Source organism: Myodes glareolus, chromosome X (genome assembly GCF_982192425.1).
Source record: "Myodes glareolus chromosome X, mMyoGla1.1, whole genome shotgun sequence".
In the NCBI taxonomy this organism is placed as follows: domain Eukaryota; kingdom Metazoa; phylum Chordata; class Mammalia; order Rodentia; family Cricetidae; genus Myodes; species Myodes glareolus.
Genome location: NC_142053.1, coordinates 25,134,127 through 25,206,215, shown reverse-complemented (window position 1 = coordinate 25,206,215; position 72,089 = coordinate 25,134,127). Strand labels below are relative to the sequence as shown.

General features: G+C 40.0%; 1 pseudogene; it reads left to right on the top strand.

Annotated features, from left to right (window-relative positions):
• The first annotated feature begins 32,530 nt into the window (after nt 1-32,530).
• LOC146889297 (PRAME family member 4-like) lies at nt 32,531-59,846 on the top strand (annotated as a pseudogene).
• The last annotated feature ends 12,243 nt before the right edge of the window (nt 59,847-72,089 follow it).

The window sequence follows — 72,089 nt, the reverse complement described above, 5'->3', positions numbered from 1 at the left end:
TATGATCAAGTGGGCTTCATCCCAGAGATGCAGGGCTGGTTCAACATACGCAAATCTATCAATGTAATCCATCATATAAATAAACTGAAAGAAAAAAACCATATGATCATTTCATTGGATGCGGAAAAAGCATTTGACAAAATTCAACACCCATTTATGATAAAGGTGTTGGAGAGACTGGGGATACAAGGATCATACCTAAATATAATAAAAGCAATATACAGCAAGCCGTCAGCTAACATCAAATTGAATGGAGAGAAACTCAAAGCCATTCCACTAAAATCAGGAACACGACAAGGCTGTCCACTCTCACCATTCCTCTTCAATATAGTGCTTGAAGTTCTAGCAATAGCAATAAGACAACATAAGGGGATCAAGGGGATTCGAATTGGAAAAGATGAAGTTAAACTTTCGTTATTTGCAGACGATATGATAGTGTACATCAGCGACCCCATAAACTCTTCCAAAGAACTCCTACAGTTGATAAACACCTTTAGTAATGTGGCAGGATACAAGATCAACTCCAAAAAATCGGTTGCCCTCCTATATTCAAAGGATAAAGAAGCAGAGAGGGAAATCAGAGAAACATCACCTTTCATGATAGCCACAAATAGCATAAAATATCTTGGGGTAACTCTAACCAAGGAAGTGAAAGACCTATTTGACAAAAACTTTAAGTCTTTGAAGAAAGACATTGAGGAGGATACCAGAAAATGGAAAGACCTTCCCTGCTCTTGGATAGGGAGAATCAACATAGTAAAAATGGCAATTCTACCAAAAGCAATCTATAGATTCAATGCAATTCCCATCAAAATCCCATCAAACTTCTTTACAGACCTTGAGAGAACAATAATCAAGTTTATATGGCAAAACAAAAAACCCAGGATAGCCAAAACAATCTTATACAATAAAGGAACCTCTGGAGGCATTACCATCCCTGACTTCAAACTGTATTACAGAGTGACAGTATTGAAAACAGCTTGGTATTGGCATAACAACAGAGAAGTCGACCTATGGAATCGAATAGAAGACCCGGGTATTAACCCACAAACTTATGAACACCTGATTTTTGACAAGGGAGCTAAAGCTATACAATGGAAGAAGGATAGCATCTTTAACAAATGGTGCTGGCATAACTGGATGTCAACCTGTAGAAGAATGAAAATAGATCCATATCTATCACCATGCACAAAACTCAGGTCCAAATGGATAAAAGACATCAACATTAATCCGACCACTTTGAACCTGATAGAAGAGAAAGTGGGAAGTAGTCTACAAGATATAGGCACAGGAGACCACTTCCTAAGCAGAACCCCAGGAGCGCAGACAATAAGAGAAACAATAAATAAATGGGACCTACTGAAACTGAGAAGCTTCTGTAAAGCAAAGGACACTGTCAGTAAGACAAAAAGGCTACCTTCTGACTGAGAAAAGACCTTCACAAACCCAGCAACAGATAAAGGTCTGATCTCCAAAATATACAAAGAACTCAAGAAACTATACACTAAAACTCTAATTAACCCAATTAAAAAATGGGGTACTGATCTGAACAGAGAATTCACTACAGATGAACTTCGAAGGGCTAAAAAGCACTTAAGGTCATGCTCAACCTCCTTAGCAATCAGGGAAATGCAAATCAAAACAACTTTGAGATATCATCTTAACACCTGTCAGAATAGCCAAACTCAAAAACACCAATGATAGCCTATGCTGGAGAGGATGTGGAATGATGGGAACACTCATCCATTGTTGGTGGAAATGCAAACTTGTGCAGCCACTGTGGAAATCAGTGTGGCGGTTTCTCAGGAAACTGGGAGTCAACCTCCCTCAGGACCCAGCAATTCCACTCTTGGGAATATACCCTAGAGATTACTTAACATACCACAAAAGCATTTGTTCTACTATGTTCATAGCAGCACTATTTGTAATAGCCAGAACCTGGAAACAGCCTAGGTGCCCCTCAATAGAAGAATGGTTAAAAAAGGTGTGGAACATATACACATTAGAGTTTTACTCAGCGGTAAAAAACAATGACATCTTGAATTTTGCATGCAAATGGATGGAAATAGAAAACGCTTTACTGAGTGAGGTAAGCCAGACCCAAAAAGAGGAGCATGGTATGTATTCACTCATAAGTGGATTCTAACCATAATTAAAGGTCTTTGAGCCTATTATTCGTGATCCTAGAGAAGCTAAATAAGAAGATGAACCTGATGAAGATTATTTAGCTATCCGCCAGGAGGTAGGAAACAGACAAGAGTCCCAGGTAACCTCGGGTGCATGGGGGTGGGGGGTGGGGGGGGAGGGTTGTCGGAAAGGGAGAGGGTTAGAGAGAAGGGAGTAGGGGAGGATTGGGGAAAGATCGGGGGACTGGGATGGGGGGGAGGGAGGAAGGATGGATATGGGATCAGGCAAGTATATACCTCAACTAAGGGAATCATTTTAGGGTTTACAAGAGACTTGATTATAAAGGGGATTCCCGGTCCAAGGAGAGATCCCCAGATGGTTCTCTGGAAAGAGGAGAGGGTGCCTGAACCGGCCTTGGCCCACAACCATACTGATGAATATTTTGCATGTCACCATAGAACCCTCATCTGGCGATGGATGGAGATGGAGGCGGAGAACCACGTTGGAACACTGGACCTAGCTCCCTAGGTCCAAATAAGAGGCAGAAGGAAAGAGAACGTGAGCAAAGAAGGCAAGGGCAGAGGAAACCTTCATCCGACGTTGGATGGCGATACAGATGGAGACCCATATTGGAACACCGAACTGAGCACTCCACGGTCCAAATGAGGAACAGAAAGATGAAGAAAATTAATAAAGTAATCAGGACTGCGAGGGATGCGAGCACCCACTGATACAAGGGAACTGATATAATGAGAGTTCACCAAGGCCTGTTGGACTGGGACTGAACGAGGACGTGATCCAACCAGATTCTCTGAATGTGGCTGGCCGGAGCCTTTTTGAAAAGCCATTGACAATGACACTGGGACTTGCTTCCTCTGCATATACTGGATTTTGGCACTCCAGTCTGTTTGGACTCTCACCTTTCCTGGACCTGGAGGGAGGGGGGAGGAACTTGAACTTCCCACAGGGCAGGAAACCCTGACTGCTCTAGGGGATAGAGAGGGAGAAGGAGAGGGAGTGGGGGGAGTGGGAGGGTGTTGGGAGGAGGGGCTGAAATGGAAACTTTTATAATTTAATAAAAAAAAAAGGCGTTTCACAGCCTAGGTGCCCCTCAATAGAAGAATGGTTAAAAAAGGTGTGGAACATATACACATTAGAGTTTTACTCAGCGGTAAAAAACAATGACATCTTGAATTTTGCATGCAAATGGATGGAAATAGAAAACGCTTTACTGAGTGAGGTAAGCCAGATCCAAAAAGAGGAACACGGTATGTATTCACTCATAAGTGGATTCTAACTATAATTAAAGGTCTTTGAGCCTATTATTCGTGATCCTAGAGAAGCTAAATAAGAAGATGAACCTGATGAAGATTATTTAGCTATCCGCCAGGAGGCAGGAAATAGTCAAGAGTCCCAGGTAATCTCAGGTGCATGGGGGGGTGGGAGGGTAGTTGGAAGGGGAGAGGGTTAGAGAGAAGGGAGTAGGGGACGAATGGGGAAAACTCGGGGGACTGAGATGGGGGAGGGAGGAAGGGTGGATATGGGATCAGGGAAGAATATATTTCAACTAAGGGAGTCATTTTAGGGTTTACAGGAGACTTGATTATATATGGGATCCCAGGTCCAAGGAGAGATCCCCAGATTGTTCTCTGGACAGAGGAGAGGGTGCCTGAACCGGCCGTGGCCCATAACCATACTGATGAATATTTTGCTTATCACCATAGATCCTTCATCTGGCGATGGATGGTGATACAGACGGAGACCCACATTGGAGCACCAGACTGAGCCCCCCAAGGTCCAAATGAAGAGCAGAAGGACGAAGAAAATGAAAAAGGAAATAAGGACTGCGAGGGATGCTATCACCCACTGATACAAGGGGACGGATCTAATGAGAGCTTACCAAGGCCAGTTGGACTGGGACTGAACGAGCATGTGATCCAATCAGATTCTCTGAATGTGGCCGGATTCTCGGAATGTGGCTGGCCCGGAGTCTTTCTGAAAAGCCATTGACAATGACACTGGGACTTGTTTCCTCTGTATATACTGGGTTTTGGGGATCCAGTCTGTTTGGATACTCACCTTCCTGGACCTGGAGGGAGGGGGGAGGAACTTGAACTTCCCACAGGGCAGGAAACCCTGACTGCCCTTAGGGACGAAGAGGGAGGAGGAGAGGGAGTGGGGGGAGTGGGAGGGTGTTGGGAAGACGGGGGTAAATGGAAACTTTTATAATTTAATAAAATTACTTTCAAAAATAAAAGAAAGGCGTTTCACCATCTCATGAGGTCATCGTCTTCCAATATCATATAAATTGCAATGAAGTTGACATCTGAGAATGGTAGTACTATAGGTGATTACTTGCATCCTTATGGCATATTCAGTGATCTTTATATATTTAGATCCCTGAAGATATCTCCAGTATCTACAAAGTATCTATGACAGTATCTACAAGGGTCACTAGTGGAAATGGTTTTTCACATGTTCATCAGTAATTTGAATGTCCAAACTTCTTATTACAACCCATTACTCTAAAAAGGATCCCACTAAGAGAAGTGAATTTGAAAACATTTTAGAGAATTTAACCCTGAAGATTGGAAAGTATTGCTCAGAATACTCAAGGTTGGTGCGGGAGAATTGTCTGTATTCTGTCAATCATGTATTTTAATAAAACACTGATTGGACAGGCAGGAAGTATAGGCGGGTCAACCAGACAGGAAGTAGAGGCGGAACAATGAGAATAGGAGAAGGCTAGGGAGGAAGAAACTCCCTCTGCCATTCCTGCCCAGACTACCGAAGAAGCAACATGTGAGCTGACAGCTGAAAAAGGTACCAAGCTACATGGCTAACATAGATCAGAATAATGGGTTAATATAAGCTATAAGAGTTAACAAGAAGCCTGAGCTAATGGGCCAATCAGTTTCTAATCTTACGGAGTCCTGTGTGTGATTTTCTTTGGGGCTTTCCAGTTGTGGGGTACTGGGTGGGACAGAAACCCCAACAAGCCGGCCCATTCATATTACACAAGGTAGGTTTTCAAAATAAATTAAGGACTACAAGAATCAATTGATTCAGTCAAACATGATGGTGCACATCCATGATCCTAGCACTTGAGAGGCTGAGGTGGGCAGGCTGTAGCTGGGGCTACAGTGTGAAACTCTGTCAAGAGAAAGAAAAAATAAAGCAGAAAGGAAAGAAGAAAAGGACAGAGTGAGGGAGTGAGAGAATGAGGAAGGAGGAAAGACATTATGAATATATGGATGATAGAAGACTGAAAATAAAAAAATAACTGGATTGTTGTGTTGATTTTGTTATCAACTAATCTGTTCAACTGAATTTCATTATTAATAGATCTCATTTTGATGCCTTTCTACATATGTATGCTTATAGTTTGTTCTCATACATTAATTTTTCCTACTGTTATCATTTGCCTCCAGTTGGATCCCTTTTTTTCCTCCAGTTACTGCTGCCTTCTGCATCCTTATTATATGTATTCCTTTACCCTCTCTATTTCCTTCCTCCTTTAAGATCTCTTTTTTCTCTCTTACTTCCTCCTTTCTAGTTTCACAGCCTATGTGTGCACGCACACACATATTAATGTACACATGTATAATTTAATATCTGGGTTATTCATAGGAGAGAAAATATGATGTTTGACTTTCTGGATCTGTTATATTTCACTTAGCAATGATTTCCAATTACGTCAATTTTCCTGCAAGTGTCATAATTTCACTTTTCTTTACAGCTTCATAAGTCTTCATTCTGAATACATAGTACATTTTCTGTATCCATTTATCTGTTGATAGACACTTAGGTTGGTTCTATAATTTGACTACCATGAATAGTGCATAAGTAAATTGGGTGGACAATATGGGTATGGTACATTGACTTAGAGTCCTTCAAATATATACCCAAGAGTGGTAGATCTGGGTCATACAATAGCTCTTTGCAGTGGTTTTAATGAGAATGACTCATATGCTCATATATTTGAATGTTTGCTCCTCAGTTGGTAGAACTGTTTAGAAAGGATTAAGAGGTGTGGCCTTGTTGGAGGAGGTGTGTCACTAGGGGTGGACTTTGAGGTTTCACAAGTCCACATCATTTTAGTCAGTTAGTTCGTTCTTTCTCTCTCTCTATCTCTCTCTCTCTCTTCCTCCCTCCAACTTGCATTTAAGATACACTCTCAGCTACTGCTCCAGTGCCACATTTGCCTGCCTGCTACCATACTGTCCACCATGATGATAATGAACTAACCCTCTGATACTGTAAGGAAGCTCTCATTTAAATGATTTCTTTTATGTGTTGCATTGGTAGTGGTGTCTTTTCACAGCAATAGAAAATTAAATAAGACAATCTATTTTCAGATTTTATGAAGTATATCTTTTTATTTTGACCACTTGGGATATATAAACACTGTTAGAAGTAATATATATATATATGTGTGTGTGTGTGTGTGTGTGTGTGTGTGTATACATGTACATATGTATGTATGTATATAGCACCTCATTTAATTTTCACAGACACCAAGTTAAAAAAAATACTAGCAGTAGTTATATAATTAAGGTAAATGGGGCTCAGAAAAATAATTTTCTCAAATCCACACAGCTAATACATGGAAAAATTAAAATATGATATCAGATAATGGACTCATCTTGATTTTTTTGACCTCCAACATACTCCCCTTTAGTATATTTGCATAAATGTATTTTTTAGTAGGATAAGAAAGTATATCCAGATATCACTTCATGAAAGAGTAGAAAAAGTATAAAAATTGGGGGGACAATCTGGAAATAAAGAACACATATGAAATGTCTTCTTGTGAGAAATGGTACTTGAATCCTGTTCGGAGGCTCACATTGGGAACCTTAAAAACCTGGGCTCAAATTCCATTCTAGTACAAAGTTAGCTTCACAAGCCCGAGAAAGCTACCAAACCTTCCGTTGTTTCAGGCTCCTCCACTATAAAATATGGGAACATTAGGAGCTGTATTAAACAGCAGTTTAGAGAATAGGGTAAAACACGTAAAGCCCATAGCAAAAACATTAAAAAGAAAATCGATAAATTAGTTTAACTTTTCAAGATAGGGGCCTGGAGAGATGACTCAACATTTAAGAGCACTGGTTGCTCTTCCAGTGGACCCAGGTACAATTCCCAGCACCCACAAGAAGGCTAACAGTTGCAAACATCCGTAACTCAAATTCCAGGGGATCTGAAAGCCTCTTCTTGCCTCCACAGGCACCAGGCCCATAAATAGTACACAGACATACACACTGGCAAAATACCTATACACAAAAAATAATATGATAAATAAATAAAAATTTATTTGTCTAACATCTCTAATATTTGACATACTGTTGACATATCCTAACATTTCAATCAAATGGAAGTCAATTCAATCTCGAGGAAGATGGTTAACTAAAGAAGGTATCTAAAAAGGATGCAAATCTTTTTCTTTGTAATCAAGCAAACTATATTCAGAAGACAAAAATGAGGCAAATTAAAATTGTGAGGTATCTTCATTTAATTTGTTAAGAAGCCATCATTCCTTAAAAAACTATTTTCCCATCATCAAGGATCAGATTATCTCTGGTAACTGCGAAAGCCAGCGTTCAAAATCATCCGTGAAAACACACAAAATACATCACCCCACTCAAATCCAGAGGCTGTTTGTCCGTTAGAAATCGCCATAAACAAGTTTTCCCACCATGGGACTAGAAGTATCAGTCCTCCTTCAAGGTCACTTCGACCAGCCTTAACCCTGCCAGTGAACTGAAGACCAGATTGTGGGTACCTGAAAAGTTTCATTTGTGATTTGGGGCTACATAATGAAGTGACAAGGAAAACGAGGGAGAAACAGACAAGGCACACACTTCTCAGCTTCTATTGTTTCAGGTGCCACAGACAATCAAGCAAATCTGCGACACACAAAGCAGTAAGGCAAAGTGGGGCGGGCAGGCAGCCAGAGACAGACAACAGAACCCGGAGCCAAAGACAGTAACTTGTGGGGAGCTAGTCGGGACCAGAGCCCAGGGCCTCTTATGAGCAAGTGTGAGCACGACCAAGAGGAACGGTGGGTGATTCACGGCAAAGCTTACAAATTGGTTCCAGTGCGCAGTTAAGCTGACTTGGTACCTCAGAAACCTGAGGGATGTGAGCAGAAACTGTGGGGGGTGAGTGTAAGGGGAGCATGGCAGAGGCTGACAAGCGAAAGCAGAACAGGAACAAATTACAAATGGAGAATGCAGTTGCGTTGCGTCAGAGTCCAGTGGACTTTGGCAGCTAAAGCAGCAGCAGGGCTTCCAGCGCCAAATGCTCTCCTTCCCCCTCCTGCCACGTGAACGTGGCCTGGGGGCTTATTGCACAGGCAGTGGAAACAGCTGGCCCAGGGAATGGCCTCAGGGTGAGGAACGGAAAACTATTCCAGCAAAGAAAGACTGTTTGCTTATAAAGGAAATTAGAAATGTACAAACGTACGATGGGAGGGATTTAAATAGGAATGAGTTATTGGGGTATTTAAGTACCCACAGGAAAGATTTCTCAATAGCAAGAATGCTCAAACTTCGAAAGATTTAACAGAAATCAAGCACATACTTCAGTAAATGTGCTCAGAAAGCATACAGTTAAAAATGCACAGTATTTTTAAGTCCTACCTCAGTCTAGAAGCCTTCCAACGATGTCCCACTCTGCTTAAAAGGCAGGGGCTGTTTAACAGCCCTTCAGTGTTCAGGCAGCAAACAGCCTCTGAAGTATTAATGGCAAAGTCGCTATAAGCCAGACGTACCTGGGAGCAGATGAAAGGCTTCATTTATTCACCTTCAGCCTTCTGCTAGTTCCCACTCAGGATTTCTGAGCACATTACTGGAAAGTTTTTAAACACAGTTCCTGGTGTGAAGAGGTTTCTGAAAACATACAAAGCACACATTCAACAAGAAAGCTCACCTGAAAATTCTGGAAAAGCAAAACTGAATTGGAACATCACAACATTCCTGTTCTTTTTCATAAAGACTCCCAAACAATCTTGAAAATGACAGAAACGTGATGGTCAGTTGGGGTTGATCTTGATGGCCAATGCAACTGGTTGGTTCTTGGCTTTCCAGGAGTCCAATTATTTGATATAACGGGACTGCAGTGATTTCTATCACAGCCTAGGAAGGAAGAAATGAAGGTATTCACTCTCATTTCAAAAGCAGGCCTTACTTTACAACTCAGAGAGTCTGGATATAATCCTTTCTATCCTAGAGGTTGCAAACTGGCAGCTTGTGCAAAAAATTGCTTTGTTTGGCCATCACAGTATTTTTCAAAACCAGCTGCCAATATTTGAAAATGGGACATTTCACATTTTAAAAAAGATTTACCATTTCTCCTAAAAATGGAAATTTCTAGCAATCAAGGCCTATCCTTCCAAATAGCAAGACTCACCTAGAGCTGGGCAGTAGCTGCCCTCTTCCAATGTCCTGTCTGCTCTCACATTTTGCCTACTTTCACCAACATGGCTACCCAAAATGAGCTAAACAAGGATGATACCAACGAACATGACAAACTGGACTGAAAAAACTCCATATTGCCTCAACCCTACTCAAAGAATTGTAGGCCACTGAGGAAAGCAGAGACAGGAGCGGTGTTCTTCCCTTGAGAAGAGCATACCAATTAGTTGTCCAATGTCAAATGGTTGGTCAGCCCTAAAAGCATACAAATGGGTAGTGTCTTAGTTTGGGTTTCTATAGCCTGAAGGGACACCATGACCACAGCAACTCTTATAAAGGAAACCATGGAACTGAGCCTGGCTTACAGTTCAGAGGTTTAGTCCATTACCTGCATGGTGGGAAACCCAACAGCATGCAGGCAGACATGTTGCTGGAGAGTTAACTGGGAGTACTGTATCTTGATCCCGCAGGCAACAGGAAGTGGTATGTGAAGTCTCTGCACCCAGATATGCCTCTCCGTCAACACAGTATTCTGAATCAGACCAAATCAAACTGATTAGAAAAAGCCCAGGTGTAATGGATAACAACGCTCCCAGGTGGCTTTCCAGTACCCCAGAGAGGAGACAGGGAAGGAAGACAGGAAACCAGCCTGTTTATTCTCTGGGGGGCAGTTTAAATACCCTGTGGGAGTAGCCTTGAGCATCTCTGGGGAAGGAGTCTTAGTTTGGTGGGCTTTCTCAGAGGCAAAGTCTGGACTGAGGCAACTAACTCCCAAGGGAGAGAGCTTGGGGTGGAACTTCCACCCAAAGAGTCTGTCTCACTGGACGTGGCCTGAGCATATTTGAGACCTCAAAGCCAGCTTCCACAGTGACACACTTGTTCCAACAAGACCACATCTACTCCAACAAAGTCACATCTCCTAACAGTGCTACTCCCTATGGACTAAGCCTTCAAACACATGAGTCTATGGGGGCCACATATATTCAAACTACCACAAGTAACATTATAGAAACTCAGGAGGTTATATTTGGGAATAAATATTTATATACATATATTCATGCCATAACAATTAGTGAAGAAGGAGACCAGGGAGGAATATATGGGAAGGTTTAGAAGAAGGAAAGGGAAGGGAGAAATGCTATAATTAAATTACAATCTCAAAAATAACATATTTCACCTACTTTACGTAGTTGGGGTATGTGTACCCTGATCTTGTCTTCTGTGTTACCATTACCTAATCAAGTTCTTCCATATTAATGAGATTTGAAGTTCAGAGTAGCCTTTTTTATAGGACACATTCTGTCCTGACTTTACTGTTACTAAACTTGCTAAGGTTCAACAACTGTATTAGACAGGGGTCTCTAGAGTAACAGAACTTGTAGAATAAATCTCTCTGTGTATATTGGAAGGGGTTTATTAGAATAGCTTACAGGCTGTGATTCAGCTAGTTTAACAAGAATACAGTAATTGTTCAGTCCACAAGGCTGAAAGTGATATTTAGGAATATATATGTTTGTATTGTTTTGCATAGATTTTTAAATCTAGCTTTGCTTTTATTTTCAAAAAGTCTACCTCTCCACAATGTTCTTTTATCCTTTCCATTTTTTTCCAACCTATTAGCCCCTTCCTGAATCCTTTGTTCCTGTCTTAGTTTGCTTCTATTGTGACAAACACTATGACCAGAAGTAATTGGGGAGGAAATGGTTTATTTCATCTTACAGCTTATAGTCCATCACTGAGGAAATTAAGGGCAGGAACTCAAGGCAGTAACCTGGATGTAGGAGATGATGCAGAGGTTTGCTCTTCATAGCTTGAGCAGCCTGCTTTCTTATACCAGCCAGGACCACCTGCCCAAGAGTAACATGTCCCACAGTGGACTGGAGCTTGATCTTCTCACTTCAATTATTAATAAAAAATTGTTCCAACAGACTTACCCACAGGCCAATCTGTTAGAGATGTTTTCTTAACTGAGGTTCCCTCTTCCCATATGACTTTAGCTTGTATCAAATTGACCTAAATAATAATAATAATAAATTTAATCACTTTAGATCCTATGGCCCATCATATCACTGTTTCTGTTGAACTGACTTCCATTTCCACTTTGACTTTCTCCCCTACCTGCTCACCAAAGAGCATCTCTGTCTCAGTTCAAACACTAACCTTCTCCACACGATGGTCTTTGCTAGATAAACTCACACACCACAAGCTCTCACCACTAGTCTGGGCATGGAGTTCCTAAATATCACCGTTTTTTATTCCCCTAATATCTAAATAAAAGTTCACCAGTCTCTTTGAACTATTCATCCCTACCTCCTCTTGAGTCGCTTTCAGAGGCCACCTTGAACTCTCTGAACTCTGAGAAAATCAATGCCACCAGGAGACACTTTGCTTACCAGATCTTGCTCCTTTTCCACCTAGAAACATAAATTTCTATCAATCTTTATCTAATGTCTCAGAGAGACAAATGTCTGCCCTCCATTCAACGTTACATCTCCCACCTGAATGTCCATTGCCTTGATATTTCTTATATCCTAAGCCAGTGCTTCTCCTAATGCTGTGACCCTTTAATACAGTTCCTCATGTTGTGTTGACTCCCCCAGCCATAAAACTATTTTTATTGCTACCTCATAACTGCAATTTTGCAACTGCTATGTATTGTAATGCAAATGTGACACCCCCCCAAAAAAAAAATGGGTCACAACCCACAGGTTGAGAATCACTGACCTAAATCTTGATTACCCCAGTCTTTCATAGCCCTTATTTCATATAGCTAACATTTCTCTGTACCTATATAATCATTCCCCTCAAAACAGGAACATGTTTAAGTTTTTCCCATCTATATTTTCCCTCAACCTCAAATTCCCTTCTGTATACAGTCCTGTATATTGTCATTCTTGTTGCTGTGTTTCTTTTTTTAAACATTTTATTAATTAATTATTTGAGAGTTTTATTCATGTAAATAATACCCTCCAGTTATACTCATCCCTGACACACTCCATCTGGTCCCCATCACCCTCCAGCAACCCCTTATCTTTCCACCAAGGCCCCATCCACTTCCACATCTTTGTTTCATTTTTCTTTCCTGTTTATGATCCATGGGGCTTAACCAGAGCTGATCTTATGAGAATTAGTATGGAGTACGAGTAACTCCCAGGGTTTACACCAGTGAAGACAGTAACTTTCGGTGACCCTCAACTGCCATTAGCTCCCCTGGGAACGGTTGGGCCCTGTGAGTTCCTCACTCATTTAAGAATAAATGTTAAGGGTCTCAGTCTTGTACAGACCTTATGCAGGCCATTAGAGTTGCTAGGATTTCATGAGAGCCACGTCTATAATATGTCATATTTCTCCATCATCCAGCTCATAAATCCTTTGCATCCACCTCTCCTTCGATGTCCCTTGAGCCTTGGAAGGGGTGACATGAATGTCTTATTTAAGGCTGAGCACTTAACAATCACTTCTGCTCAGCACCTTGACCAGTCATTTTCTGCAAAGAAAAGCTTTTTGGTGAAAGCTGAGGACTTACTACCATATTTCCTTCTGTTTTTCACCAGTGTCTGCTATCCTGAAACTTGCAATTCTCCATTCTCAACGTGGGCCTTTCAGAAGAGCACCACCACATCCAGACGGTTGCCATGTTCCTTGAAGAATCGCACACATTTCTTACCTCCTTGCATTTTTTTATTCCTCTGACTGAATTACATCTGCTTCTTCATTTCAGCATTTATGACTATCAGTGGTCTCCACATTTCCAAAATAGCTAACGTCATTTGCCCTTATTTTGTTTAATGACTCCAACATTTGTCCAGTGTTCACTGTTTCCTCTCATTTTCTTGCTTTCTTCCATGGACACCCAGGGTCTTGCTGTTATCTTTCTCTCTGCATCTTTTAGGGAACTCTTGAAAGCACTGCTTTTGCTTGCTCACTAACTGTAGGTTGGTATTAGCCAGTGAAATGTTTCTGCACCACAATAAGCCTCTCTGACAACTTAATAATCAAAATCAGACTAAATCAAACCGAATTAGAAAAAGCCTGAGTTTAAAGGATATAAACACTCCTGGATGGCTTTTCAGTCCTGCAGAGAGGATACAGAAAGAAAGACTGAAAAACCACGTGTATGTTCTCTGGGAGGGAGCACGTTAAACACCCTGTGGGAGTGGTCTTGAGTATCTCTGGGGAGGGATCATCGTTTGGCATGCTTTCTCAGGGGTGAAGTCTGGACTGAAGTAACTCCCAGGGGAGGAGGATCAGGGTGGAACTTCCACCCAAACATTTCAGACTATTTGGATATATGGAAGCTAAGGGCTGGGGTGTGGCTTTTATCTAAACATTCCAGATTCTTTGGGTATATGGATGCCAAGGACTGAGGTAAAGCTTCCATATGAACCTCCAGGACTTCAATCACAACTCCATACTCCCCTCATATAACCCATTCTCTCGTATGATCCCATGCAGTTCCATAACACTGCAACCTAAGACGCAGCCTCCAAGCCAGCCACTGCTCTTCAGCTTAGACCTCTAATATCCAAATGTGTACGGAGCGTATCTGTTTTGAAAATGTAAAAGGATCGACAGTTCCACATGTCTCAAACTGAGCTCTCCTCTCCTAGTTCTGATTCTTCTCTCCACTGATTATGTCAGCACTGAACCAGACTCTCCAGTCAGAAATGTAGGAGTCATTCCGAAGTCCATCACCCTCTTTCCTGCACAGAGTCTATTGTCCTAGATCATAGATGTAAAAGGTGCAAAAGAGAAAGAGTGTCAACACTACTTGTCAACAAAACAGACAAGGTCTCACTGAGTGAGTCCTCCTTGGAATTTGGCCCTGGGCAAGTTACGAAACTCCCGCTGGGAATTTCTCACAGGAACAGCTGATCATATCACTTCCCTTCCATGGCAAACCACAGATTTTTCAAGAAAAGGCTTTTTGTATGGTTTGAAATTTAGCTAGGCCTGGTGGCACGTGCCTTTAATACCAGCTTTTGAGAGGCAGAGGTAGGCATATCTCTGTGAGTTTGAGGCCAACCTAGTCTACAAAGTGAGTTCCAGGATGGTCAGGACTGTTACACAGAGAAACCCTGTCTCAAAAAGCCAAAGTGGCGGGGAAGGGGGAGGGGATAAAGGATAATTTAGCTCACAGGTCAGTGTCGCTGGAGTCATTTCCTGCTTCTCTCTGTGTGCTCCCTATGCATTAGGCATTCTTAAGGCCTTGCACTTTCCTGATTGTATGGCACTGTTTCAATCTGTTCTTCCATTCCTAATCTTCTCAGTTTCCTGGCTGGCTCTTCATCTTTCCTGCAGGATGCAACTCACGCCCATACTTTTTCTTGTCTGCACTGCCTGTATTGTTTGCACACCTTAGTCATAGCACCTGTCACATGGGCCTGAATTTCAGTTTGCTTCTATCATTATTCTACCAGGAGAAAAAAAAATCTGTAAACCAGGCCTCAATATTTCTGTAATGCTATTGCCTAGCATATTGCTTAGTTCATAGCAGGTACTTAATTGATACTTGTTGAAGAAAATAATGAAAGGCCAAATGAATGGAAAGTTGTATAGGAAGCAAAATGGCACCATAAATCCAAGTTGCTAGCTTTTTTTTACATTAACATCAAACTGATTTTTAATTATTTGACATTTCATACATATGCCTACTGGGTTTGGCCATTTTCATCCCTATTTCCCCCCTCACACACACCTCATCTCTCCCACGGAAATTCTTCCAAGCAAGCCCTTTCCTTCTTTATCTTTTTTGTTTACTCGTTGAGTTGGATTACAGAAACATGAGTTTGGGTTTTTCAGTGCAGCATGGGCAATTTTATCAACGACTACACCTCTGAAGACAACTGCACCTCTCCCCAGAGACCCATTAACTAACCACAGCCTCTTAGTCAGTAATGGGGTTTCATGAGCCCTTCTGCCGTGCATGATGAAGTGGCGATGGTCCAATCTTGTGCCAGTGACCGCGGTTGCAGAGATCACTCGCAAAAGTCTTGTTTTGTCCAGGAGACAACATTTCACATCAGTCCTCTCCTTCCTCCAGCTGGTACATTCTGTCTCTCTCTCATGCTGTTCATGTGTCTTGGAGAGGATTATACAGAGGTCATATTTAGAGTGCATAGTCAACAGTCACTTATTCTTAGTACTTTGACCCGTTCTGGGGTTCTGTGTTAACTGGTGTCCAGGGCCAAAAAAAACTTTAATGATGAGGGCTGACAAGATGCCAAATCTCTGCTGTCTTACACAAGAAAAGAGAAAATCTATGCAGATGAGGTCTTTGTCTTGGTGCTGCCAGAACTTCATGTTCTGCCATGGTTCCTCCTGCAATGCCTCATTTTTCTCATGATATTTGCTGCTGCTTCCAACTGCTGCTTTGGCAGAACCAGCCAACAGGGTTCCACTAGTAAGGTGAGAAAAGTTTTCCAGAAAAAGCAAAGTCATTGTTAGGGCCCAGGTTTTACAGATCAAAATTGCTTCGATCCTTGCCCCTTGTTGTGCCAGGAACAAATGTTAATAATTGTGCTATTGCTCCCTCCATGCACACTCCCAGTATACACCACTTCCAGAATCAACACCTTCTTGCCAGTGAATAGCCTGCTTCATTCTTTCTTGTTCAGTGGATAGGTCAGGAGGTACGTTCTGTTCCCTTCTTGCCTGCTCCTAGACTGAACACGTTCTATGCTACGATGTTATGGATCCTCACTAACTTAGACCACAGATATGTTCGTGGAAGTTAACTTAACACTATTTCAAAACCAGAAAGGCCTATAGGAAAGAGGCCCTTGATTGCATCTCATGCCTATCAGTTGCACCACGGCTGAGTCTCTCCAAGATCATGATACACGTCACACACTCACTGAACTGCAGTCGAGCTACTGGTTCTTCTGCTTTGTTGTGTCAGTCCTGCTTTCCTGTCCTTCTGTGATCCCTTCCCACTGTGACACAAATAGTATTCGGAAGGCACTGCTCTATGTTTTTGTAAAAAAATGAGTGTTTGGCATCATGCTGTAAAACTAGTCATATTTCCATAATTCACATGAATGTTTTGCCAAGTATGTTATATAGCCAAATCATTTAGTGAGCTGACTCTTCTTCATAACTTTGCTTAGACCACCATTATGGTGATATTCTTTCACACTGGATTATTTAAAGGCCTCATTATTTCACGAGGTGCATCTGAGCAAATACTCACTCTTGATATATTTGCAAATTAATACTTCCAACCATTCTTTCTAAACAAATCAAGTTAATTACCCCAGAGATCATGCAATCTTTCTTGTTTTCACATCTATTATCTCTCACAATGTTTTATTTACATCTTTGTGATCTTTGTTTTCACAAAGCAAACTTCAGCTGCATTGAAGTCGTAGGAGATAATTTCTCACAAACGTCTGTATGTGTTCTCAAAAATATTGTTGAAAGTATTTTCATCTACCATTTAAACTGAAGCAAGCTAAACGGTTTTCAAAAAAAAAATTGGCTGTGACCAAATCACAACTTCATACATGAATTTGATGTGTTCTAGTTTCTATCTCCAACCCTTCTTTATTTCCCTCTCAGCCTAGTCAACACATTCCTTCCCTGCAAGTCCCTTATGGGCAAGTATGTCTTTCTGTTTTATCCTATGACCCACGGAGTTTGACCAGGTCTATCTCTTTGGACACGAGTTCATTGGAGCTGGGTGGACTCACCCATGGGCATACGACTAAAGGAAATGACTGCCGTCCCTCAGAATCCACCAGTAGCTAATAGTTGAAGAGGAATGGGCAGGGCCCCATGAGCTCCTCCCTGATCTATGATAGACTGTCAACCACAGCTGCTGTGAGGTCATGATTGATGGTTGTGGCATGCCTGGAATGTAGCATATCGCAGCCTCGCTTCCAACCTCTCTGCATCCTGTTCCACAATGCTCCCTGAGCCCTAAACAGAGAGGGTGCTATGAATACTCTGTTTACAAATGAACACTCAACTGTCATTCATTCTTGGCCGCATCCTTCTCTGCTGTTAGCATCATTCATTTCAAAAAGAAGTTCCTCTGATTAAAGCTGGAAGTAGCATTTGTCAAGGGCAGGTCCCCACCCAGTAGGAGATTCCATTTCTTATGGCAAATTAGGACTGCTGGTCTCCTTTCACAATGGTTATTTGCCTTACCTCTTTCTGTTTGTTTGCTTGCTTGCTTTTAAATTTATTTATTTTATTTTCTCATACTGACTCTTCTCTAATGGGTCACATAGAGGCAGCTCCTAGTCCACCATCGTACCTGGAAGTCCCAGGCATCAGTTATTAACAGCTGCTTCAAGTTTTCTTATTTTCCTCAGTCTACATTTTGAGAACATATATCGCTGAACATTGGAAATATCCTGCCTTGCCTAGACTTCTGGAAATAGTCTCACTGTTTGTTCTGAAAATGTCTAGAAACTTTAGCTAAGGAACAAGCAGAGGAGAGGAAAACAGATGCTTTTAGCAGTGTTTGAAGTAAGTTTGGGACACAGAAGAGAGAAACGGGGTACTTTCGGATACTATCTCTTTTATCACCTGCTCACTCCCATAGTCAACAGCATACCTACTCCCCTCCAAGTGCCCTCTCTGCCTTGGATGCTCTTTATCCAGTGTTAAAAACAAGGCAACCATTTGTGTTTTCTGCCTTCTCAATCAAAATTTTTCCAATCTCCCAAAGCTAAGTCTTGCCTCAAACATCTACCCAGTTCTAGATAGTTGCAGTTCTAACATCACACAACACTGTAAACTAGCTAGCCTCGGGGTGTACTCTCAGAGTACAAAGGCCAGAAGCTCTCCAAACCTCTCTGAGTCTCATAGCAACGATAGTCCCAGGTTGATTATAATTTATGCTTTCAACAGAAAAGTGATGAATGTTTGATTTTTATCTTTCTATCCTTTATTTTTCTCCACATGGGCACAGTGAGAAAGCTGAATATTACCTTCTAGTAGGAAGAAAATCATTTCACAAATAATAAGGTTCTTTTTTAAAAAAAAAAGAATCTCCCTTTGTTCCAGTTTTAAGTGCTCTGATATTGCACTGAAATGGCATTTCTGTGACAGCAACTGGAAAACCAAACTTTCCCACACCACTGACTGCCTCATTAAAGCCACACTCAGCCATCGACAGCAGTGTTTGCGCATCATGCGTGCATGCCAGTGTGTGTGTGTGTGTGTGTGTGTGTGTGTGTGTGTGTGTGTAGAGGAGATAAGAAGAAGCCTGTGTGACTTGAGTAACCCAAAAGCATTTCCATTGCTATAACACAGCAGGACATGTACACCATAATTACGTGGCATGTCTGACTGTCTGGAAACTAATCAAACACATAAAAAAATCTTTACTTTGCTAGCTCCCTTTATGTCCTCGGACATCGATTAATCTTCTCAATCATGCCTAACTTCTAAAGTTTCTAGGCTAAGTAGTTCAATGCTAATTCCCTGGAAAGAATATACTGGCTTAGTAGGGGAAAGGGTTGAAAATCTGCTCACTTCTTTGAAAGGGTGCTTTCATTTTTTCCCACGAATCGTGATCTCCCTCTAGTGACCAAAAGAAGAGTAGCAGCCGACATATCACATTTTTTAGAGCTTATCAGCAGGGTGTCTTTGAGTACACAAATGTTCGTTTTTATCACTGATAACATGCATGTACATACACACTACATGTGTACACATGCCTTTGCTTACCTGTTCCCAGTCAATTTTACTGTGCTTGGAGTAGAACCAGAGTAGAAATTATAGTTGCCAAAATTCAACTGACACTGAACACATGCTCTTTATTACTGATTCAAAGAAGTGTCGCAGAATATTAAACTCCTGGGAGTGGGAAACTATAAACTAAAGTCTAAAAAAAGAGGTGACTAGTATGGACTGATATCCTGTGTGGGGTTTGCTGTGCACTTGTCGCTAGTGATGAGGAAACAGCAATTTCCATGTACCTGTTGGCCATTTGTATATCATCTTTTGAGAAAGTCTGTTGCCCTTTTGGTTTTTAACTGCTTTATTTTTGAGATTATAAAATTTCCCATTTTTAAGCAAATAAAGTTTACTGTTGGGTTCCTTGAGTTCCTTATATGGTCTGCATATTAACCAGTCAAATACATATTTTTACAAATATTTTCCCATTCTTTAAGTTGTTTCTTCAAAATTCATATATTGGAAATTAATCTCTGAGGACCATACTATGAGATGTGGCCTTTCCTAGTTTCCTTTCTGGCGCTGTGATTAAATACCCTCACTGAAAGCAACTGAGGGATAAAACGGCTTATTTGTCTCACAATCCCAAGTTAGAGTCCATCATTTCAGGAAAGTCAAGACAGGAACTCAAGCATCTAGTCATAGCATACCTACAGTCAAGAACAAGAAGACAATAAATGAATTTCTGCATGCTTACCTGGTGCTTATAGCTCAGCTAGCTTTCTCTACTCTGTTGTTTTGTTTTGTTATTGCTTTGTCTACTCTGATGTTGTTGCTAATGTTTTACTTTGTTATTGCTTTCTCTACTCTGTTGCTGTCACTATTGTATTGCTTTGTTGTTGCTGCTATTTGTGTTTAGCTGCAGTTTTCCTAGAACTTTCTAGGTAGACCATATTTGCCCAAACTCACAGAAATTTGCCTGCCTCTGACTCCTGAGTGGTGGAATTAAAGGGATGAGTCACCACACCTGGGGTTTTCCTCTGTTCGTACACAGTTCAGGACCCAGCATACGAAATACCACCTACATTCAGGGTAGGTCTTCCCACCTCAATTAATAATGAAGACATTCTCATACAGACATGCTCATGGGCCAGTCTGGTATAGATAATTCCTTATCAAGTCAATCTTCTTAGTTGAAGCTAGGTCAAGTCAAATTGAAAATGAAAACTAGCCAGCACCAGGTCTTTGGGGATTGTTGGGAACATGAATATCCTGCCTTCTTGAGTATAATTAATGACTTTATAAAAGGTTTGAAGAAACCTTCTAATCCTTTCCACCATGTAAGGAGAGAGATGATATCTGCTTTTCATGTCTTCCAAAAACAACAGCTCTCATCAAACATCAAACCTGCTGGTGAATCGATCCTTAACTTCCCAGTCTCTATAACTATGAGCAACAAGTTTCCACTGCTCATAAAGTGCCCTGTCTTAGCATCCCAAACAGATGTTTTAAAGCATCCTGAATAGGCTAAGATAAAAAGGGACTTGATTTACGTAATATTATGAACATATGCAATACTACTGAATTTTATACATACAAATATTTAAAATAAGAAGTCTGCCACACTGAAAAAATTAAAATATCAGACTACCATATACATTTGGTGTGTACACACACACACACACACACAAACACACACACACAAACACACATACACACCCCAGTTATGCTCATATATCTGATAATACTTGGTGTAGGTTAAGGTCTGTAATTATGATGTCTTTTTCTTTAGAAAGTGAAAAAATGTTTTAAATATGAATACAAGAGAGCTGAGAAGAAGAAAATATCAAAGGATGGTAAAATGGTACCCAATATGTCAGGTTGGTAGGTCAGAACTTGAAATATAGGAAGAATCAACAAATATTTTTTAGTGGCCTGGAAATAACCACAAGTAATGAGCAACTTTAACTTAAGCTGTTTATTTATTTTGAAATTAACCTCTTAGATATATGGGGAAAAAAGGGAGTTTTACGCTTATACTTTTTTGGGGATAAGCACTTGCTGTAAGCAATACTTCAGTTATTGGAACAATTTACAATAATAAACAAATCTCAAATTTAAAGTGTAGATATTTCCCATATTGGTAAATTGTAATGGGGTCGTCAAGGTCATAGAAAATAAGATTTTTCGCTGGGCAGTGGTGACACATGCCTTTAATTCCAGCACTCAGGAGGCAGTGGTAGGCAGATCTCTGTGAGTTCGAGGCCAGACTGGTCTACAAGAGCTAGTTTCAGGACAGGTGCCAAAGCTACAGAGAAACCCTGTCTCAAAAAAACAAATAAACAAAAAAAAACAAAAACAAAGAAAAACAAAAACAGTAAGTAAGTTTTTATGGGTTTGGTGAACAAATTGAAGCCACTATGACAAATTTAACATTATATACTTGTTAACTTTAATGAGGCAAACATAGTTCAGTACGTGTAAGTATTTAAACCATAGCTCTAAGATTTAATTTCTTCCTAAAGTTATAGGATGCACCTTTAATACAGTTGTAAAGTTCCTATCACAGGCTATAAGTCATTAAAGGCTAAACATATAATATAAACTATAGTGAGACTACCAAGAAATTGATCACATACACATTCAAAGTCAAATGAAGAATCTATATTCACCCTGATTTAATACTCTTCTTATTTTTAAATTGTTTCTTCAGACTACTAAATGTAATCATTCCAACTTTTTTCTTTATTCCTTTTAATGATAAATAATAGGTCTCATAAAAATTGTTGATCTAGGTCATTGTGGCACACATCTAAAATACTTGGAAGAAGCAGGGGAGTCATGATTTCTAGGCCAACCTAGGCTAATAGTAAGACCTTCTCTAGAGCAATAGTATTTTTAGAAGAAGAAGAAGAGAATGAGAAAGATTTAGCCAGGTAGTAGTGGTGCATGCCTTTAATCTTGGGTGGCAGAGGAGGTGGACCTCTGAGTTCGAGGTCAACCTGGTCTTCAGAGCAAGTTCCAGGAAAGCCAGGGCTACCCAAAGAGACCTTGTCTCAAAAAGCAAAAAAGAAAAGAAAAAGATTTATGTTGACTGAGTTTTCTGTCCTGGTCCCCCAGCTGTTTAGTCCCAAGAAATCATACAGAGGTCTACATTAACTATAAACTGATTGGCCCATTAGGTCAGGCTTCTTATTAACCCTTTTAACATATTCTTATCTATGCTAGTCACATGGCTCAATACCTTATTAGGTGGGTCATATCTTGATTCTTCTGTGACTGGGACAGGACTGGCGAAGGAACTTCCTTCTTCCAAGAATTCTCCTGTTCTCATTGACCCGCCTCTCCTCTCTGTCTGGTTGTCCCACCTATACTTCTTGCCTGACTACTGGCTAATTAGCACATATTTAAAATATAATTGACAGAATACATACCATTGTCCCACAGCAGATTTATCCATTGGGAATTAACATCCAGGATAGATTTAAAAAAATACTAAGCAACAAAAAGAACAAATAATCTAATCAACAAATGGACAGTTGAAATGAGAAGATATTTGTCATATATATATGACATATAGTGATATGAATATATCACTAATAAATACATGGAAGAAATTCTCAGCATCTTCAAACATTAGGGAAATACAAATAAAACTAAATGAAGACATGTCAAAGTGAATGGGAGAAAATTCACAAGGCCTCAACCCTACACAAAGAACTACAGGCAATAAAGGAAAGTTGGGAACAGAAGAAATGGTCCTCCCCAAGGAAGAGCACAGGAATTGGTTTTCTGTGCCAAAAAGTCAGCATTGGAAACATACATACAATTAACATTATACAAACTCAACAGGTTATATTTAGTAATATATATTATCATGCATGCAATAACAAGCATTAAAAAAGGAGGCCATGCATTTGACAAGCATGGAGAATGGTATATGGGAGGGTTTAGAAGGAAGAAAGGGAAGAGAGAAATGTTGCAATTTTACTATAAACTCAAAAATAGAAGAAAATTATATATAATCTTAAATATAAATAGATAGGTACTACGTTAAGATTCTACCTCACCCTGAATCAGAATGCTAGCATTGATATTTGAATTTGAGTATGCAACAGTACCTTCCTTGGTCTAGCTGGGCTTCACTCAAGAACCAGGGGTGCTGAGTACATCCAGTCACCCAAGATTGAGCTAGTACACTTCCAAATTCATTGTGCTGCATTAGTGAAAATTAAAGACATGGACTCCAGTGGTGGTAAGCAAAGAGTAATGTAAGCTTTCTGAAGAAGAATCATAGAAAAGTGAGAAATACATAAGATGAAACAAACTCCCTAGAGTTGAAAATGTTCCCCAGAAAAGAAAAAGCCCGTGAACATCCTTGTCTAGTTTGTACTGAGCCATGAAGGCCACTGGGTGTGCTGTCTAGTTTTATGTCAACTTGAAAAAAGCTATTTATCAGAAAGGAGAAAGTCTCCTTTAAAAAAAGGCCTCCATAAAATCCAGTCGTAAAGCGCTTTCTTAAGTAGAGATCAACATGTGAGGTCCCAGCTCTTATTATTGGCAAGAAAGGAAATCTGGAAGATTGTTTTGAAAACACAAGTACTGCGAGTCATTCTAGTTCCAGCTACAGGTGAACAGTAAACACCAGGGGCCTGGTAAGCTATGCACTCACCCAAACTGCAAGTTTACAAAGGACAATCACCAGGAGCCAAACTTGCATACCAAGCTGCAGGCGTGACAAGCTCATGCACCTGAGAAACTTTCAAATAGACGCAGGAAGAAAAATGGGAGATGAACTAACGAATTTTTGTTTTTGTTGTTTTGTTGTGGTTGAGAAAAGGGCGAACAGAAGTGGCAGAGGGGAGCCAGGAAGTGGTGGTGCACACCTTTAATCCCAGCACTAGGAAGGCAAAGACAAACAGGTCTCTAAGTATAAGTCCAGTCCGAGTTTCAGGACAGCCAAGGCTACATAGAGAAACACTGTCTCAAAAAAAAAAAAAAAAAGAATGTGGCAGAAGGAAGATGAGCGTGTGTAAAGTCATAACTCCTTATCGCTCAGTCAATGAGGAAAATGAGGGAGGGGCTTTTGTTAGAGTTAAAAAAACTATTCCTTGCACCCAACCACTGTATCAACCACTATAGACTGGCCCCTAGCTTTACAACAGCATAAACTGCCTCCCTTGCACTACTCTTGAGTATCCAGTACTCTTATTATGAAGAGAGGGTCCACATATCTCTCATTCACTAAGGGTGGAAATGTAAGTTAGTCCAGCAACTAGGGAAACCTGTAGGGAGGTTCCTCAAAAATAAATAAATAAATAAAAGCTGAACTTATATAATGATTCAGGATAAGAATAAACCTTTATGGTCATTTTCAGTTTGAAGAGCTTGCAGAGCTCATCAGTGAATGACAGATAAGCCAAGGGCAGTAGGCTAGACTCCCATCTTCCCGTCTTTCCTAGCTAGCAGCTGTCACTTTGGGTGCTTTTTAGTTTATCTTCCTGTTAAAAAGTTACAGTCTGCTACGTTGCTAAGTCCATGTATCATGGAAGACAAGAAGGATGGGGATTTATTGTGGGGACTGTGGTATGTCACTGGGAGAGAGTGTAACCATGGAAGAAAGAGGGAAGGAATTTCCTTGTGATCAGGGATGGCAAACACCACTATTTTGCACCAAATGGATTGCCAGCCATTCCTTGATGATGCCTGACTTTGCAATGTCAAAAAAATGAGTGCTTCACTTTCTAAAAAATTTTTATTGATTCTTCATGAATTTCATAACATGCATACTATGAGGTAAGGATCATTGCTTCTTACATTCATCCATACTACTCCTGGTTATATATATGAATGAATCAAATCAACATACATATAGTTGCATTCCTATAATTTTCCCTTTTCCATACTTCTACTTTTCCCAGTTCCTTCCCCACCTCCCCTCCCATCCTGATTCACTCCCTTTCTGTCTCATTAGAAAGGAAGAGGCTTCTAAGAGATGACAAAATACAGGATGAAGCAAGAAAGCATCACATTGAAATTGGACAAAGCAAACCAACAGAAGGAAAAGAGCTCAAAAGAAGGCACAAGAAACAGAGACCCACTTATTCACATACTCAGAAGTCCAAGAAAAACACTAAACTGGAATCTGTTATATTAGTTCAGAGGACTTGGTGGTCGTGCAGGCCCTGTGTTTGCTACTTCAGTCTCTGTGAGTTCATATGAGCTTTGTTCATGTTGACTTAGAGGGCCTTATTCTCCATTTTTTAAACCAGTAGAATTTGTTTTTAACTTAGATGGGTCTTCTATTCCCTCTGACTCTTGTACTCTTTCTGACTCCTCTTCCATAGGATTGCCTGAGCTCTGAGGGGAGGGACTTGAGGGAGACATCCCATTTTGAGCTGTGTATTCCAAGGTGTGTCTGATTCTGGATCTCTTTATTTGTTCCCATCTGATGTAGCATGAAGCTTCTCTGATGATAACTCAGTAAGGCACTGGTCTATGAGTATAGAAAAATATCATAAAAATCATTTTATAAATACTGTTTTTTAAAACCAGTAGAATTTGTTTTTAATTTAGATCTCTCTACTATCCAGTCTTGGTTCTTGGTCAGGTGTGAGGTCCATCTCACGGAGACAATGGTTTGCTACTCCCACAGCTTTGTGCCACCAGTAAGGACTTGATCATAACTTTAAATTTTATTTAGATCCTCATATGATTATCAGTGCCCCCAACCAGCCAAAAGTCGCCTAAAATACTATGCCCACATTCCCAAAAAAGTGACTATGGATATTTTCCTTTATTAAAAAAAAGGAAGGAAAAATGGTGTAGGATAATTGTCTGTATTCTGTCAATCATGTTTTCAATAAATGCTGATTGGTCAGGCAGGAAGTAGAGGAAATAAAGAGAATGCTGGGAAGGAGGAAGCCCATTCCTCCACAGTCCTGCCCAGATCACCAAAGAAGCAGGATATGATCTGCCCCGCTAAAAAAGGTACTGAGCCATATGGCTAATATAGATAAAAATAATGGGTTAATATAAGTTATAAGACCTAATACAAAGCCTGAGCTAATGGGCCAATCAGTTTATATATAATGTATACTCTCTGTGTGATTTTCTTTGGGACCTTTTGACTGTGGGGAACTGGACAGGACAAAAACCCCAACAAGCGCAGTCCACATGTTACACCATTCATTTTTATTCAAATTTCTAGATGTGATTTTTTTTAGCCACTGAGTAGCACTCCAATATGTAAATGTGCCACATTTTTTTTTTATCCATTCTTCAGTTGAAGGACACCTAGATTGTTTCTAGGTTCTGGCTATTGCAAATAATGCTGCTGTGAACATAGTTGAATAAATGTCTTTGTAATATGATTGAGCATATTTTGGATATATGCCCAAGAGCAGTATAGCTAGATTCTAGGGTACGTTGATTTCCAGTTCTCTGAGAAACTGTCGTTCTGAATTCCAAAGTGGTTGTACAAGTATGCGTTCCCACCAGCAATGGATGAGTGTTTCCCTTACTCTACATCCTTTCCAGCATAAACTATCATTGGTGTTTTTTATATTAACGATTCTGACAGGTATAAGATGGTATCTCAGACCTGTTTTTGAATTACATTTCCCTGATGTCTAAGGATGCTGAACATTTCCTCAAGTGTCTTTCAGCAATTTGAGATTCTTCCATTGAGATTTCTGTTTAGTTCTGTACCACATTTTTAATTTGGTTATTTGGAATTTTGAGGTCTAATTTTTTTTGAGTTCTTTATACATTTTGGAGATCAGTCCTTTGTCTGATGTGGGGTTGGTGAAGATCTTTGACAAGATCACCTGACAAAATTGGAAAAATGGGGTTGAGGGAGAAAGAAAAGTGGAAGGGGAAGAGATGAGGAGAAGGGGAGGGGCAAGGAGAACTTGAGGGAATGGGATATTCAAGATGGAGGAAGAACTGAGATGAGAGCAAGGAAAGAGACATCTTGATTGAGGGAGCCATTATGGAGCTAGCAAGAAACCTGGCTCTAGAGAAATTCCCTGGAATCCACAGGGATGACCCTAGCTAAGACCCTAAGCAATAGAGGAGAGGGTGCCTGAACTGGCTTTACCTTGTAATCAGACTGATGACTATCTTAAATATCACCATAGAATTTTTATCCAACAACTGGTGGAAACAGAGGCGGAGACCCTCACTAGAGTGCTGGACTGAGCACCCAAAGCCCAGCTGAAGAGTGGCAAAAATGAGAATATGAGCAAAGAAGTCAAGGCCATGATGGGGAAACCCACAGAAAAAGTCTACCTGAGCTAATGGGAGCTCAACAACACCAATCAGCCTGGGAAGAAACAAAGCACAGGACCAAACAATTCCCTCTGAATGTGGTTGACAATTGCATGGCTGGGACAGACTGAAGGGCCATTGGCAATGACAGCAGCATTTATCCCTACTGCTAGTACTGGCTTTTGGGGAGCCTGTTCTCTTTGGATGGATACCTTGCTCACCCTAGATATAGTAGGGATAGCCTTGTACCTTTTCCAAAGCACTGTGCCTTACCTTCCCTGAGGAGTGGATGGGTGTGGGGTGGGGGTTAAGTGGAGGAAATGGGAGGAAAGAAGGGTGTGGTGTAATGATTGTTTTGTCTCTTTAAGAGACAAACTATGCCCACTCCCTTCCCCATCCTCTGAGGCAGGCTGATCTTCAGCTTCCAGCCTGAGCTCACTCTCTTTCCCTCTCAAAGAGGCAGCTTCTGCCTCTTTCCCCACTTCTCCACTTCCTCCCTTCTCTGTCTCTCTCTCCTGCTCCTCTCTCCCCCCTCTCTCTTTCTCTCTCCCTTTCACCCCTTTTTCCTTCCCCTCCATAATGCACCTAATAAATGTCCAACATTATATGATGTGCCTATCAGTCTCTCTCATCTGCCACCTATCGGTTTGTCGCTGCTAGGGACCAGTCACCTTCCCTGCTGCGTGGTCTCTGGGACTGACTGCTTTTGGGTCCCCAGCAGTCCCGGAGACTTACAACATCTGTGCCTCCCACCCGCTGCCTGCCCACACCGCTAGCCGGGGACTAGCCACCAGCCGCCACATGGCTGGGGACTAGCCACCTTGGTTTGTGACCTGCTGCATGGTCTCGATTCGGCACCAAGCTGCTGGGGACCCACAGCAAATCCATAACAATAGGCACAAAGATAAACAATTAATAAATGACACCTCATGAAACCGAAAAACTTTGGTAAGGTTAGGGACACAGTCAAGAGGAAAAAACAGCAGCCCACAGAGTGGGAAAAGATTTTCACTAATTCCACATCTGACAGAGGGCTAATATTGAAAATATATGAAGAACTCAAGAAATTAGACATCAACCAACCAAACAGTCCATTTAAAAAATGGGGTACAGATCTAAACAGAGATAGAGGAATCTCAGATAGCTGAGAAACACTTAAAGAAATGTTCAAAATTCTTTGCTATCAGGGAAATGTAAACCAAAATTAATCGTGATTTCATTTTATACCAATTAGAAAGACTAAGATCAGTATCACAAGTGACAACCTATGCTGGCAAGGATGTGGAGTGTGGGGGTCCAAAATTGTGAGCCTGCTTTCACATTGACCAAAGGTCAGAGAGTCGGAACTTTCCTCTATTCCTTCAAGGTTATCATGGTCCCACTCAGATTGAGATCAGGCAGTTCTGCTCTCTCAACATTATCATCAACAGATGTGGCTAATAATAATAATAATAATAATAATAATAACAGGTGTGACCTTGTGTTTCAAGAATAGAGAAGTAAATGTGTTTCTACTCTAAACAAAAGTCTTAGAATCCAACTAAGGGTCCAGTTCCTTTACAGAGATAACATTAGATTCCGCTTAGGAAGTGGTTTGCCTACAGATAGATGTTTTGGTCTAGGATGTGAGCTTGACTTGCTTTGTTCTGTCAACAGAATGTTTAACTACTTTGGCTGTAGCCTGTGACCGGCAATTGGTATTTTCACTTCCTTGTATCGTGTTAATGCAGTTTTTGTTTTACATTTTGGGGTCATGGGTATTTTAAACAATTGGAAATCAAATATGGGAGATTTTCAGTATTCACTGGAACTCCTTCCCAATACTATTCTATGGTTTCTGTCTTATTATTTTCATGTCTTCCTATTCTTTAGTATATTTTTTTCTTTTTACTTTTTAAAAAGGAAAACAAACTATCTTTTTTTGTTATGTATACCAATCCAAGTTCCCACATTTTATGGATTTGCAGCGGGTCTCCAGCAGCTTGCTGCAGGGTCCCAGTGGCAGCAGGTCCACAAACCAAGGTGGCTGGTCCTGGTGGCAGGCTGGTCCCTGGCGAGCCCAGCAATCGGTGTGGGCAGGCAGAGAGTGGGAGGCACATAGACAAACACATTGTACAGAATAGAATTGGATATTTATTAATTGGGTTACGGAGGGGAAGGAAAAAGCAGAGAAGGGGGAGAGAGGGAGGAAAAGGGAAGAAAGACAGAAAAGCGGGGAAACAGAGAAGTGGGGAGAGAGGCAGAAGCTGCTTCTCTCAAGCGAGGGGACAGGAAGAGAGGAGAGTGGGGCAGAGACTGAAAGAAGGGAATGGGTGTGGCTTGTCTCTTAAAGAGCCAGAATATTACATTCCCAGCTCTTTTTTTATAATAAAAAGTGGGAGATTAGCAACACAGGTTGAAGGAATTGGGGTGGGGGATTCTCAAGACTGCTTCCGGCTTATTTGTGGGCATCGTCTTGGAGGGGAACCTGAGAAGGCTGGGTGCTGACCACATCCTGGCATAGCTGGTCTCTTTGTTTCTGTCCGGTGTTTGTGGCATGGAAATGTCTGGTGTCTCTTATACCTGTTTAAGGTATTGGCAGAACAAAGAACAAAATTAAATTAAGGGAAAAAAAATTTTAGGACCAGGGAATTGAGGGGGATGTATCTGACCTGATTAAGGTGGATCCTTTAATTCAGCTCTCTGGAACTCACAAGAATTTTTGAGATTTGTGAAAACAGAAGTTTTAGACATACACATTGTATACACAGTAGTATATTTATGTCAGATAGATATTTTTGCACAATGAAAAATATTTTTAAGACTATGAAAAGCAGCATGAGAGAGAAGTTTGATAATTTGTATTTGTCCTCACACCTTTATAACTTGCAGGTTTTGTATTTGTATTTTACTGAAATTTGTTTGGTGAGGTTGTCTTTTTAAACTGACAAAATCTCTCAGCTATCAAACTGCATCAGAGATCATTGAGGAGGATAAATTTTTACTTGAGCTACTGATTAAAATAATGACGGAGAACTTACTTGGTTGTCTACCAGAGCTACTCTTTAGGGTCTTCCATGGTCGCTGAAGGTCGCATTTGCCTTTTGCTGTTTTGCACAGGGCCTGTCAAGCTCCAGAAGATCCTGTGGGCCAAGAAATCTATAGGAACACAAGCCTACCTTAACCTGAGCAGCTAGGCTGTCAATTGCAACGATCCTGTCCACGTAAGGAGATTTTCAGCTTAGATGAAAGGCAGCTTTGCCCAGTGCAGATGGACGTTATTGTGTGCCTATTTGTCTTCTGTCTTCTTTGGAGGAAGTAGAGTTTTGCTACTAGGAGCCAACCCGTCTCATTTTGTTATGAAGAGTTTTTTAAATAATTAAATATTTAAATATCACATTCCCCAGATCTCTGAGCAGTCGAGGGCTGTTTATTAGGTATAACTACAGTATAGAATCTGCCTGGAGAGCTGAGACTGAGCTTGACCACATTGGCTCCTAACTTTACAGGTAAGATTTACACTTGTAAAAAGACAGAAAGAAGAAACTGCTTGCAATAGTAGGTTAACGGCAGAACTGATAATAGTAGAGAACAGCTTAATATATTTTAAATGAGGGTTGGATTAAATATAAAGTATTTTTGTAAGAGACTTAAAAGTACATACCAGTTTAAAACATGAGACATTGTTTTTGTAGTCTGAAATGAGGTGTAATGAACAATTATAAAATTAAACATAGGTACATTTAAGTTACATGTATGATCACACACAGAGAGTGAACAGGAATTGAGCAAAGTGGATGCTCTTGGTGTGGCCCTACCGAAAGCATGCCGCTGAGCAAAACACATGTAACAGAATCAACAAGAGAAATTTAGTGGAAAAAAAAAACATAAGTAAACTGGGGAACAAGACAGGGCATGCTTCAGTAAAGATGGGAGAACTTGGTCACCTGACCTGGCTCTCAGTTAAAATGGTGGTAAGGTCACTCACGCAATAAAGTTAACACTGGGGGGCTGGAAAGATGGCTCAGCAGTTAAGAGCATTCCCTGCTCTTCCAAAGGTCCTGATTTTAATTCCCAGCAACCACATGGTGGCTAACAACCATCTGTAATGAGGTCCGGTGCTCTCTTCTGGCCTTCAGGCATACACACAGACAGAATATTGTATATATAATAAATAAATAAATATTTTTAAAAAAAATAAAGTTAACACTGGGGAACCAGGCAGGTAATACCTCAGTAAAGATGGCATAACTTGGTCACCTGACCTGGTTCTCAGCCAAGATGGTGGCAAAGTCACCTTACCCCAGTTAAAATGGCAGCAGCCACATGTTGTATGGAAAAGCCACTCAGTTAAGTTGGTGGTGAAGTCACTTGACCTCAGTTAAGATGGCGGTGAGGTCACATGACATCATCAAAATGGCAGCAGCCACATGTCGTATGAAAAAAGCCACAATTTCGCTGCTCTAAGGGTTTTAAGTTCAATAAAAAATAGAAAAGCCACAATTTTTGAGCTGCAGGGATTTTAAGCTTAATAATAAAAGAGACCCAGATGCATGATCCACCCCTGCTGCTGAGCTGCCATGCCACAAATTGCAGCGGAGAGCAAAAGGCTGGGATTGAAGAAAGCCACATCATGGATCCAACCAATCTTGTTGGCAGCAGTAACCATGGCAGGGTCAATTTGCCTGTGCACTGACAGTAGTTAGAAAGTTCCCACAGACAGTAGTCAGAAAGCTCCCATAAAAGTGTAGCTGACGGGACACTGGCAGAATGAGGGTAAGAGCTAAGGCCTAGGGTTTTGGAGCCTCTAAATGTTTTCTACCTCAGGGGGGACAGAACTGGGTCGCTTGCTACCCACAGCTGAAATTGTGCTATTGCCTGGCTGGATTAGGTCAGGGTGACTCAGAAGCCAGAGAAGCCAGAGGCTGCTCCAAGTGATCTTTTATGACAAGGGAAAAAAAAAGAAAAGAAAAGAAATGGAAAAAAGAGAAAAAGAAAGATCTGAGGGACCCTGGGCCCTCAGTCACGAGTGGATTGGCCCTGGGCCATTCCAAACACAATTTAAGCTGAGGGAAGCAACAATCGCAGAATGAGGAGATTCACCAATGGAAGACGGTGATGGGAGCAGAAGAAAACCTGGTTTAGGATCCCAATCTCTGGAGAGGAGAGCCTATCCAAGTCATGGCACCAAATGTTATGGATTTGCAGTGGATCCCCAGCAGCTTGCTGCAGGATCCCAGTGGCAGCAGGTTCACAAACCAAGGTGGCTGGTCCCCATGTGAGCAGGCAGCTGGTGGGGGGCACATAGACAGGCACATTGTACAGAGTAGAATTGAATATTTATTAGTTGGGTTATGGAGGAGAAGGAAAAAGCAGAGAAAGGGGAGAGGGAGAGAGGGGGGGAGAAGGGAAGAAAGACAGAAAAGGGGAAAGCAGAGAAGTGGGAAGAGAAGGGACAGGAAGAGGGGAGAGTGGGGCAGAGACTGCAAGGAGGAAGGGAGTGGGTGTGGCTTGCCTCTTAAAGAGCCAGAATATTATACCTATGCTATTGGTGTTGTGTTCAGAAAGTTTTCTCCTATAACAATGTGTTCAGGCCATTCCCCACTTTCTCTTCCATCAGGTTCAGGTTCCAGTTTTGTACATGGTGATAAATATGGATCTGTTTTAATTCTTCTACATGCAGACATCCAGTTAGATAAGCACCATTTGTCAAAGATGCTTTTTTTTATTTCAATGTGTATTTCTGTCTTCTTTATCAAAATTAGGTGTCCATAGGTATGTGGATTTATCCCTGGGTCTTCAATTCCATTGATCAATCTGTCTATTTTATTGCTTATGCCATGTGGTTTTTTATCTTACTACAGTTTATACTAGAGCTTAAAATGAGGGATGATGATAGCTTTTACTATATAGGAAGATTTTAGCTATCCTGGGTTTTTTGTTTTGTATCACTTTTTTATATGAAGTTAAAAATTGTCCTTTCAATGCCTGTCCTTCCAATTTTGATGGGGATTACATTGAATCTGTAGATTGCTTCCAGTAGGATGATCATATTTACTATGTTAATTCTACTGACCCATGAATACAGGAGATTTTTCTATCTTATGATATCATTTTTGTTTTTTATTTGTTTTTCGAGACAGGTTTTTCTGTGCTGACTGTCCTGGAACTTGCTTTGTAGATCAGACTGGCCTCAAACTCACAAAGATCTGCCTGCTTCTGTCTCACAAGTACTAGGATCAAAGGCACAAAGGAATGTGTCCCCACTGCCTGGATCATCTTCTGACATCATCTTCAATGTCTTTCTTCAAAGACTTGAAGATTTGTCATTCAAGTCTTTCACTTGCTTTGTTAGATAGACCCCAAGAGATTTTGTATTATTTGAAGCTATTTTGAAAGGTATTGTTTCCCTGATTTCTTTGTCTTTTGTACATGGTGGGGAGGGAGATATGGATTTTTGTGAGTTAATTGTATATCGGGCCTCTTTTGTTGATGGTGTTTATCAGTTGTAGGAGTTTCCTGGTGGAAATTTTAGTGTCAAATATGTATACTATCATATCATCTATAAATAACAATACTTTTTTCTCTCTAATTTGAATTCCTTTGATCTCCTTTGGTTGTCTTGTTGTTCTAGCTATAGCTTGAAGTATTATATTGAATAGATAGGAAAAGAGGAAGAAAGTGGGCAACTTTGTCTTATTCCTGGTTTTAGCAGAACGGATTTGGGTTTATCTCCATTTAACTTGATTCTGGCTATAGGATTGCTGTAAATTGACTTTATTATGTTTAAGTATGTTCTTTGTATCCCTAATCTCTCTAGGACTTTTATCATAAAGATATGTTGGATTTTATCAAAGGCCTTTTCAGCAACTAATGAGATGATAATATTTGTTAGGTCTTTCAGTTTGTTTATATGGTGGATTACATTGACAGATTTTCATACATCGAACCACCCTTGCACCTCTGGAATGAAATCAGATCATGGTGGATGATCTTTTGTAAAAGGAGTGGCAGGCTGCTTCTTACCGCCCACCCAGCTAGCTTTACCCAAAATAATTACACGGAAACTGTATTCTTTTAAACACTGCTTGGCCCATTAGTTTCAGCCTCTTATTGGCTAACTTTCACATCTTGATTAACCTATTTCTATTAATGTGTGTAGCACCACGAGGTGGTGGCTTACCAGGAGGACTCTAACCTGTGGCTGTCTTGGAGAGGAAAGCTACAGCATCTGCCTCATTTCCCTTCTTCCTAGCATTCTGTTCTGTCTACTCCACCCACCTATGTTCTGACCTATAAGGCCAAGCAGTTTCTTTATTAATTAGCCAATGAAAGCAACAGAAATACATAAGACTCTCTCCTACATCATTTCCCCTTTTTCTGTTTAAACAAAAAGAAAGACTTTAACTTTAACATAGTAAAATTACATATAACAAAACAGGTATCAAGCAAAAATTACAGTTACAATATCTATATCTATTTTATCTTTTATCATAACTAAGGAAAACTATAACTATCCATTCTTCAATTCCATCAAAGACTCCAGAAGGATATAATACTACCTAAGTAAACAAAAAGTAAGCAACTTTCAAACTCTAGAAATGACAGAGACATCTCACTACCTGAACAGTCATCAAAAGTTCTTTTGTACTGTTGGGGCTTCCATCTTCAGCCTACAGACCCACAGTTTCCAGTAGACATTTCCATGAAGTAGGAAATTTCAAAGGCAGTTCAGTCACTATCTGCTGTGTCCTGCAGAATGTCTCACAGACTCTTTCATGAATCAGAAACCCTAAAAGACCATCTCACCTTTAGGCAAGTTTAGCAGTCTTCTCTCTGCAGGTTCTTTGTGTCCAGTTTATGCATCAGTCCAGGCAAGAGCAGTTTCTTGCCCAAATGGCTGTTAAACTCCATACGGAGCCTCTTCAATGCCCATCCTCCTCTTCAAGTAGCTTTATGCTGCCAAGAACAGACGTGTCTCATTGTCATGAAAATCCCTAAGTTATTAAAACATTAAATGCCATATTCTATAGTCTTTGAAAGATCTGAAGAAAGCCTATCTAACTGAAATATATCTCTATATATCTAGAAAATCTAACTAACATGACTACAAGCTTGACTATTATCAATGATTATCCATTAACAACCTGTATTCCCTAATTATGCATTACATTTTTAAATGAAATACACAATCACAATACCTTAATCAAGATCAGAAATACATATACATATAACAAAATTGACCTTAAATTCCATACCAATGCAAATTATTCATATCTATATCATACCCCCCTTTAAATGTAAAAGAACATTTATAAACAATATTTGGAAATATGGGCGTAGTTATTCTTCTCCAAACTTCTTCCTGCTGAATAGGGGTGCTTTTAATCAGGTCTAACCTGTGTGCTAGGTTCATCTCAGTTGGCAGTTGAATGAAGTAATTTCTTGAGGGTGTTCACAGCAACCTTTCAGGAGGATGTGGTCTATCATACCATATTGGTATAGAAACAATCCACAGGGTCTCATTCTTTGTGAAAACAAAAGAAGACCCTCTCCAAAGTATCATATCCTTAGACCCAAATTTGGAAGTCATTATATTCTTATGATATCCATTCTGGTTTAGCTTGGAAGCCCATATAATGAAATGTCTCTCTGTACTTAGCTCCTTCACAATCAAAAATTTTAAAGAAAACACAATGTACATAATCCAGACTCTCTGTGAATTTTCCATTTTTACGTAGCTTATTTTCCTTTATTTCTTTTAATCTATAACTATCTGTAATCTGTCTTCTTAAAGACTTTACCCCTTTTTTCTACTCCACCCACCTATGTTCTGACGTATCAGGCCAAGCAGTTTCTTTATTAATTAGCCAATGAAATCAACAGAAATATATAAGACTCTCCTATATCAATCTTTTTTATGTGTTCTTGGTTTCAGTTTGTAAATATTTTATTGAATATTTTTGCATCTATGTTCAAAAGAGAAATTGGTCTGTAATTCTCTTTTCTGAGTCTTTATGTGGTTTGGGTATTAGAGTGACTGTATTCACATAAAATTAATTGGGCAATGCTCCTTTTGTTTTTATTTTGTGGAATAATTTAAGGAATATTGATATTAACTCTTCTTTGAAAATCTGGTAGAATTTTTCTGTGCTTAAGCCATCTGGCCCTGGGCTTTTTTTTAAGTTGGGGGAGTTTTAAGGACTGCTTCTATTTACCTAGGACTTATTAAGTCAATTTAAATTGTTTATTTGATCTTGATTTAACTTTGGTAAGAGGAACCTACTGAGAAAAGTATCCATTTTATTTAGAGTTTCCAATTTGGTAGGGTACAGGTTTTTAAAGTGTGTTCTTATAATACTCTGAACATAAAATTCTCAACAGAAGACTCTCAAATGGTTGAAATACAGATGAAGAATTGTTCAGCATCCTTAGCTGTTAGGGAAATGCAAATCAAAATGACTCTGAGATACCATCTTACACCTGTCAGAATGGCTAAGGTCAAAACACTGATGACAACTTATGTTGGAGAAGATATGGAGTAAGGGAAACATTATTCCAGTGCTGGTGAAAGCTCAAACTATTCCATTCACTTTGGAAATCGATATGGCAGTTTCTCAGAAAAATGGAAATCGGTCTACTTTAAGATCTTGCAATACCAATCTTGAACATATACCCAAAGTATGCTCAATCATACTACAAAGCTACTTTCTCAGCTATGTTCAGAGCAGCATTATTCAAAATAACCAAAACCTGAAAACAAACTAGATCCTCCTCAACTGAAGAATTGATAACGATAACATGGTACATTTACATAATGGAGAATTACTCAGCTGTAAAAACAAACAAAAGACAAAAATGATGACTTCATGAAATTTGCAGGCAAATGGATGGAGCTAGAAAAAAACATCTTTCTGAGTGAGGTAACCCTGACTCAGAAAAACAAACATGGTATGTACTCATTCATAAGTGGATATAAGAAGTGAAGTATATGATGACCACCAGCCCCAGAGAGGCTAGATAACAAAGAGCGCCTAAAGTATGCATGGATTTCTTTGGGAAGGAAAAATAGAAGAGATTTCCTGGGTAAACTAGGAATGATAGTTGTGGGATGGGGGATGGGAGCTTGAGGGAACAGGTTAGGTAAGATGGGCAAGGGAGCTGGGTTGGACATGGGATGGAGCAAGGGAGTAGCAAAAGACACTTCTTGATGGGGGAAACCTTTCAGGGTTAAGGAGAAACCTAGTGTCAGGGAAACTTACAAGAATTCATAGGATGACCCCAGCTAAGACTTGTAGCAATAGTGGAGAGGTTGCCTGAACTCCCTATCTGCTGTTATCAGATTGGAGACTCAGCTAATTATCATCAGAATATTTTTACCCAGTAAGTGATGGAAGCAGATGCAGAGATTCATAACCAAGCACAGGGCCTAGCTCTGGAAGTCCTCCTATTTGTATGAGGCAGAGGGTCAAGGTTTTAGTGGGGGAAACCCAAAGAAACCATTGACCTGAGCTCATGGGAGCACATGAACACTGGACCAACAATTAGGGAGTCTGCATGGTACCAACATAGGCCCTCTGCATGCATGTAAAAATTGTGTAGCTTGGTGTATTTGTAAGACTCCTAGCAGTGAGATCAGGACCTGATCCTGGTACTGAACTGACTTCTGTAAACCTATTTCCCATAGTGGATTTCCTTGCCCAGCCTTGGTACAGTGGTACCTTACTGCAGGTGGAGGAGCTCAGTCCTAACACAACTTGATGTGCCATGCTTTGTTCAAACCCAAAGGAGACCTGCCCCTTTCTGAGTGGAGAGGGAGGAGGAGTGGATTGGGAGGGGTAAATGTGAGTTGGGGGAGGATATGATAGGAGAGGAGGAAGGGAAACTACAGTAAGTATTTAAAATAAATAAAAATGTTAATAAAATTAAACTAAAAAAAAGAAAATGGTCTCAAAGGGAGTGGCATTATTAGGAGGTGTGGCTTTGTTTGAGGAGGTGTGGTTATGCTGGAGAAAGTAGGAAATATGTCACCATGGGGGTGGGCTTTGAGGTCTCCTAAGCTAAAGCTACTGTACCAGTGAGACATTCTACTTCCTGTTGCCTACTTAATAATATGAAGCAGCTTCTTCTCCAGCACCATGTCTACCTGAGCACTGCTATGTTCCCTGCCATGATGATAATGGATTGAACCTCTGAAATTGTATGCAAACATCTCAATTAAGTATTTTCCTTTATAGAGCTTCTGTGGTCATGGTGTCTTTTCACAGCAATAGAAACCCTAATTAAGACACAAAGAAAGGAAGATATTTTATTGGGGCTGGCTTATACTTCCAGAGGTTTTGTTCATTATAATCATGGCAGGAAGCATAGCAGTGCTCAGGCAGACATGGTGCTGGAGAAGGAGTTGAGAGTTCTACATCTTGATCTGCAGGCAGTAGGAGACTGTGTTACTAGACTTAGTTTGAGCAGAAGAGACCCCAAAGTTTGTCTCCATAAAGACACACTTCCTCCAATAAGGTCACACCACACCTATAAATTGTGCCATTCTCTAGAGGCCGAACTTTTACACATCTGAATCTTTGGCGACAATTTCTACCCAAACCACCACAGGAGCTATCTTCTCTATTGACAGGAATATTCTTAGATGAGTGAATATTCTATCCTTCTTGAATTATAAGGATAAATAATAGAATTTCTCTACAGAGAGATCAGAATACCATTTTGAGTTTGCTTTTATCCTTTTTTATTTTTCTTTCTGTTTTTTGTTTGTTTAATTGTTTTTGTTTTTTGTTTTTTTTGAGATAGGGTTTCTCTGTAGCTTTGAAACCTGTCCTGAAACTTGCTCTGTAAAACAGGCTGACCTCGAACTCACAGAGATCTGCCTACCTCCTGAGTACTGGGATTAATGGTGCACCTCACCACTATCCGGCCACCTTTTATTTTAACCTTGTCCAGAACTCAGTTCATCTACTGTCTGCTGTTGTTCTTCAGAGTTTTAATTTTGTAAGTGTTGTGTGCCTTGCTCCTCAATTTTGTCTTATACAAAAAGATATACTGTACAGCTTCCCAAAATGTATTTTGGCTACAGGCATGTTGGCAAGTTTCTTTGTCTTTTGAGGTGCCAGTTTCTCTGGCTGTAGTGTCTTCTCCTGAGGTGATTCTAGCTTCAATTATGTGACTAGCTATTCCCTAATCCTTCTTTAATGTTCTCCACACATCCTTCCTCCTCCTTTTTAAAGATTTATATTCCTCAGAAGGACTTGGTGGCATTTCCACAGCTCTGGTATGAGGATTTGGAATTCATCAACCTGGGATAATGTGCTGAGATGTCTTTTATATGCGAATCCTTTAAAGCTATAAGGACTGAATGGTATAGTAGATGTGTGTTTCTCTTTCTACAGTAATTATTTTAACTTGGTTTTCAAGTCTGAAGAGCAAGGACATGCTCATGTACCTATGTTTCATAATTGTTATAAATGAGTGTGATTTCATTGAATATAATGAGCTCTGGAACTTCGAAAAGCATTGGAACTTTGTCAGACACCGTTGCTAGGTAACGGCTCACTGGCCTTTATGATTCTCCTGCTTCTCTCTCCTTAGTGATGGTACTACAGATGTGTATCTCGGAAGATGGCCTATTATTATTCTTTAAATTTTAAAATAATTTTAAGCGCACAAGAAAATGTTCACCCAGCTATTCCTAGTATAGATAACTTGTGGATCCAAAAAGTTACCAAAAACAAAGAGATCAACATTGCTGAAGTGATAATAAGTTAACTATTATCACTATTATTATTTTATTTGAATTTGAAGATTGGTTCAAATAATATTGCCATTGTATTCTAGGGTTTAATTCAGATAACTGAGTGAATTTAATCATCATTTCTCCATAGTCAATTCTAGTAGGACAATTCCTCAATCATCACTGAACTTTGTAAACTCAATATATTTGAAGATTCCTGGTCAGGGATAATTTCCAAATCTCTGTCAATTTGGATATGTCTCATTTCAAATGTTTCAAATGTTTGTGTAGTATACACAGTACTACATTTTGTTATGACACTTACACACACACACACACACACATATATATTTCATTATATGTAATGCATATGTGTGATAAAAGCTACATGAGGACTGAATGGGTAGAGTAAAGGGATTGTAAAAAAACAAGATGGGTGGAGAACAAAAGAACATAATAAAGTCAATATAAGTAGAGAACCATTATATGTATAGCTACATACATATTATATATTATGTATACGTGTGTCAATAGATATTTAAGCTTAATACTGAATATGAGAAAACACATGCTATATTTATCTCTTGAAATTCTCAACATCATTGTGTATCTGTTCTTTTTTCCTATATTCACCTCAACATTTATTCTAATTTCTTTTCTTGATTTTCCCTCTCTGACTGAAGAAGGTATGATTTCAGTATGTTGTTGATGAACATTTATTTAATGGTGATGGTTAACCTGCTGAATCCATGTATTGGCCATTTGTATTCCTGTTAGAGCTGGCCAGTGCTTTTTTCCATTTTTATTTTGCAATCCATACCCTGGGCATCTATGTGGTCTTTGGTGGCAAAATGTGTCACAGATATTAATACAAATCCTGACTGTGGCAGGATCAGGGACCCTGACATGTTCATAGGCAGCAGCCTAGGTTCAGATGTCACCATGGTCCCAAGTGGCAGGTCTCTTATAGTCCACATAAAGAAGAATTTAACTGAACATCATGGGGAGAGTTGCTACGTTAAACTGGGATTCTCCCTTTATCTTTAGAATACATTTCTGTATTTTAGGATAATATTGGAACTAGTATTTCTAGCTATAGGCTCGGATAAGTGGAAGATCCTAACCATCTTCTTTCAAGCATATCTCTTGCAGTTTTGGTGTGTCTTCATATTCCACATAGGTGACCAACAATGACAAGTCATGTATAGTGATATCTTGCTGATGATCTAACAAATAAAGCTTACCTGAAGATCAGAGTGGAAAGTCAGCCACACTAGTCAGTTATACAGGTCAGACAGTGGTGGTACACACCTTTAATCCCAGAAGCCACAGTAGCTATCCATACAGGTCAGGCAGTGGTGGCACACACCTTTAATCCCAGCAGCCACAATAGGTATTGATAGAGGCCAGGCAGTGACAGTGCACACCTCTAATACCAATGCTAGAGAGGAATATCAGGTAGAATGAGATAAGAACTCACTCCCGGGGCACCAACTTCTAGCAGACAGCCATCAGAGGGGTAAGTTTGCTTCTGGCTCGCGGCAGGAGCTGGGTGAGGAAGAGTTCAGGCTTTCCCCGACACCCTAGACTCTCAGGGCACCCTGCAGTGGTGGGTCCACCCTGCTAAGCTCTCCTGCCTGCCATCCCAGCTTCCATCCAGGCACTCCTTCCTATATTTCTCCCTTCCCCCTGGGGCATAAAATTTCCCCAGCTCAGCTGCCTTGCGTGCTGGGCCTGGGCTGTAGGTGCATCCCAGCAGGAGGCAGTTCCTGTGTTTTAAAAGCCTGTCTGAGGACAGGTGGGCCCTGTGTCAGCTCAGCAACATTCCTGACCAGCAAGGGGCACCGACTTCTAGCAGACAGCCATCGGAGGGGTGAGTTTGCTTCTGACCCGTGGCAGGAGCCGGGCAAGGAAGAGTTCAGGCCTTCCCCGACACCCTAGACTCTCAGGGCACCCTGCAGTGGTGGCTCCAACCTGCTAAGCTCTCCCGCCTGCCATCCCAGCTTCCGTCCAGGTATACCATCCTATATTTATCCCTTCCCCCCTGGGGCCATAAAATTTCCCCAGCTCAGCTGCCTTGAGCATGGGGCCTGGGCTGTAGGTGCAACCTGGAAGGAGGGAGTGCCTGTGTTTCAATAGTCTGCCAGAAGATCCAATAGAGAGCATTTGAAGGAAGAGATGGGCAGACGTTAAGGCAAGACCTTCTCCAACAATCTGAAAAACAACATGAAAACACCAGATCCCAACGACCCTACAATAGAAGGACTTGAACATCTTAGTCCAGAAGAATTGGAAAAAAAAACAGGATATGAATAACTCCCTTAAAGAAAGAATTGGATGAGAAGTATAACAAAAAGTTTGAAGAAATGAGTAAATCCATAAATGATACCCTGGGAAACCAAGAAAAAACAATCAAACAGGTAAAGGAAACAGTTCAAGAATTGAAAACTGAAATGGAGGCAATGAAGAAAACACAAACAGAGAACCGGCTGGATATGGAAAACCTAGGTAAATGAACGGAGACTACAGAATCAAGCATAACCAATAGAATATAAGAGATAAAAGAGCGAATCTCAGATTCTGAAGATACCATAGAGAAAATAAATGCTCTGATCAAAGAAAATGGCAAATCCAACAAATTCTCTTCACAAAACATTCAAGAAATATGGGACACAATAAAAAGACCAAATCTAAGAATAATAGGGATTGAAGAAGGAGAAGAATTGCAGATCAAAGGCCCAGAAAATACATTCAACAAAATTATAGAAGAAAACTTTCCCAACCTAAAGAACGATATTCCTATGAAGTTTCAAGAAGCATACAGAACACCGAATAGACTGGTTCAAAAAAGAACATCCCCTCGCCATATAATAATCAAAACACAAAGCATTCAGACTAAAGAAAGAATATTGAGAGCTGCAAAGGAAAAAGGTCAAGTAACTTATAAAGGTAAACCTATCAGGCTTACACCAGACTTCTCTATGGAAACCATGAAAGCCAGAAGGTCCTGGATAGAGGTACTGCAGAAACTAAGAGACCATGGATGCAAGCCCAGACTACTATACCCAGCCAAGCTATCGTTCACTATCAACGGAGAAAACAAAATATTCCAGGATAAAAATAAATTTAAACAATTCGTAGCCACAAATCCAGCCTTACAGAAAGTAATAGAAGGAAAATCGCAACCCAAGGAATCCAACAATGCCAACACTGCCTACAATAACCGAGACATCTAGTGACCCTTCACAACCACAACTCAAAGAAGAGAAACACACAAACTCTAATACACACACACATGCACACACACACACACAAATAATAACCGGAATCAACAACCACTGGTCATTAATATCACTTAATATTAATGGACTTGGGGACAGGCGGTGAGTGCAAAGGGAAGGGGGTCCCTTTGTTCTGATCGCCGGCCTGCAGCAAGCTAAGACTTCAGGCAGGGAGACTTCTGACCAGCGAGGGGCTCTGATCCTGTACCAGAAGATACAACGGTGGGGTAAGTGTGTTGTTCCTGACCGTCATACAAGTCCGGTTAGGGAACACACAATATTCCCGCCATCCTTATCTCCCTGGCTACTCCAAAGGGGCAGCTTCCCCCAGCTAAACCCTCTCTCCTGCTATGCCATCCCAGCTTTCTGCCTGGAAATTCCGACCCTCCCCTTTCCCTTTTTTGGGGCTTAAATTCCTCCATCTCAGCCAGGGTGGGCACTGCGGGCTGGACAGGCGGTGAGTGCAAAGGGAAGGAAGTCCCTTTGTTCTAATAGCCTACCTGCAGCAAGCTAAGGCTGCAGGCAAAGTGATTCCTGGAGAGTAAGGGGCACTAATCCAGTAGAAGAAGACCCAGCGGAGGGAAGAGCCATTGGAGAGCATCTGAAGGAAGAGATGAGCAGGCGCCAAGGCAAGAATTCCTCCAATAATCTGAAAAACAACATGAAAATGCCAGATCCCAGCGATCTTAGGACAGAAGGACTTGAGCACCCTATTCCAGAAGAAGTGGAAAACAGTGTCATTATGAAAGCAATAGAGTCTCTTAAACAGGTTATGAATAACTCTCTTAAAGAAATAGAAGAGAAATTTACCAAAAAGATGGAAGAAATGACTAAAGAAATGGAAGACAAATATAACAAAAAGTTTGAAGAAATGAGTAAATTCGTAAATGATACCCTGGGAAATCAAGAAAAAACAATCAAACAGGTAATGGAATCAGTTCAAGAATTGAAAACTGAAATGGAGGCAGTGAAGAAAACACAAACCGAGGGCCGGCTGGATATGGAAAATCTAGGTAAACAAACAGAGACTTCAGGAACAAGCATAACCAATAGAATACAAGAGATAGAAGAACGAATCTCAGAGTATGAAGACACCATAGAGAAAATAAACGCCCTGACCAAAGAAAACAGCAAATCCAACAAATTCTCATCACAAAACATTCAGGAAATATGGGACATAATAAAAAAACCAAATCTAAGAATAATAGGAGTAGAAGAAGGAGAAGAATTGCAGATCAAAGGTCCAGAAAATATATTCAACAAAATTATAGAAGAAAACTTTCCCATCCTAAAGAGTGATATTCCTATGAAGGTGCAAGAAGCATACAGAACACTGAATAGACTGGATCAGAAAAAAACATCCCCTCGCCATATATTAATCAAAACAAAAAGCATTCAGATTAAAGAAAGGATATTAAGAGCTGCAAAGGAAAAAGGTCAAGTAACCGATAAAGGTAAACCTATCAGACTTACACCAGACTTCTCTATGGAAACCATGAAAGCCAGAAGGTCCTGGATAGAGGTACTGCAGAAACTAAGGGACCATGGATGCAAGCCCAGACTACTTTACACAGCCAAGCTTTCATTCACTATCAACGGAGAAAACAAAATATTCCAGGATTAAAAACAAATTTAAACAATACGTAACTACTAATCCAGCCTTACAGAGAATATTTGAAGGAAAATTACATCCCAAGGAATCCAACATTGCCAACACTGCCTACAATAACTCAGACATCTAGCGACCCTTCACTAGCACAACCCAAAGAAGGAAAACACATACACTCTACTACCCAAAAAAAAATGACCGGAGTCAAAAACCACTGGTCATTAATATCTCTTAATATCAATGGACTCAATTCACCTATAAAGAGGCACAGACTTAGAGATTGGATACGAAAACAGGATCCAACATTCTGCTATTTACAAGAAACGCACCTCAACCACAAAGACAGACACGTACTCAGAGTAAAGGGGTGGGAAAAGGTTTTCCAAGCAAACGGACCTAAGAAACAAGTGGATGTGGCCATTCTAATATCTAACAAAATCGACTTCAAACTAAAATCAATCAGAAGAGATGGAGATGGACATTTCATACTCATAACAGGAACAATTCATCAGGAGGAAGTCTCAATCCTGAATATCTATGCCCCTAATATAAAGGCACCCACATATGTAAAAGAAACTCTTCTAGAACTCAACGCAGTCATCAAACCACACATGCTAGTAGTAGGAGACTTCAACACTCCTCTCTCACCAATGGATAGGTCAATCAGACAGAAAACAAACAGAGAATTAAGAGACTTATTGGAGGTATTGAATCAAATGGACTTAACAGACATCTATAGAACACTCCACGCAAATAGGAAAGAATATACCTTCTTCTCTGCAGTTCATGGAACCTTCTCGAAGATTGACCACATACTCGGTAACAAAGCAAACTTCCACAGATAAAAAAAAATATTAGTTACCACCTGTGTCTTGTCAGATCACCATGGATTAAAATTAGAATTCAACAACAATGCTACCCCCAGGAAGTCAACAAACTCATGGAAGTTGAACAGTCAACTACTAAATCACCCCTGGGTCAAGGAAGAAATTAAGAAAGAAATTAAAATCTTCCTTGATTTAATGAAAACAAAGACACAACATACTCAAACCTATGGGACACTATGAAAGCAGTGCTAAGAGGAAAGTTCATAGCAATAGGTGCCCAAATAAAGAAAACAGAGAAAGCACACATGGGAGAATTAACAGCACACTTGAAAGCTCTAGAAAAAAAAGAAGCTTATTCACCCAGGAAGTCTAGAAGACTGGAAATAATCAAAGTGAGGGCTGAAATCAACAAAATAGAAACACAGAAAACAATCCAAAGAATCAATGAATGAAAAAGCTGGTTCTTGGAGAAAATCAACAAGATTGACAAACCCCTATCCAAATTAATGAAACGGCAGAGAGAGAACATGCAAATTAATAGGATCAGAAATGAAAGGGGGGACATAACCACAGACACAGAGGAAATTCAGAGAATCATTAGATCTTACTACGAAAGTTTATATGCCACAAAGTTGGAAAATGTAAAAGAAATGGACATTTTTTTAGATAAATACCATATACCAAGATGAACAAAGAACAGGTGAACAATCTAAATAGACCTGTTAGTCGTGAAGAATTATAAGCTGTTATCAGAAATCTCCCTACCAAAAAAAGCCCAGGACCAGAGGGTTTCAATGCAGAATTCTACCAGAATTTCCAGGAAGAGCTAATACCTATACTCCTTAACGTATTCCACAATATAGAAACAGAAGAGTCATTGCCAAACTCCTTTTATGAAGCTACAGTTACCCTAATACCAAAACCACACAAAAACACAACCAAGAAAGAGAATTACAGACCAATCTCACTCATGAACATCGACGCAAAAATTCTCAACAAAATACTGGCAAACCGAATCCAAGAAGACATTAGAAAAATTATCCATTATGATCAAGTAGGCTTCATCCCAGAGATGCAGGGCTGGTTCAACATACGCAAATCTATCAATGTAATCCATCATATAAATAAACTGAAAGAAAAAAACCACATGATCATTTCATTGGATGCTGAAAAATCATTTGACAAAATTTAACACCCATTTATGATAAAGGTGTTGGAGAGACTGGGGATACAAGGATCATAACTAAATATAATAAAAGCAATATACAGCAAGCCGACAGCTAACATCAAATTGAATGGAGAGAAACTCAAAGCCTTTCCACTAAAATCAGGAACGTGACAAGGCTGTCCACTCTCTCCATACCTCTTCAATATAGTGCTTGAAGTTCTAGCAATAGCAATAAGACAACATAAGGAGATCAAGGGGATTCGAATTGGAAAGGATGAAGTGAAAGTTTCGTTATTTGCTGACGATATGATAGTGTACATAAGTGACCCCAAAAACTCTACCAAAGAACCCCTACAGCTGATAAACACCTTTAGTAACGTGGCAGGATACAAGATCAACTCCAAAAAATGGGTGGCCCTCCTATACACAAAGGATAAAGAAGCAGAGAGGGAAATCAGAGAAACATCACCTTTCACGATAGCCACAAATAGCATAAAATATCTTGGGGTTACTCTAACCAAGGAAGTGAAAGACCTATTTGACAAAAACTTTAAGTCTTTGAAGAAAGAAATTGAGGAGGATAACAGAAAATGGAAAGACCTCCCCTGCTCTTGGATTGGGAGAATCAACATAGTAAAAATGGCAATTCTACCAAAAGCAATCTATAGATTCAATGCAATCCCCATGAAAACCACATCAAACTTCTTCACAGACCTTGAGAGAACAATAATCAAGTTTATATGGCAAAACAAAAAACCCAGGATAGCCAAAACAATCTTATACAATAAAGGAACTTCAGGAGGCATTACCATCCCTGACTTCAAACTCTATTACAGAGCTACAGTATTGAAAACAGCTTGGTATTGGCATAAGAACAGAGAAATCGACCTCTGGAATCGAATAGAAGACCCGGATATTAACCCACAAACCTATGAGCACCTAATGTTTGACAAGGGAGCTAAAGGTATACAATGGAAGAAGGAAAGCATCTTTAACAAATGGTGCTGGCATAACTGGATGTCAACCTGTAGAAGGATGAAAGTAGATCCATATCTATCACCATGTACAAAACTCAGGTCCAAATGAATTAAAGACATCAACATTAATCCGTCCACTTTGAACCTGATAGAAGAGAAAGTGGGAAGTAATCTACAAGATATAGGCACAGGAGGCCTCTTCCTAAGTAGGACCCCAGTAGCACAGACAATAAGAGAAACAATGAAAAAAAACGGGATCTACTGAAACTGAGAAGCTTTTGTAAAGCAAAGGACACTGTCAGTAAGACAAAAAGGCTGCCTTCTGACTGGGAGAAGATCTTCACCAATCCCTCATCAGACAAAGGTCTGATCTCCAAAATATACAAAGAACTCAAGAAACTAGACACTAAAACTCTAATTAACCCAATTAAAAAATGGGGTACTGAACTTAACAGAGAATTCACAACAGATGAACTTTGAATGGCCAGAAGACACTTAAGGTCGTGCTCAACCTCCTTAGCGATCAGGGAAATGCAAATCAAAACCACTTTGAGATACCATCTTTCACCTGTCAGAATAGCTAAAGTCAAAAACACCAATGATAGCCTATACTGGAGAGGATGTGGAGAGAGGGGAACTCTCATCCATTGTTGGTGGGAATGCAAACTTGTGCAGCCACTGTGGAAATCAGTGTGGCAGTTTCTCAGGAAACTGGGAGTCAACCTCCCTCAGGACCCAGCAAAACCGTAACTCTTGGGAATATACCCTAGAGATTCCCTAACATACTACAAAAAGCATTTGTTCAACTATGTTCATAGCAGCACTATTTGTAATAGCCAGAACCTGGAAACAGCCTAGGTGCCCCTCAATAGAAGAATGGTTAAAAAAGGTGTGGAACATATACACATTAGAGTTTTACTCAGCGGTAAAAATCAATGACATCTTGAATTTTGCATGCAAATGGATGGAAATAGAAAACGCTTTACTGAGTGAGGTAAGCCAGACCCAAAAAGAGGAACACGGTATGTATTCACTCATAAGTGGATTCTAACCATAATTAAAGGTCTTTGAGCCTATTATTCGTGATCCTAGAGAAGCTAAATAAGAAGATGAACCTGATGAAGATTATTTAGCTATCCGACAGGAGGTAGGAAATAGTCAAGAGTCCCAGGTAACCTCGGGTGCATGGGGGGGGGAGGGTTGTTGGAAGGGGAGAGGGTTAGAGAGAAGAGAGTAGGGGAGGAATGGGGAAAGCTCGGTTGACCGGGACGGGGGGGATGGAGGAAGGTTGAATATGGGATCAGGGAAGAATATATTTCAACTAAGGGAGTCATTTTAGGGTTTACAGGAGACTTGATTATATATGGGATCCCAGGTCCAAGGTGAGATCCCCATATTGTTCTCTGGACAAAGGAGAGGGTGCCTGAACCAGCCTTGGCCCATCACCATACTGATGAATATTTTGCTTATCACCATAGATCCTTCTTCTGGCGATGGATGGCGATACAGATGGAGACCCACATTGGAGCACCGGACTGAGCCCCCCAAGGTCCAAATGAGGAGCAGAAGGACGAAGAAAATGAAAAAGCAAATGAGGACTGCGAGGGATGCTATCACCCACTGATACAAGGGGATGGATCTGATGAGAGTTTACCAAGGCCAGTTGGACTGGGACTGAATGAGGAAGTGATCCAACCAGATTCTCTGAATGTGGCAGGATTCTCTGAATGTGGCTGGACTGGAGTCTTTCTGAAAAGCCATTGACAATGACACTGGTACTTGTTTCCTCTGCATATACTGGATTTTGGGGATCCAGTCTGTTTGGATACTCACCTTCCTGGACCTGGAGGGAGGGGGGAGGAATTTGAACTTCCCACAGGGCAGGAAACCCTGACTGCCCTTAAGGACGAAGAGGGAGGAGGAAAGGGAGTGGGGGGAGTGGTTGGGTGTTGGGAAGAGGGGCGTAAATGGAAACTTTTATAATTTAATAAAATTACTTTAAAAAGAATATTAATGGACTCAACTCACCTATAAAAAGGCACAGACTAAGATATTGGATACGAAAACAGGATCCAACATTCTGCTATTTACAAGAAACGCACCTCAACCACAAAGATAGACATCTACTCAGAGTAAAGGGTTGGGAAAAGGTTTTCCAAGCAAACGGACCTAAGAAACAAGCGGGTGTCACCATTCAAATATCTAACAAAATTGACTTCAAACTAAAATCAGTCAGAAGAAATGGAGATGGACATTTCATACTCATAACAGGAACAATTCATCAGGAGGAAGTCTCAATCCTGAATATCTATGCCCCTAATATAAAAGCACCCACTTATGTAAAAGAAAAACTCTTAGAACTCAAGGCAGTCATCAAACCACAAACACTAATAGTAGGAGACTTCAATACACCTCTCTCACCAATGGACAGGTCAATCAGACAGAAACTCAACAGAGAAATAAGAGAATTACTAGAGGTAATGAATCAAATGGACTTAACAGATATCTATAGAACATTCCACCCAAAAAGGAAAGAATATACCTTCTTCTCTGCAGGTCATGGAACCTTCTCAAAAATTGACCACATACTTGGTAACAAAGCAAACTTCCATAGATACAAAAAAATATTCGTAACCTCCTGTGTCTTGTTGGATCACCATGGAATAAAGTTAGACTTCAATAACAATTCGAACACCAGAAAGCCTACAAACGCATGAAAGTTGAACAGTCAGCTACTGATTCATCCCTGGGTCAAGGAAGAAATAAAGAAAGAAATTAAAGTCTTCCTTGAATTTAATGAAAATAAATACACAACATACTCAAACCTATGGGACACAATGAAAGCAGTGCTAAGAAGAAAGTTCATAGCACTAAGTGCCCAATTAAAGAAAACGGAGAAAGCATACATTGGAGACTTAACAGCACACCTGAAATCTCTGGAAAAAAGAAGCAGACTCACCCAGGAGGAGTAGAAGACTGGAAATAATCAAAGTGAGGGCTGAAATCAACAAAATAGAAACACAGAAAACAATCCAAAGAATCAACGAAACAAAAAGTTGGTTCTTGGAGAATATCAAGAAGATTGACAAACCCCTATGGAAACTAATCAAATGGCAGATTGAGAACACTCAAATTAATAAGATCAAAAATGAAAAGGGGGACATAACAACAGACACAGAGGAAATTCAGAGAATCATTAGATCTTACTACGAAAGTTTATATGCCACAAAGTTGGAAAATGTACAAGAAATAGATTGGTTTTTAGATAAATACCATTTACTAAAGTTAAATCAAGACCAGGTGAACAATCTAAATAGACCTGTTAGTTGCAAAGAATTAGAAGCTGTTATCAGAAACCTCCCGACCAAAAAAAGCCCAGGGCCAGAGGGTTTCAATGCAGAACTCTACCAAAATTTCCAAAAAGAGCTGATACCTGTACTCCTTAAGGTATTTCACAATATAGAAACAGAAGAGTCATTGCCAAACTCTTTTTATGAAGCTACAGTTACCCTGATACCAAAACCACATAAAGACACAACCAAGAAAGAGAATTACAGGCCAATCTCACTCATGAACATCGACGCAAAAATTCTCAACAAAATACTGGCAAACCGAATCCAAGAAGACATTAGAAAAATTATCCATTATGATCAAGTAGGCTTCATCCCAGAGATGCAGGGATGGTTCAACATATGCAAATCTATCAATGTAATCCATCATATAAATAAACTGAAAGAAAAAAACCATATGATCATTTCATTAGATGCTGAAAAAGCATTTGACAAAATTCAACATCCCTTTATGATAAAGGTGTTGAAGAGATTGTGGATACAAGGATCATACCTAAATATAATAAAAGCTATTTACAGCAAGCCGACAGCTAATATCAAGCTGAATGGAGAGAAACTCAAAGCCATTCCATTGAAATCAGGAACACAACAGGCTGTCCACTCTCCCCATACCTCTTCAATATAGTGCTTGAAGTTCTAGCAAAGCAATAAGACAACATAAGGGGATCAAGGGGATTCGAATTGGAAAGGAAGAATTTAAATTCTCGTTATTTGCAGACAATATGGTAGTATACATGAGCGACCCCAAAAACTCTACCAAAGAACTCCTACAGCTGATAAACACCTGTAGTGAGGGGCTGCAGGCAGGCCTGCTTTTCGCCTCACCTAGCTCCCGCATGGCTAGCTTAGTCCCAGAAATAACAACATACAAATTGTATTCATTTAAGCACTGCCTGGCCCATTATCTCTAGAGAATTAGTTACTGACTAACTCTCATATCTTGATATTAACCCATTTCTAATAATCTTGTGGTAGCACCACGAGGTAGTGGCTTACCGGAAAAGATTCAGCATGTCTGACCTGGTGGCTGGCTCCATGGCGTCTGGCTCATAGCCCTCTTCCCAGCATTCTATTCTGTTTACTCCGCCTACCTAATTTTCTGTCCTATCAAGGGGCCAAGGCAGTCTCTTTATTGACCAATGAAAATAACACAATAAGAGGGGCGGGCAGGCCTGCTTTTCATCCTGCCCATCTCCCACACAACTAGCTTAGTCCCAAAAATAACAACACACAAATTATATTCATTTAAACACTGCCTGGCCCATTATCTCTAGAGAGTTAGTTACTGACTAACTCTCATATCTTAATATTAACCCATTTCTAATAATCTCGTGGTAGCACCACGAAATAATGGCTTACCAAAAAAGATTCAGCATGTCTGACCTGGTAACTGGCTCCATGGCATCTGCCTCATAGCCCTCTTCCCAGCATTCTGTTCTGTTTTCTCCGCCTACCTAATTTTCTGTCCTATCAATGGGCCAAGGCAATCTCTTTATTAACCAATAAAAATAACAAAATAAACAGATAACCCTCCTCCATCATTTATGATATAGATATAAATAATTTACTTTGTTATGGATTTTAAGGTCAATTTTGTTATATATATATATTTCTGATTTTGATTATATAATTCATTTAAAATACAATATATAATTAAAAATATAGGTTGTTAATAAATAATCATCGATAATATTCAAGCTTGTAATAATGTTAGTTTGATTTTCTAAAAATACATAGATATATTTCAGATAAACATTCATATCTTTCAAAGACTACAAAACATGACATTTAATATTTTAATAACTTAGGACTTTTCATGACAATAAGACACGTCTGCTCCTGACAACACCAATCTACTTCAAGAGAAAGATGGACATCAAAGAGGCTCCTTATGGAATTGGTTAGCCATTTGGACAAGAAACTGCTCTTGCCTGGACTGTTATATAAACTGGACACAGAGAACCCACAAAGAGAGGACTGCTAAACTTGCCTAAAGATAAGATGATCTTTCGGGATTCCTAATTCATAAAAAAATCTGCGAGACATTCTACAGGACACAGCAGATAATGACTAAATTGCCTTTAAAATTTCCTGTTTCATGAAAATGTCTCTGGATATTATGGGCCTGAAGGCCAAAGATGGGTGCCCCAACAATACAAAAAAACTTTGGATGACTGTCCAAACAATGAGATGTCTCTGTCATTTCTAGAGTTTTGGAAGTTGCTTACTTCTTGTTTACTTAGGTAATATATCCTTCTGGAGTCTTTAATAAAATTAAAAAATAGATAGTCATAATTATAGTTTTCCATTATTATAATAAAGATATAATTATAAATATTATAACTATAATTCTTGCTTGATAACTGTTTTATTATATATAATTTTACTATGTTAAAATAAAAGCCTTTCTTTTTGTTTAAACAGAAAAAGGGGAAATGATGGAGGAGGGTTATCTGTCTATTGTGTTATTTTCATTGGTCAATAAAGAGACTGCCTTGGCCCCTTGATAGGACAGAAAATTAGGTAGGCGGAGAAAACAGAACAGAATGCTGGGAAGAGGGCTATGAGCCAGACGACATGGAGCCAGCCACCAGGTCAGACATGCTGAATCTTTTCCGGTAAGCCACTACCTCATGGTGCTACCACAAGATTATTAGAAATGGGTTAATATCAAGATATGAGAGTTAGTCAGTAACTAACTCTCTAGAGATAATGGGCCAGGCAGTGTTTAAATGAATACAATTTGTGTGTTGTTATTTCTGGGACTAAGCTAGCTGTGCGGGAGCTGGGCAGGATGAAAAGCAGGCCTGCCCACAGCCCCTCACTACAAACACCTTTAGTAATGTGGCAGGATACAATATGAACTCCAAAAAATCAGTTGCCCTCCTATACAGAAAGGATAACAAAGCAGAGAGAGAAATCAGAGAAGCATCACCTTTCACGATAGCCACAAATAGCATAAAATATCTTTGACCAAGGAAGTGAAAGACCTGTTTGACAAGAACTTTAAGTCTTTGAAGAAAGAAATTGAGGAGGATACCAGAAAATGGAAAGATCTCCCCTGTTCTTGGATTGGGAGGATCAACATAGTAAAAATGGCAATTCTACCAAAAGCAATCTATAGATTCAATGCAATCCCCATCAAAATCCCATCAAACTTCTTCACAGACTTTGAGAGAATAATAATCAATTTTATATGGCAAAACAAAAAACCCAGGGTAGCCAAAACAATCCTATATAATAAAGGAACTTCTGGAGGTATAACCATCCCTGATTTCAAACTCTATTACACAGCTACAGTATTGAAAACCGCTTGGTACTGGCATAAGAACAGAGAAGTTGACCTATGGAATCGAATAGAAGACCCAGATATTAACCAACAAACCTATGAACACTTGATTTTCGACAAGGGAGGTAAAGGTGTGCAATGGAAGAAGGAAAGCATCTTTAACAAATGGTGCTGGCATAGCTGGATGTCAACCTGTAGAAGAATGAAAGTAGAACCATATCTATCACCATGCACAAAAATCAAGTCCAAATGGATTAAAGACCTCAACATTAATCTGACCACTTTGTACCAGATAGAAGAGAAAATGGGAAGTAGTCTACAAGACATAGGCACAGGAGACCACTTCCTAGGTAGAACACCAGTAGCACAGACAATAAGAGAATCAATGAATAAATGGGACCTCCTGGAACTGAGAAGCTTCTGTAAAGCAAAGGACACCATCAGTAAGACAAAAGAGCTACCTTCGGACTGGGAGAAGATCTTCACCAACCCCACATCAGAAAAAGGCCTGATCTCCAAAATATACAAAGAACTCAAGAAACTAGACACTAAAACTCTAATTAACCCAATTAAAAAATGGGGTACTGATATGAACACAGAATTCTCCACAGAAGAACTTCGAATGGCCAAAAGACACTTAAGGTTATGCTCAACATCCTTAGCGATCAGGGAAATGCAAATCAAAACAACTATGAGATACCATTTTACACCGGTCAGAGTAGCTAAAGTCAAAACCACCAATGATAGCTTATGCTGGAGAGGATGTGGAGAGAGGGAACTCTCATCCATTGTTGGTGGAAATGCAAACTTGTTCAGCCACTGTGGAAATCAGTGCGGTGGTTTCTCAGGAAACTGGGAGTCAACCTCCCTCAAGATCCAGCAATTCCACTCTTGGGAATATACCCAAGAGATGCCCTATCATACCACAAAAGCATTTGTTCAACTATGTTCATAGAAGCACTATTTGTAATAGCCAGAACCTGGAAACAACTTAGGTGCCCCTCAATAGAAGAATGGTTAAAAAAGGTGTGGAACATATATACATTAGAACTTTACTCAGCAGTAAAAAAACAATGACATCTTGAATTTTGCATGCAAATGGATGGACATAGAAAACACTTTACTGATTGAGGTAACCCTTACCCAAAAAGAGAAATATGGTATGTATTCACTCATATGTCGATTCTAGCCATAATTAAAGGTCTTTGAGCCTGTAATTCGTGATCCTAGAGAAGCTAAATATGAAGGTGAACCTGAAGAAAATCATGTAGTTATCCTCCTGGAGATTGGAAGTAGACAAGAGTGCCAGGCATCCTCGGGTGTATGGGGGGGGTGAGGGGATTGTTGGAAGGGGAGAGGGTTAGAGAGAAGGGAGTAGGGGAGGAATGGGGAAAGCTCTGGGGATTGGGATGGGGGAAGGGATGAAGGATGGATATGGGATCAGGGAAGTATATTTTTCAACTAAGGGAGTCATTTTAGGGTTTACAAGAGACTTGATTATAAAGGGTGATGTAGGTGGGTCTTCTGTCTATGTGTTATTTTCATTGGTTAATAAAGAGACTGCCTTGGCCCTTTGATAGAACAGAAAATTAGGTAGGTGGAGTAAACAGAACAGAATGCTAGGAAGAGGGCAATGAGGCAGATGCCATGGAGCCAGCCACCAGGTCAGACATGCTGAATCTTTCCCGGTAAGCCAACACCTCGTGGTGCTATACAGATTATTAAAAATGGGTTAATCAAGATGTGAGAGTTAGCAAGTAACTAACTCTCTAGAGATAATGGGCCAGGCGGTGTTTAAATGAATACAATTCGTATGTTGTTATTTCCGGGGCTAAGCTAGCTGTGTGGGAGCCGGGCGGGATGAAAAGCAGGCCTGTCCGCAGCTCTTCACTACAAAAAGGGATCCCAGGTCCAAGGAGAGACCCCCAGATTGTTCTCTGAACAGAGGAGAGGGTGCCTGAACCGGCCTTGGCCCATAACCATACTGATGAATATTTTGCATATCACCATAGAACCTTCATCTGGCGATGAATGGAGATAGAGACAGAGACCCACATTGGAACACTGGACTTAACTCCCTTGGTCCAAACGAGAAGCAGAAGGAAAGAGAATGTGAACAAAGAAGGCAACATCAGAGGGAACCTTCACCCGTTGACGGATGGAGATTGAGACAGAGAACCACATTGGAGCACTGGACTGAGTCCCCAAGATCTAAATGAGGAGCAGAAGGAGGAAGAACATGAACAAGAAAGGCAGGACCGTGAGAAGTGCGTTCACCCACTGATACAAGGGGACTGATCTAATGAGAGTTCACCAAGGCCAATTGGACTGGGACTGAATGAGCACATGATCCAACTAGATTCTCTGAATGTGGCTGGGTTCTCTGAATGTGGCTGACTCGGGGTCTTTCTGAAAAGCCATTGACAATGACACTGGGACTTGTTTCCTCTACATATACTGGATTTTTGGAATTCAGTCTGTTTGGATGCTCACCTTCCTGGACCTGGAGGGAGGGGGGAGGAACTTGAACTTCCCACAGGGCAGGAAACCCTGACTGCTCTTAGGGATGGAGAGGGAGGAGGAGAGGGAGTGGGGGGAGTGGGAGAGTGTTGGGAGGAGGGGCAGAAATGGAAACTTTCATAAATTAATAAACTTTTATAAAAAAAAGAACTCACTCCCTTTTCAGTCTGAATATTTCGTTGAGGTAAGAGCTCTCTACTGGTTGGTTTCTCTCTGATCTTCAGGTAAGCTTTAATTGGTAGATCATAAACTAAATATCACTATAGTCAGGGGCTATAATGTCATTCTTTTTTCTTTAATCACAGTTAATTTGATGTCTTAGACAGGGATAGTAAGGCATTATGAACATTAGTTGGTTACAGAAAATAGTAAAGGATATAGTATTAGCATGACAAAATCTTGCTAATATTTGATGTATGGAATGACAAAAAGAAGAAGAGAAAGAAAGATGATTTTGTCACTACATGTTGTCATTGATCCTGCTTGGTTATAATAATGTTTCTACCTCATAATGGTCTGTGTTCTTCTTTCCCTACGGTAGTCCTAAACTGAGTATCCTAGATTTAAGGGAGGATTCTGGCTTCAAGATTGTCTGCCTGGAGATCAGTACTATGTCACCTGTGTGCTTGTTCATCCGTGCTCACCTGGAGCACTCTATCTTGAAGATCAAGGTCCAGCATCATATTGCAAGTTCGGATCCTGAGGTTCAACCCTCTAATCAGACTATGGAATTAATAGTGAACATTTCCCTCAGAAGCGGTAGCACCTTAAGGGAACGTTAATATTTGGCTCTGCTTCTGAATAAAATAGAAGAGAGTTCAGATTCTTTGCACCTGTGCTGCCAAGGTTTGGAAATCCATAAATTTGGAGATAGTTGAAACACCCTGAACCATCTAGATCTCAAATGCCTTGATCACCTGTCAGTGCTTCAGGGTTCTCTGAGTGAGTTCATCACTCTTCTGACTCAGGTGAGACACCTGAGCATACTTTGTCTGTCTAAAGTCACTTGTAGACCTTTGAATGAGAAAGATGTTTGGAATTGTGTCTCGTAGCTTAGGTGTATGGACCATCTAAATGAACTCAGTTTGCATTCTTTTGCCATCACAGATCATGTTGAAACTGTCCTGAGATAAGGGCCTGGGGTAAATACTGGGTTTCCAATAGTAGCCTGTTTTTAAGATGAGAAAGATAATTCTTAGATATCCCTAAGGTTCCCATAACCCTTTCTCCTTCTACCTCAGCATGGTGATTGCTGGGAGTTTTAAAACAGCCATGGAGTGATATTGTTCTATAGTTGAAGACAAAAATGGGGTTACAAAAAGTGTAGTCAGGTGAGCATATGTAGGCACTGTGCTCCTTCCAGAAACATTGAGGTCAAAAGAACAATACAACCCTCCTCTGGCCATTGAGCGTTAAAGAGGGGGAATTGAAAGATTTATATTCTGGCACATGTGCACATATTCGTACACTCGTATATGGTAATGTCACATCATGAGGACTGTCTCCAAGGTTCAGACCATGACTGGAAAAGCTGTCATTTATGGACTGGTCAAAAGGAGCTTCCAGTTGGTTGCTCCTTCTGTCCCCTCTCTTCTGATCAGGGGAATTAGCTCTCCCTTTGGTCATGTTATATTTCCTAAGTTGATAGTATTTTCACTAAATTTTTAACACAACTTCATAAGAATATGTTGTACATTTGTTGATAGGGGAGTTCAGTCAATCATATTCTGTTTTGGGGGCATGCCGCCCTCAGGCAAAAGCCTGCCTATAAACCTAGCAAGCGCACTCCACTAGCTCTCTTTTTTCGCCTGTCTCCTGCGTCTGGACAGATCGTTTGGATTCTGGTGTAAGCTGTTGTAAATCTTACTTCTGTTTATTAAAGCTGTATATTTTGTATCAAGATAGTCTGGGGACTTTTCATTACCAATCGCCCTGTGGCTACAATTTGTTAATGTTAAAATATGATTTGTCAGGGTGGTAAAGTATCTCTTACAGACCCACAAGTGTATTAAAGCTCTGATGTGCAAAATAGTTTGTTCTAGATTCACTGATAGTTGCCCTTTTCTAGTCCTCGTTTTTCAGAAATCCTCTTCGATTTTCTCGCTGCAGAGTCCTACCAAACAGTTTGAATTTCTTACACCTAACATTCTGTGAACTTTCTTACAATGATTTCAAGTTTCTAGCTGAGTGTCCTCAGCCATTAAAGCTACTGAATATCAGCAACAATCCAATGTACTGGGAAGATTGCATACCCTTTCATAACCTCTTGCATAGTATCTCTGGCAGCATTCAGCATCTGGCAATTAATCACTGCCCTTAGCAGAATCTATTGTTTCCAGTCTCATCCCAGCACTAAGTCACTGTTCCCAACTCCAAGTGCTCAGCTTTTCCTCAAATCCAGTTAGTATGTCCATGCCCATGAGACTCCTTGAACACTTAACACCATTGATTGAGCTTAAATAAATGATTTATCGTATTCCCATGCATTACTATGGGAGATGGCACATCAAGGACACTTTAGATCAGCAGATAATGGCTAATGTGCAGGCACAATTAAAACGAATGCTACAAGAAGTAAGGAGGAGCGACATGACTTGGTTTCTTACCCTGGATAAATTTATGATCCAATACAGCTTCAACTGGATTCACATTCTTTAATTATGAAATGTTTTTTAAAATAAATTTACAGTCTAACATATTTTAATCTTGATGTATTCCCTTTAAGTATTAAATGTTTTCTTCTTTTTTTCTTCTTTTTGATTATTATTATCTTATTTTATTGAGCTATACATTTTTCTCTACTTGCTTCCCCTTTTCTCCACTCCCCTTCAACCCTATCCCATGGTCCCCATGCTCCCAATTTACTCAGGAGATCTTGTCTTTTTCTACTTCCCAAGTAGCTTAGCTTTTTTTTGTGACTCTCTTAGGATTCTCATTGTTGTCTAAGTTCACTATGATTGTGATTTTAGGCTGTTTTATTTTTGTTTTATGTTTAAAAATCACTTATGAGTGAGTAATATGATAATTGTCTTTCTGGGTCTGTGTTAACTCATTCAAAATGATGTTTTATAGCTCCAACCATTTGCCTGAAAATTTCAAGATGTCATTATTTTTTCTGCTGTGTAGTACTCCATTGTGTAAATGTACCACATTTTCCTTATTCATTCTTCCATCAAGGGACATTTAGGTTGTTTCCAGGTTCTGTCTTTGACAAATAATGCTGCTATGAACATAGTTGTCACATATCCTTGTAGCGCGATTGAGCATCCTTTGGATATATACCCAAAAGCTGTATTTCTGGGTCTTGAGGAAGGTTATTTCCTAATTTTCTGAGAAATCACCACACTGATATGCAAAGGGGCTATACAACCTTACATTCCCACCAATAATGCAGGAGTGATCCCTTTTCCCCCCAACCTCTCCAGCATAAGTTGTCATCGGTGTTTTTGATCTTGGCCATTCTTACAGGTATAAGATGGAATCTCAGAGTTATTTTAATTTGCATTTCTCTGATGATGAAGGATGTTGAACATTTCCTTAAGTGTCTTTCATCCATTTTAGAGTCCTCAATGTTGAGAGTTCTCTGTTTAGGTCTGTACTCCATTTTTTTTATTGGATTATTTGTTCTTTTGTTGACCAATTTCTTAAGTTCTTTGTATATTTTTGAGATCAGATCTCTGTCTGTTATTGTGTTGGTGAAGATCTTTTCCCATTCTGTAAGCTGTTGCTTTGTCTTGTTGACCGTATCCTTTGCTTTACAGAAGCTTTTCAGTTTCAGAAGGTTCTATTTATTCATTGTTTCTCTCAGTGTTTCTGCTACTGGGGTTATATTTAGGAAGAGGTCTCCTGTGTCAATGTGTTCAAGTGTACTTTCCACTTTCTCTTCTATGAGGTTCAGTGTGGCTGGCTTTATGTGGAGGTCTTTGATACATTTGGACTTGAGTTTTGTGCATGATGATAGATATGGGTCTATTTTCATTCTTCTACATGTTGATATCCAGTTATGCCAGCACCATTTGTTAAATAAGCTTTCTTATTTACACTTGGTAATTTTTTTGCTTCTTTGTCAAAAATCAGGTTTTTGAAGGTATGTACATTAATATCTGGGTTGGTCTTTCTGTCTATTTTTATGCCAATACTAGGCTTATTTCAGTACTGTAGGTCTGTAGTAGAGTTTAAACTCAGGAATTGTGATGCCTCCAGAAGTTCTTTTATTGTACAGTATTCTTTTGGCTATTCTGAGATTTTGCTTTTCCATATAAAGTTGAGTACCACTTTTCGAGGTCTGTAAAGGATTTTGCTGGGTATTGCATGGAATCTGTAGATTGCTTTTGGTAAGATTGCCATTTTTACTATGTTAATTCTACCTACTCAAGAACATAGGAGATCTTTCCAATTTCTGGTGTCTTCAATTTCTTTCCTCACAGATTTAAAGTTCTTGTCATACAAGTCTTCCGCTTGTTTGGTTAGAGTTACTCTGAGATATTTTGTGCTATATGCTGCTATTGTAAAGAATGTTGAATCTCTGATTTTTCCCCAGCTCTTTTATCATCTGTGTAAAGGAGGGCTACTTATTTTTTTGAGTTAATCTTTTATTCTGCTACAATACTAAAAGTAATTATGAGTTATAGAAGTTTCTTGGTAGAATTTTTGGGGTCACTTATGTAAACTATCATATTATCAGGAAATAGTGAGAGTTTGAATTCTTCTTTTCTGACTTGTATCCCCTTATCTCTGTTTGGTGTCTTATTGCTCTAGCTAGGACCTCAAGAACTATACTGGTTAGATATGGAATGTTGCAGGGAGCGGTGAGCCGCTTCTTTTCCCCGGAAGCCCAGCTAGATTACACCCAAAATAATCACACAGAAATTGTATTAATTAAATCACTGCTTGTCCCATTAGCTCTAACTTCTTATTGGCTAACTCTTACAGTATTTTAATCAATTACTATTAATTTGTATATCACCACATGACAGTGGCTTACTGGCAAAGATTCTAACCAGCGTCTGTCTCAGGTGGAGAATCCATGGCATCTCTCTGACTCTTCCTTTCTTTCTCCCAGAATTCAGTTCCATCTTCCCCACCTACCTAAGTTCTGTCCGATCAACAGGCCAAGAGAGTTTCTTGATTCATTAATGCTTATCACAGCACACAGAGGAGAATTCCACATCACCTCCTATTTTCTGTTTAAATAAAAAGGAAAGTTTTAACTTTAACATAGTAAAATTACATATAACAAAACATATATCAAGTAAGAATTGGTTACAAAATTTATATCTTTTTATCTCTTATCATAACTAAGGAAAACTATAATTATTACTATCTATTCTTTAATCCCATCAAAGACTCCAGAAGGATATGATATTTCCTAAGTAAACAGGAAGTACATTGTAAGCAACTTCCAAAACTCTAAAATTGACTGAAACATCTTGCTGCCTAGACAGTCACCCAAAGTTTTTCTGTACCATTGGGACATCCATTTTCAGCCTATAGACCCATAGTATTCAGCAAACTTTTCCATGAAGCAGGCAATTTCTAAGACAGGTCTGCTTATACTGGCAGATTGTCTGTCACATTTTGTGTGTGTGTCTGTGTGTGTGTGACCTGCAGAATGTCTTGCAGATTCTTTGATGAAGCAGGAATCCCAGAGGATCATCTAACCTTTAGGCAAGTTGAGTAGTCTTTTCTTTGTGGCTCCTGTGTGTCCAGTTGTTGACATAATCAGTCAGTACGATAAATAACCAGCCAGCTCAAGAATAACAGCTACAGTTTAATAATTAAGAAGGGAGAACTCACGCTACAAAAGTGGGATGTCCAAAATCCAAAATGGTCCGGCGGACACAGCGTAGAGAGAGCGAGTCCATCGGCATCCCCAGGTTTTTCTACCTGGGCTCTAGGTGGCCACACCCTAACTAAATGTGATTGTTTGAAACTATCAGTTGATAGTTTCCCTATCATCCAGTTAAGCAGTCCAGGCAAGGGCAGGTTCTTGCTCAAATGGCTAACAAACTCCATAAGAAACCTTTTCAATGCCTATCTTCTTCTTGAGGTAGCTTGTGCTGCCAGGAGCAGATGTGTCTCACTATTATGAAAAGTATTAAGGTCTTAAACATTTTAAATGCCATATTCTGAAGGTCTCTAAAAGATTTGAAGAAAACCTATCTAACTGAAATATAACTCTTTATATCTAGAAAACCTAACTAACATCACTACAATACTGACTATTACGGATGACTATCTATTAACCTATATTTCTTAATTATACATTACATTTTAAAATGAGCTAAACAAACATAATACCTTAATCAAGATCAGAAATACATATATGCATAACAAAATTGACCTTAAATTTATATCGATAAACCATGATCCATACCAACGCAAATTATTAATATCTATATCATATCCATCTTTAAATGTAAACAAACAAGGTTAATTAGGTATTTTATGTATCTGTTAATCAAGTCTGTATGCTAGGTTCATCTCAGTCACCAGTTGGGAAAAGTAATTTTTTCCCAACCCTTTACTCTGAGGTGTTGTCTGTCTTTGAGGTTGAGGTATATTATTTGTATGCAGCAGAAGGATGGATTCTGTTTCTATATCCAATCTGTTAGCCTGTGTCTTTCTATAGGTGAGTTGAGTCCATTCATATTAAGGGATAATAACAACCAGTGATTGCTATTTTCTGTTAATTTAGTTTTTGATGTTGGTGATGTTAATCTTTGTGTTTTTCCCTTCTCTGGGATTTGTTGCTCTGATATCATCAGTTATTTGTGTTTTTGTTGATACAGCCAAATTCTTGGGTTGGAGTTTTCCTTCTAGTACTTTGTTTGTGGCGAAGTATTGGTTAAATCTGGTTTTGTCATGGAATATCTTACTTTTCTCTTCTATGTTGATAGAAAGTTTTGCTGGAGATAGTAGTTTGGGCTTGCATCCATGATCTCTTAGTGTCTGCAGCACATTCATCCAAGACCTTCTGGCTTTCATTGTCTCCAATGAGAAATCAAGTGTAATTCGGATAGGTTTGCGTTTATATGTTACTTGGCCTTTTTCCCTTGCAGTTCTTAATATTCTTTCTTTATTCTGTATGTTTAGTGTTTTGATTATTATGTGATTAATATATTTTTTTGACCCAGTCTATTTGGTGTTCTGTAAGCTTTTATCTTCATAAGCATATCTTTCCTTAGGTTTGGAAAGTTTTTTCTATTACTTTGTTAAATATAGTTTCTGTGTTTTTGAGCTGAACTTCTCCTTCTTCTATACTTACTATAATTCTTAGGTTTTGTCTTTTCATGTTGTCCAATATTTCCTGGATATTTTGCATTAAACTTTTGTTAGATTTAATGATTTCTTAGAGTGATTGGTCTATTTCCTCTATTTTATCTTCGGTGCTTGAGATTCTGTCTTCCATCTCTTTTATTCTGCTGTTTATGCTTGCATTTGTGGTTCCTAATTGTTTTGTCATGATTTATATTTCTATAATACCTTCTGCTTGTGTTTTCTTTATTGTCTCTATTTCAGTTTTCAAGTCTTGAATATTTTCTTTCATATGTTTCATTGCTTTTTCCTTTAAAGAATTTTCTGATGTCTTCCGAATTTTTGTTTGTCTTTTCTGCCATTTCTTTGAGGAATTTATTCATTTCCTCTTTAAGGAACTCAAACATTTTCCTAAAGTTATTTTTTGGGTCATTTTCTTCTGCTCCATCTTTTTTTGGTGGTTCAAGTCTTGATGTTATAGGGTCAATAAATTTTACCAGTGTTGTAGTATTCCTTGGGGTGTTGCATATGCTCTTACCTTGTCTACTCATCTTTTTCTCTAGTTGGTGCAGTTGGGACTGTCTGTGACTCTGGTGATCAATCTTCCAGGTGTCAGTGGATTCAAGGCTCAGATGGTTGCTCCTTGTGTTTCAGTCAGTGCCATGATTCCGTTGGTCACTCTGTGTTCCTGGGGGTTGTTCAGGGCTCCCAGGGTTAGCTATGCTACCATAAAGCTTACTGTCTCAGGCCTACTATAGCCTAGATAGCTGGCTCAGAATTGTTTCTGTAAATGTACCTGTGGAGGACCCTGGCTTGGGATTGGTCCTGCAGAGGTCCTGGCTCAGGCCTACTTTCTCAGAGGTCCTATACTGATGTCCATGCCTGCAGAGGTCTCTGGGTCCTGCCTACTCCCTTGGAGGTCCCAGGCTCATGTCTGGTTCTGCAGGGGTACTGGCTCAGGTCTATTCTCTCGAAGGTCCCAGACTCACATCTGGACCCTCAGAAGTCTCTGGTTCCTGCCTACACCCTAATAGGTCCCAGACTCATGCCTGAACCCACAGAGGTCTCTGGCTCTGGCCCTCTCCCTCAGTGGTTGTTCCTGGTTACCTGTTCCTACAGAGTTTGATGTCTCTCTCACATCTGCTTTTGCCTAGGTCGCAGAATCAGTCCTGTTCCCATAAATGTCCCTGGTCTGGATCTACTCCTGCTCCTGCAGAGGTCATTGTCTCAGGCCTGCTCTGGCCTAGGTCATCAACTCTGTCCTACTCCCATGGAGCTCACCGCCTCAGGTCTGTTCCAGCCTAGGTTGCTGTCCCAGTCCTGCTTCTACAGATGTTCCTAGTTTCGATCCGTTCCTTCTCCTGTGGAATTCACTGTCCCAGGCCCACTCCAGGCCAGATTTCTGGCTCAGTTCTGCTCCTATGGAGTTCACTGCCTCAGGCCAGTCTGGCCCAGGTCACTGGCTCAGTCCTATTCATGTGGAGTTTGCCATCCCAGGCCCACTCCAGCCCAGGTCACTGGCTCAGTCTTGCTGCTCTTGTGGAGTTTACTGCCTCAAGCCCACTCTGACTCAGGTCACTGGTTCAGTCCTGCTCCTATGGAGTTCACCATCCTAGGATCCCTCTGGCCTCGGTTACTGACTCAGTTCTGCCCTTGTGAAGTTTGCCATCCCAGGCCCGCTCCAGCCCAGGTTGCTGGTTCAGTCCTGCTCCTGTGGATTCCACTTCCTCAGGCCTGCTCTAAATGTTTTTCTTGATCTCATAGACTGAATACATAAGGTTCTTATGTTGTAACAAAATACAGTTAAAAATACTCCTATGTAACTGATTTCTATAGAGAATAACTTTAAAAAAGATGGAGAACTTTCAGAGAGTATATGTGTCTCTTGACTATTGTTCCTGATAATATTTCATATTACCCACTAAAGTTTAAGGTAAAAAATGTGGAAAGTCTACATCATGAAATCTTCACAAAAGTGTACCTGTGGATACTTGACAGCAGTCATGACACTCCATCATTTCTTGAATATGATTTTAGAGGGCAGGTAGTTATTGAAAACAATTATTTTACCCCCTAAGTTGTATTAAGCTTCTCTATTTAAGGCTGCCTTCTGTCTCTTATAGGAAACCATCTGTATTTAACAGTGAGAAAAAGAATCTATGCACATTACCCATTGAGTAGCTCATTTTTTCTTTATTTCATACTCATTTAACAAGGATTGGGTTGGGATAGTAGAGTCAGCAAAAATGAACAGACAAACAAGTCAAGGTTTCTGTCTAAAGTCACTCAGAAGCTGAATTCTATAAATTCTTTAATTTCTTTATTCTTGTCTTGATAGAATTTTCATTCAGTAGAGTGTTGTTCAGTTTTCATGAGTTTCTATTGTTTCTGTTGTTGTTGATAACCAACTTTAATCTGTGGTGATCTGATAAGATACTGGGTATTCTCTCAAAAATCTTATATCTGTTGAGATTTTATTTGTGTCCTAGTATGCGGTCAATTTTGGAGAAAGTTCTATGAGGTGCTGATAAGCAGATATATTCTTTTGTGTTTAGGTAAAATGTTCTGTGAATATATATTGGGTTCACTAATAGAATTAAATATCTATTGGCTCTAGTATTTCACTATTTAGTTTTTGTCCAGATTACCTGTCCATTAACAAGAGTGAGATACATGTGTGAGAGTCAATATGTGATTTAAACTGTATTCATGTTTTTTTATGAACTTGAGTTCCTTTATGTTTGGGGTATATGACGCTAAGAACTAAAATATCATCTTGGTGAATTTTTCTTCTGTTTCGTATGTGGTATCCTTCCCTATCTCTTCTAATTAGTTTTGGTTTGTAGTCTATTTTGTTAGATAATAAAATGGCTATACTAGCTTGTTTCTTAAGTTCATTCACTTGGAGTATCTTTTTTCCAACCTTTTACCCTGAGGAAATGTCTATCCTTGATGTTGATGTTTTTTTCTTGAATGCAGCAGAAAGGTGGATCCTGTTTTCACATTCATTCTGTTAGTTCATGATTTTTTATTTTTAATTTTGGGGAATTGAGACCATTGATTTGAGAGGTATCAATAACCAATGATGGTTGATTCTCGTTATTTTGTTGGTGATATTGTTGTTTTGGATGGTGGTGGTGGTTTTCGTGTGTGTGTGTGTGTGTGTGTGTGTGTGTGTGTGTGTGTGTGCATGTGTGTTCTTGCTTCCATTCTTCTGATTTTGCTGGTCTGAGATTATTTATTCTCTGTATTTTTATGATTTTAGTTAACTTCTTTAGGTAGGAATTTTCTTTCTAGTATCTTCTTTAGGGATGGATTTGTGGATAGATACTGCTTAAAAATATTTTATCATGTAATGTGTTATTTTCTTCCTCTATGGTGATTAAAGTATTCCAAGGTCTGAGCTGGCATCTGTGGTCTCTTAGAGTCTGAAGCACTTCTTTCCAGGCTCTTCTAGATTTTATAGAATTCAGGTGTAATTCTAATAGGTAATCCTATATATATAAAACTTGGTCTTTTTCCCTTGTAAATCTTAGTATTCTTTCTTTGATCTGTATATTTAGTGTTTTGATTATTGTGTGGTGAGGGGACTTACTTTTCTGATCCAATCTATTTGGTCTTCTGTACATTTCTTTCTTGTACCTTGAAAGGGATGTCCTTCTTTAGGTGAGGAAAATTTTCTTCTGTGATTTTGCTGGAAATATTTTCTGTACTTGGTTCTGCGTTTCTTCTCCTTCCTCTGTTCCTATTATTGATACATTTAATTTTTTCAGTGTCCCAGATTTTCTAGATGTTTTGTGTTGGGAGTTTTTTAGATTTAACATTTTCTTTAACAAATGTATTTATTTCCTCTATGTATCTTCAATTTCTAAGACTTTGTTTCTATCTCTTGCATTCTATTTGTGTAGCTTGTCTCTGTAGTTCCTGTTTGAATTCCTGATATTTTCATTGCCAGAATTGCTTCAGGTTTTCTTTATTGTTTCTATTTTGATTTTCAGAACTTGGATAGTTTTATTCATTTCTTTCCACTGTATTTTCCTATATTTTTAAAATGGGATTTATTTATTAATTTCTGTTGTTTGTGTTTTCCTGCATTATTTAAGGTGTTTGCGACGCGCATCCTGACCAGCAGGAATGAACGCCACTAAAAACGAGAATTCCTTCCCTGGTCACGTCTTTATTTGGAGCATTTGATTGAGGAAAATTGGGGGAAGGGAAGATAGAGCAGGGACGAGAGAAAGCTTAGAGAGAGAGGAAGTTGAGCCCAGAGGCAGCTGCTTTTAAACGGTGGAGAGGCTTGAACGCTGTCCTGATTGGTTAATGCCATTCTGCTGGTCTGAGCATGTGCAAGCAAGGGTGCAGGCAAGGGTGCTCAGCCCCATGTGGCTAAGCCAGGTATGGACTTGTATACCTCCAAACTGCAGGACCACCTGTGCCTCCAGGTGGCTTCCTACAGGTGTTTATTCATTTCTGTTGTAAAAGTAAATATGCTGGCCTGGCCTATCACCTGGTACCCTGTCCTTTTAAAAGACAAACCCTGTCCACTCCAATCTCTTCCTTCCTGCCTCCAAAGCAAGGGGATCTCAGGCCTCCTCTCCAGCCTTCTCTCTCTCTCTCTCTCTCTCTCTCTCTCTCTCTCTCTCTCTCTTAGTCTGTCTTCTGGAGAGGCAGCTTCTGTGTCTCTCCCTTTTCATTTTCTCCCCTCCCTCCATAAGCCACTATAAACTCTATACCCGAGCTCTCATCTGTCTGTCTATCACCTGCCATGGTCTCCCTCCTACTAGGGGTCCTGAGGCCTCAGGTCACCTAACGCCACTCATTGTGGGACTGGCCTTGGGTCACTTGTATTATGAATGATAACAGTTTCTTCTTTAGTGATCTCTATCATTTTCATACAGGCTGTTTTTAGGTCTTTTTTGTGCTTCAGCTATATTAAGATTTTCAAGGCCTGCTCTGGTAGCATTGCTGGACTCTAGTGGAGACATTTTTTTCTAGAGATTATTGTGTTTTTATACTGGTATCTAGACGTCAGAGATTGATAAGAATATCATTGTAGATGCTGATAAAATCTGGTTGGTTTTGTTGAGTGAATGTTTTTCCCCCTTTGGTATCCCTTTCCTCTCTTGTTTTAGAGTGTGGTAGCTGTGTCTTGCATGGTGGGAATTTTTTTGTCCATCTGATAGTCTCTGGGGGTTCCAGGAAAAATGAGTTTCTGGATATTAGCAACTGACATTTAGGAATGGGGATAGGCTAGGGGTTGAGGAAATCAGAGTGTTCCTACAGGATCTGCTTATCTAGGCTCCTTGGAATTGGAGCAGAGAGTGGAGAGAGGTCATGCTGGACGGTCTCCTATAGAGACAAGGCTGAGACTAGAGGATTGGACAAGGGGGAATGGAAGAAAGGGTGAAATTCTGCAGTCAGCCCACCTGCTTCCCTGGCAGGAGTGGCCTATGGGTTAGCAGGGGGTGCCTGCTGGAGTTGGGAGTTGAGATAAAGCAATAAGTGGAGGGAGTGAGGTTGGTTGGTTAGGAGGGGAAGGTCTTTAGGATTCACTAGAGATGGACTTGAGGGAGGGCTGCCACATGTGTTCTCCACATGTGTTTTGCTGGGAATGAGACTGGGGACTGAGGGTAAGGTAAGAATCTGTAGTCAGTTTACCTGTTTCCCTGATCTTCTCAGCTGGTGTGTTCACAAGGAATCCCTGCTGGTTTTGGAGACTGGAATAATGGGATAAATTGGGGAAAGGAAGGTTGAAGGAACTTTGTGATTCTTTGGGGATGGGGTCATAGAGGAAAGGGAGAGCCTGGCAGGTGGTCTACAGAGCAGGGAATGAAAGTGACAGATGTGGAAGAACAGGAGAGGTGAATAGCTGCAGTCAGCCAACCTGCTTCGCGCAGGCCTAGCCTGTGGATAAGCAGGGTGCACCTGCTGGAGTTGGGGGCTGGGAAGGTTGTTAGAAAGGAAAGGTCTGTAGGAGCCCCAAGGGATGGGGGCATTAGGGCAGGGAAGGCTTCAGCAGGTTTTCTGTAGCAGAGCTAGGGATAAGACTGGGGATTGGATCTGGAAGAACAGAGAGTCCACCTGCTTCCCTGGAAGGTTTGATCTGTGGATTATCTTCCCTAGAGGTTAGACTCCCTGTGGATTTGCAAGGCATCTGCATTCTCCTGCATCCCCCTGTTTAAGTCTGGGTAATTAACAAGAGCTTTTAATTAACAAGTATTCAATTAATGTGAGCCATAAAGAATGAAATTATATCACTTTCAGAAAAATAGATGCTAAGTAAAATGAGCCATTTCCATAAAAACAAATAGCATCCCTTTTCTGTCTTATTCGGAATCTGAGTCTAACAAAAGCATATGAAATGACAAGGGGGACCATTGCAGGACAGGGAGATTGGAAGGAATAAAAAAAGTAATGGGGGACTAAAGCAAACAAGGAGATTGAGTCCTGTGTCCTGAATGTTTTTGTTTGTTTGTTTGTTTGTTTGTTTGTTTAAAAAAAAGCCTTTATTTTTTTCAAGTTTGCAAACTTGGTCTCTCTGCGTGTCCAATGTATTTGAATAACTGAAGAGCTCGGATCTCAATTAGAATTGGGTTTTTATAGTACTAAAGGTGGGGGTGAGGGGGTTCTGAGGTTAACGACCTCTGATTGGTTGACATTTGCCTAAGGGGTGTCCAGGTGAATGTGCACCCATAGGTGATCCTATCTACAGTGATTGGAATGTTAGGCATTTCCTTTGAGTGGTCTGTTTTGGGGCAGTGGTCAGGTAATCTCAGCTTGTGATTCACCTGCAACCAGGAATTGCCTCAGGGTAAACTACTGAGATTCAGGCCTATTACTAAATTTAAGGATGACTAAGTTCTACTCTGACAGGTGATAATGTTTGGAAGTAAAGAACTTCCTTTGAGTTACCTACCCATACTTAGCTTATCATGGCTGGCCCCCATGGTATGGAAGTGCTATTATGAATTAACTTTGAGCAGTATTAATATGGGCAAATAAAAAATGAAAAAGGGGTTGGAGAGATGGTTCAGGAATAAAAGGCACCAACTGCTGTTCCAGAAGACCCAGGTTTGAATCCCAGAACATAAATGTTGAGTCCTAACCATCCATAACTTCATTTCCCAGGGTGCCAACATTGTCTTCTGGCCTCTGAAGGCACTGTGTACAGACATACATGAAGTTTCTGCACCCCACAAACCTTTGCACTGACGCAATAATCCAAATCAATCTTAATTAGAAAAAGAACAGGTTTAATGGATACCAATGCTCCAGGGTAGCCTTCTAGCCACCCAGTGAGCAGACAGGACAGGAAGAAGACCACATGTTTGGTCTCTGGTGTACAATTTAAATACCCTGTGGGAGTGGTCTTGAGCATCTCTGGGTCATCATTTGGTGGGCTTTCTCAGAGGTGGAGTCTGGACTTGAGGCAACTCCCAGGGGAGGGAGCTTGGGATGAAACTTCCACTCAAACATTCCAGACTCTTTGGATATATGGATGCCAGTGGCTGGGTGGGGTGACACTTCCAACCAAACAATACATACAGGCAAAACACCCAAACACGTGAAAATAATGAATCTCTAAGACAATGAAAAGTATACATTGACATGCATACACAATTTTGAGTTTAAATAATTCAAAGT